The sequence below is a fragment of the Pogona vitticeps genome, chromosome 13 (assembly GCF_051106095.1).
Source record: "Pogona vitticeps strain Pit_001003342236 chromosome 13, PviZW2.1, whole genome shotgun sequence".
Taxonomy (NCBI): Eukaryota; Metazoa; Chordata; class Lepidosauria; order Squamata; family Agamidae; genus Pogona; species Pogona vitticeps.
Genome location: NC_135795.1, coordinates 12,924,964 through 12,997,052, shown reverse-complemented (window position 1 = coordinate 12,997,052; position 72,089 = coordinate 12,924,964). Strand labels below are relative to the sequence as shown.

General features: G+C 43.6%; 1 protein-coding gene across 1 annotated transcript; it reads right to left on the bottom strand.

Moving 5' to 3' along the window:
- Positions 1-14,840: 14,840 nt before the first annotated feature.
- On the bottom strand, positions 14,841-45,487 carry GPR139 (G protein-coupled receptor 139). Its single transcript, XM_020802995.3, has 2 exons — positions 45,235-45,487; positions 14,841-20,653 (listed from the first exon to the last, which is right to left on the bottom strand). Exons 1-2 carry the CDS (start codon positions 45,338-45,340, stop codon positions 19,719-19,721), a joined length of 1,041 nt encoding a protein of 346 aa, XP_020658654.2. The 5' UTR covers positions 45,341-45,487; the 3' UTR covers positions 14,841-19,718.
- Positions 45,488-72,089: the final 26,602 nt, after the last annotated feature.

Below are 72,089 nucleotides of genomic sequence, written 5' to 3'. Positions count from 1 at the left end.
AGACAAACTTCCGTGGTCACATGGCCAGTGCGACTTAGACACGGAACACCATTACCTTCCCACTGTGGTGGTACCTATTTATCTACTTGCATTTGCATGCTGTTGAACTGCTAGGTTGGCGGGAGCTGGGACAAGCGATGGGAATATAATTGGGCAACTATAGAATTACTTTCTAATTTAGCCACAGCTGCTAGATTAATTATAGCCAAGTACTGGAAAAATAAAACATAATTTTCAATTAAGTGAATGTTATACAGAAGTATGGATTATAGCTATTAATGCAATATTAAAGTAAAAAAGGAGTGCTTAAAAGGCATACTTTTGCAGAAATTTGGGGAGATTTTATTAATTATGCATAAATAAAGGGGAAGGGAAGAGCACCATCACAAGAAATGTTACAGTTTTGGAAGGGGAATGGGAATCCTTGAAATAAAGGAAAAGGTCTAGTTGTCCATTGGTCCTGGTGGGGGGGGGAGCACTTTGTTTCAATTTTGTTTGCGTATAATTATTTAATTTTATTTGTTTATTTGTTTGTTGTTTTTTTGTTGTTCTTTTGTTTCTTACAATATGTTTTCATTTGATAAAATAAAGATTAAAAAAAGAATGATGTATGAAATATCTTTTATTATATACTACCTTGGGTTTCTTAGGTACAAAGGGTAGTATATACATAAAATAAATGATAATAGTAAAATAAGGTGGGATAGTTTAATCCTTTATTTGCAAAGAGTCTTGTACCAAGGGAGTATTTGACATACTAGGGTTCTATGTTCTCTGGAACCATACCTTAAGTCACCCCGTTCCAGTCTTAGCTTCCTGTCTGTAAAACATGAATAAGAGTGAATGATTTGGCCCAGTTATGAAAAATATTCTTTCCCACTATTATTACCTTCAGTGAGGAACCCCCATTCAATGCGGCCTAAAATATTTTTAAACAAACCACATTCAGCCCAAGCCAACCAAAACAAATAGCAGGAAAGAAGCTGCAGCAGTCAGTTTCTGGACTCTCCTTGGTATCTGGCTTTAGGGCAGCTAATTCACAAATGAATGAATTGCATGACAACCTGCCTTTGTCTCTATAGAGGGATTCAAAGTTGTAACAATCAGCTCTAGAACTGCCCAAAGTCCCCCTACACTTTGGGATGGGAGCGTATTTGTAAGATGTGTCCTAAAGTTCACGAAACCATATTCCTTTTGTCATCACCTTGTGTGAGAGGATAAACCGGACAAATCCCATTTGAATCATACAAAGAGAGGGAGAATTAAAAGGGCTCCTATGGGTAGCATTAATTGAATTCCTAATCTGTGACAGCACATTTAGGAAAGACGGATGGCCTCTTAATGTCCGTGATGAATATGGAACGGACACCCATCCTCATGAGCGCAACACGGTTGCAGTCACGTAGGTCGCAATGTGGGATGGGGTCGTCGTCGAGGCATCTAGGAAATGCAATTACAGCAGCCCCGTTTTAGCAGAGCTTAACTTCGTTGCCTTCCTTGATTACGGGCACCAAGAGGAGGAGCTGGGAATAAATTGAATTTGCTCACTCATTAACTATTTAGGGAGCTGATTCCCTTCCCTGAATGTATATAAGCATTATTAGAAGGAAAAACATAAAATATTTGTAGGCCCCCTCCAAGACTATCTGGCTGTTGTTCCTTTTGCACAATACCTTTCGTCTAATAAATTCAAGATGGTGCACGTGGATCTTTTCCTTCCCTTTTGACCTTCCCACCAGTCTTATAGGAGAGACCAGGTGGAGAGTGACCAGTCCCAAATGGACTTCAAGTTTGCTAGAACCTGAATTTCCCAAGTCCCAATGAAACATTCTAACCTCTGCATCCAGTATCACCATGCTATGTGTACTGTTGTGTAGTTCTGTGGGGTGTGTATGTGTATTTATTTTAGTTAACGCTTGGACCTTTTGTAATTTATTTTGACATCATAATGGGTTTATAATAGGTAGGTAGATAGGTGGGTGGGAGGGTAGGTAGGTAGGTAGGTAGGTAGGTAATTTCCATCTATATTATATCCCACTTTGTGTATATTTAACAAATGTGTTTACCAGTGCCACTCCCAGCGGGTCTCTGTGACTGAGATGAGGTTTGAACCCCACTATCCCAAATCCTTCAGCACTGACAATGAAGAAATTTAAATAGAGATTGTGTATATTACCTTGGTTCAATCAACAATTCAAACAGATAAGTATTATTAAATAATCATTTGACCTATAAAGGCCTTTATGACCCCGGCCTAAGCTTTATGACCACATCCCCCCATATGAGCTTCTTCTGGTTTTAAGATCTCCAGGGGAGGTTTTCTGCTCTGTTCTACCAGCCTCAAAAGAACGTTTGTGAGGACTCTAGAAGGGGGCCCTTTAAGAGATTGCTCCTAGGCTGAGGAAATGCGTGGAGCTGTCCATGGTACTGAACCATTCGTTAATGGTTAAACATGCATCCTACTGGCAGAAAACAGCAAAGACGTGAAACTACTTTTAGTGAAAGTGAAAGAAGAAAATGCCAGAGCAGGACTGCAGTTGAACATTAAGATGACCAGAATCATAGCTGCTGAAGAACTATACAGCTTTAGTGTTGACAAAGAAGAAACTGAAAGAGTGAAAGATTTTGTATACCTTGGTTTATCAATCCAAACGGCGACTGCAGTCAAGAAATCAGAAGGGGAGCAATGCAGAAAATAGAAGAGATCATCACATGTAAGGATACGCCACTGAAGACCAAAGTCAAGACAATCCACACTCTTGTATTTCTGTATGGGTGTGAAAGTTGGTCCATTAAGAAAGGTGACAGCAAAAAAATTAATTTATTTGAAATATGGTGCTGGAGGAGAGCTTTGCTAGAAAGATGAACAAGTGGTCCTAGATCAAATCAAGCTTGAACTATAGTATCTCTGGAGGTAAAAATGTTGAAACTAAGTCTGTCCTGCTTTGGGCACATCATGAGAAGGCAGGATTCTGTGGGAAAGACAATAATGCTGGGAAAGGTAGAAGGCAGCAGGAAAAGACTGACTCCCTAAAGGAGCCACAGGCTTGAGTCTTCAAGAGCTGTGCCCAGCAGTTGAGGACAGGACATTTTGGAAATCACTCATTCATAGGTTCATCATAAGTTGGAGGCAACTTGATGGATTGTAGTAACAACATCCCAAATCCTAGTAGGACACTCCATCCACTACACTATGTTAGATCTAATAATTTGTTAATATTACAAGCAGAAACTTCCATGTTTGGTCCCTGGCATCTCTAGGGAGGGATAAAGTCCCAGAGAGCTTTTCCCAGTCAATGTATGGAGCTAGAATGATCAAGATCTGACCTGAAGGAAGATATTTTCTGATGTTCTTGACATAGTGGCTGATCTTTAAATGAAGGACTGCTGTAGCTGCATAGTAAAGTGTAGGCTTTACAGGTCAAAAGTCCTAGATTTATTTCCAGATAGGGCTGGCAAAGAGTCAAAGCCCCATCTGGAAGGCTGGTGATTACTCATCACTCATCAGACTAGAGATGTGCTAGGAATCCAATTCCAATCTTAATAGGCTTGCCTGGTTCCTCATTTCCTGAATTATCTGCAGGATAGACATAGCCAGGGCTCTTGAATCTTCACAATAATGGACAGGTGAGGTTGTACTTGGAAAAAAAAAAGAGCACAAGGTCTCTGTACAGCAAATGCCGGTTAAATTCTTTTCTCTGCTCTGGCGTTTTAATCTGTCCTGATGTTCATTGATGATTTTGAGGATTTTGTCATGAACAGACTTTAAGAAATATCTATTGCCTGTTTTAAGTGCTGTTTCTCTAGTACTGGAATGGGCACAGAGTCCCCTTCTAGTCATTGTTAGACTACAACTCCCATCGTCCCTAGCCAGCAAAATGAGTGGTGAGGAATTCTGGGAACTCCCATCCAAAAACATCTCAATGGCTGCACTTTGCTCCTTCCTGCTTCATTGGAAACGTGGGATGAACATAAATTAGCTAGCAAGTAGATTGCATTTGAGCAATATAACCGCACAGAGGAAAGGGATTAAGGCTGTGGAGGTGTTTCAGACAAATCATAAATCCCACACTGAATTACCCTGATTCAGAATGATTTCCCTTTGTATAAAACATCATTCTGTTTGGATGACTACTTTGTTAATTTAACCTCAGCCCTCTAAGAAAAGCATTCACAGCTCTGAACTTACTGTGGTGAAAGTTCAGAGCTATGGTGCTGTGGTGTTGGAGGAGGCTCTTGAGAGTCCCCTGGACTGCAAAGAGAACAAACCTATCCATTTTGAAGGAAATCAACCCTGAGTGCTCCCTGGAAGGATAGATCCTGAAGCTGAGGCTCCAATACTTTGGCCATCTCATGACAAGGGAAGACTCCCTGGAAAAGCCCCTGATGTTGGGAAAGTGTGAAGGCAAGAGGAGAAGGGGACGACAGAGGACGAGATGGCTGGACAGTGTCGTCAAAGTGACCAACATGAATTTGACCCAACTCCGGGAGGCAGTGGAAGACAGGAGGGCCTGGCGTGCTCTGGTCCAGGGGGTCATGAAGAGTTGGACACAACTTAACGACTAAACAACAACAAGATGTGGATCAGGAAAAGTTGAAGATGTTTCTCATTATTTGTTAAGATGTCCTTTATATGATCACTCCAGGAACAAATTCCTTGCAGGCATCCTTCGAACTTTGTGTGACAGCTCTCCCTTAGCTCAACTTTGCATGCTGCTTGTGGACAGGGATGTAAATACCACCCATCAAGTATCAAAATTTGCCCTGGCAGCAAAGAAGATTTGTGCCAAGCATCAAAAATCCTAAATCTTTCTTATTAAGTGTAATTGTGATATGACCAGTGGCACATACGTTTGATGCTGTCATTGATAAATTGTGATGATCTATTGTCAAGGACAATCTATTGTCAAGGATAAACTGAGGCAGAACAAGGCCTACGGTAATCAGCAGCCATACTTGACAGGTGCGCAAAATGCTGAATCATGCAGTCTGGGATGATGCAATGTCCACACTGATTGGCTGTATGTAAATGTGCATGTGTATAACCGTGTGGACCTGTGGAGAAGATGTATGGATCTCTTCTAATGAATGTCATGCTGCCGGTTTGTACTGCTGAACCTCTGTATATACTGTAAATACACTGGTTTTGGAAGAAGCTGTCTTTCTGTGAATCAACTGGACTGCCTGGACTGGGACAAAAACTCTGCTAACCTACACCAACACCTATGGTTTTAAGCAATCAACCAATAAAGTATTTATCTTCTTGAATCCTCTAGCGTTGGGTCACTCTGCAGGAGGGAAATTTCTGTTGGAACTTGTGTATGTATATATTTCAACTCCTCCTTTAAAAAAACAGGAAATTGAATTCTTCAGAATACCCCCAGTTTATGAATGTGAGATATCGTGCTTCTGTGTCACTGTCCAAGATATCCCAGGCAGCCTCTCACCAGCGGCAAGGGCACCAGGTCCCTGTCCACCACGCAGGGTGTTGAGTGCAAAGAGACTCGCCAGGGCCTGAACCTACAAACACCAAGCCAGTTCTGGGTCAGGCAGGCCCCGATCCTGCAGCTGCCAGGGTGGTACGGGCCAGATCCTGACATTCTGTATCCATGATTCAAAAAGCCAGGAAATGACCCAATGTTGCGGCACAATATTGTGCCCACATTGCCAGCAGGAAAATGGATGCCAGGCTTTACATAGCAGCCTGAACGTTGACAACACCAATGGCAGCCGTCAAGGGCGTCTATGGCATGCCCTCTTCTGCTCACTACTTTCACTCTTGTTGAAAAACAGCTTTGTGTTTGGGTAAGAAGTGGTTAACCGATGAAAAAAGGAATCAGCTTCTGGGATTTTCCCTTGTGTGGTGTCACTTTGTGAATGTTAGCGAGCCGAAGAGGGTATTGCAGTGGTCCCCAACCTTGGGCCTCCAGATATTCTTGGACTACAACTTCCAGAAGTCTTCACCACCACCTCTGCTGGCCAGGATTTCTGGGAGTTGAAGTCCAAGAACATCTGGAGGCCCAAGGTTGGGGACCACTGCTGTAGACCAACGGCTGCCATGGGTGTCATCAACATTCGGGCTGCCCTTTGCTCTGTGGAGCTTGGCACACTTTTTCCTGCTGGCAGTGTGGGCATGAAAAGGTGCAGCAATACTGGGCCATTTCCTGGCTTTTTGCATTGTGGGTACGGAAGCACAATATCCCACATGCATAAACTAGACTCTCTTTTTTTAAAAAAAGAATTGAATTATTCTATGATTCTGTCTCTTACACACACATACACATGCACATACAGGCACGTGAGCACACGTGTATGGATGCGTCTGCTCTAGGTTGTTAAAAGAACAGTAGGTGTAAGTCGTGGACTTAATCACAGGCCTGCCTGGTTAAACGCCAGCGCTTCTACATGCGTTATAATTATGCTTATTGATTCCTGCAGGCAGCCATTCATTGCTATAGCGACCACATGGAGGGCGCTTCGGTGTTTGCTTCACGAAGCCCGTCCGGATGGCTTTTCACGGGAGGGAGACCTGCTAGGCATGTTGTGGGGGTGTCCCTCCTCTGCGGGGGCAGCCAAAGAGAGGCACGTTTATGACCTTCAGGTTGCACATGGTTGAAGGCTGCATCGATTGCATTTTGGACCAGAATAATCGCTCTCCATTGGTGCCATCTTTTGAGAGAAAGGGACTTTTGTGAATCTTGTAACAGGGCAATGCTACCTCATCTAGAGCTTGGGGAATACCTATTGGATGACAAGGGCAGAATGAAAAGGGATGATTTTCTGAGTTTTCCATGAGAAGACAACCTGAAGAGCAACACAGCCTCTCATGTGTATGTGCATGTAAGGTAAAGGGGCATCTCCCCCCATCCTAATTTTTTTAAATATTTTAATGTACACTGATGCATAATAGTGTATTGCTTCAGACAATACAATGAGATTAATTTCTTATTCATTCGTGCTCTCCAAACTCCGTAAGAACAATCATCCCCATCATGGAGCTTACTATCTGCCTGGTACAGAGGTGTTAAAGGCAAGAAACCTCTCCGGAAAAATAAAAGGTGGCGACCCTAATTCAGGACAACAAGCTTGATTGAATAACCCAGGATACAAATCCAGATTCTGAAGAACACAATGCCTTCACACCTATTCAAGTAGTAGATCTGGCCATCTTGGTTTTCTCCTGCAATTTGTGTGAGATTTCTAAAATTGTGTGTGTGTGTCGCCCAGAGTAGACCTTTGGTCTAGATGGGCGGGGTAGAAATCCAATAAAATATAAATAAATAAAAAATAAGTGTGCATGTTTGTGTATGAAATATTAAAAAGTACATTAAGATTCTTCTCTTCATCAACATTTTGAATTACATTTATTCTATATTTAGTAGACTAGTGAAGCTAAAATATTTAAAAGTTAAAACAGGAAGTATACAAAATATTAAAAAAGAATTAAACAAGTACTGTATGTTAAAAACAGTAAATAAAATGAAACACATTGAGAACGATTAACAAATGCCGCCCCTCCCACTGGCCACTCCCAGAATTCGCAAGACACCATGGCTGTGATGGGGGACTGAAGAATTGAAGGAGGGAAGGGAATGTTTTGAATCTTGGTGGTTGATTCTTCCTCCTGGAATCGTGTCCTTAGCATCAGTTTGACCTGATTATTCTTCTCATGGAAAGCTTTGGTACCTGAGCTTAGACAAACAGGAAGCTGACATGCTAAATTAGGCCTCTGGTGCACCTAGTATCACACTGTCATTCTGTTAGAGCAGTACGACAAGGGAACCAATGATTTCGGAAGTGTTCCAATGCTGGAGGCATTCAAGAGAAAATTGGACAACCATCTTTAAGATATACAGTACAGTGGTGCCTTGCAAGACAATTAATCCACAAGACGATTAGTTTTTGCGATTACTGTTGCGCTTCACAAGACAATGTTTTCTATGGATGATTTTCACAAGACGATGATTTTTCCCCATTGGAACGCATTAAGTAGATTTCAATGCATTCCAATGGGGAACCGTGTTTCGCAAGACGATGTTTTTGCAAGACAGTGATTTTCGCGGAATTAACATCGTCTTGCGAGGCACCACTGTACTTTGGTTTGGATTTCTGCACTGATCAGGGGGTTTGGCCCGATGGCCTTATAGCGCCCTTCCAAGTCAATTATGCTATGATTCTATGACTGTCAGTTCTGACTAGTAGCGGTTCTCTGGGGTTTGGGGCAGGATCAGGAAACATTCTGCATGCAAGGCAATTATTCTATCACTGGTCTAGAACTCCTGCCCATTTCCACACTTGTCTGGTGGTTTCCCATCCTGGCCACTGACCAGGCCAGAATCAATTAAGTTTTCAGGGTGGTTTCTCATAAAATCAGCAAAGCCAGTAAAAGGGTAGAGGGGAGACCCAATGAAAGCCCATGAAGAGGCTTTGGGATGCCTTTGAAAATATGAGAGGAAGCACTTAATGGATTTGTTCACATGGAGGAGGGGCCTCACTGGAGTGGAAATGATGTCTCCACTGACTCTGGGAAAAAGCAATGAGGAGACTGATGCCTTTTCTTAGTCTCCCAAAATAATCACACCAAACCCCTCACAGGCGAAGGAGAGAATCTTCAATGGGAGGGCAATGTTTTCATTTCCTTCAGCAGGTGCAGTATGGCGGCCCACAGAACCTGTAGATCTCCAGAGATTTTGGGGTCTTGTTGCCATGAGCTCTTACCAGCATAGAATAGTGTGGCATGACTGGGAAAGCCATTCGTCCATCTCTGAAGGGGAGACAGTTACCCAGTACTGACCTTGAGATGGATCAGGTCTCCTGCATTAGTCAACCATGTAACATTATAGCTTCACCACTGAGAGGCCTGCCAGACTCTGCTATACCATTACCAAGCTCAATATTTACTGTCATTTCTAAACCAAGGCAAACAATCTGTTCCCTTGCTGAATGGGAATTATTGTCCAAGGTCACTGGAGGGCAACAGGTTAAATATCTCTGCCCTAACAGTTTGTGGCCGAGATACTCAGTGAGCCATCTATTGCCACACCATCTCATCTGCCCGATCATGTTATTGGGACAAGGTCTGCCTTGTAACTCTCCAACAACAGGGGGTGCTTATGGTGAATGTGCAGAAGACAGCCTTCGTTTATCACGGTGGAAAACTCCATGACCCAGGATAGCAGGTCACCACCACTGGGGTTGCAATATATTTTGAAATGTAGCCACTCATTAAGACTGTTCCCTTGGCTGTACCCTCAGGGAGAATCCAGAAATTCAGGCAGACACGTGAACCTACATCAACAAATCTTTACTGGCAGCTTTGATTTCCATCAGAAGCATGTCTTTTTCCAAAGCTACTAAGTCCAGTGAAAACTGCAGCCAAGGCAATGGAACTTGGGGAAGTCGATGTCCTAGACTAGAAATGGTAAATCTGCACCAGGTTTTAGTCTGAACTTCATAGGAGCTGTCCAAGCTGTTGAGTTCATTTGGTGGATACAGTTCATCACCTTGGATAGTTCCTGTAAAGTTCAGACTAAGAACTGGAGCAAATTCACCACTCCTCCTCACAGGATAAGAAGAGGGAAATTTGCGGTAGGTGGTTGAGGGCGGTGGTATCATTCTTCATGTTGATCCTTTGATTCTGACTCTCCTTCAGCCCTATCACTCTTCTTTCTTGATGGCATTTATGTTCAGTAAAGTTTTTTTTGGTTTGCAGTTTGTACTGCATGACGGGTGGTGGTGGAACATTTCTCACTGAAACCTCTGAAAAGCAACACTATTTGATGATTCTGTTTTCTTTAATGTGTGTGTGTTTGTGTGTGTGCCTATAATTTTTTTTAAAAGCTTCACATTTCTGTTAATTGCTGTCCTGGGTATTCTCCCCACTTATTCCATGAAAGGTTGGGGCAAAATATTAGAAACCAATATGAACAGCAAGAACTTAACAGCATTACAGATCTTTCTTTCACATTTTTCTTAAGGTTGTAAAAATGTGTTTTCTCCCTCCCTGATCGACAGTGTAAATCTGTTCCAATTGATTTGCCATGACGGACTGGGGCTGGTGCTGGTGCGCCTCTTTGTTGTGTCTGGAAAGTGTCGCATGCACTCGGATTAATTGCATGCTGCCATAATGGGCTGAGCCATCACATCCAGCTTCAGAGAGGTAATAGCATGATTATTATTTAACAGTCTGAGTCTGCCAAGCTGCTTGGGCTCTGTGGCGTTGAGAGTGTGTCCTTTTTTATTTTTTATTTTTTAATTTTTTTTTAAAAAAAAAGGAATGAGAAAGCTAAAAAAGAAAAGTCAGCAGGAGATCTGCCATAACTGCTTTGGACACACTTATTCAGTCCTCTTCGCCATACTAAACAGCTGCTTTTGGAAAAAGGCTGTGTGGATGCAAAGGCCACATGAATCATTTTGACAAGTAAACAGCTAAAGGTTTTACAAGCTCAGTCGGCTTCTGGTTTAAGTATACGTAGGATGGGCAAAAAAAAAAAAAGAATGTTACCTGTCGTTACAGATTGCCTGCATTTACAGCAGGTTAAACACCATCCATTTCACCTGTTAGGATTTCCTATCTGCAGGAAATATGGGAGTGCTAGTTTCCTGACCATGAAGAAAATTCCTTCTTTTCCAGGAGATGTATCTCCTCGGAGAACTCACAGGTTATTAAAGCTTGATTTATCTGTCATTGAAACTTATTGAAAGAATGCACGAGCAGGGAATAGGGCCCTGCTGAGAAGCACTACCCCAACATGGCTGTGTTTGTACTCACTGAAGGCACCAACAACCTGTCTTAATTGGCCTTCCTGGTGGCCACACACAGCACCCAAGAGAGAGTTGTGCTCATAGAATCATTTGTATGAATCGGAAACCTTGGACCACCATAGAATGTTGGGTAGACTACTGGGAGTTCAAAGGTTCAAGACTTCACTGAGCCACAGAACCAGCAGCTCCAGAAAAATAGGGTGTCCTTCCAAACACAATGATGAATTTGGATTAGACCTTCTACCAGCTGTCAAGCGAATGAATGCCACTAATATCAATAGCCACGGAAGAAATGTAAATGCAGAGCCTTCATGTTCTTTTCTTCAAAGGGTCTTAGTTGTACAGAGGGATAATTAAAAAAACCCAACCCAACAGCATTAAAGGAAAAAAAAATCCAGGGGGTATAGGGTAAGGGAGAGAAACCAGTATGGATTCTTATTAATAGGAGTGGAAGGGAATTCCATCCTATAGTGGAAAAGAAGAACATCTAATTTCAGTGGTAGTTGGACTAGAAGATGGGACATCCAGCATCCAGATCCTATTGACTGATAAAAACCTTGGGGCAAGCCACTCACTCTGAAAAGTTGACCTATCTGGTCTGGTTATCTGCTTTGAATATTTGTCAGTCGAAAGGGTCAGGGGTAAAATCTCAGCCCCTCACTCTATCAATCAGTGACACCAGAAACAACCTCTGCGGCGGAGAATTTTATTAGAATACAAACAGCTATTGCCAAACACATTGCAGTCTCTACTTACGAAAATATCAGGTTACGGTTTGTATAGGCAGTAAGTCACATTAGGAGAATGGTTTGTATGCACCCAAATTTCAATTTTATCTTTTTCCTTTAAAAAGAAAAGAAAAGAAGATTCTTTGTTCGTCGTATTTTGGTTTTCAAAAGCAAAGACACAGAGCGAGTATTTGGCTGTAAGCCGGGTGTAACAGGATATCACATTCTCCCCCTCTTCCACAATCATAAAAAGGCATTTAAAAAGGAAAACAAAACAAAAATAAACAACCACCAGCCTTTAGTCTTTGGCTGAGATCCAGGCTGCATTTTCTTTTCCTGCCCTTGGCTAAATAGTAAAGATATGCGCATTAGAGTTTAGAAATAATTCTGCGAGACAGACTCAAGTTGTCAACAGTCATGACATTATACTTCGTTAAAGAAAATTATAAACACATCCTCGCCAAAGAAGGCTGGGGCACTTGATAGGGGGGAGAATCAGGTCTTTCCTGGTCTTCCCGACATTTTTTTTGTGCGTATCTTGGACCAAAACGAGCAAACTGCTTCCTGCTCTGAGTTGGACAAGTTCTTTTCTAAAGATCACGATTCCAAGAGTTCTAAACCATATGAAATGTTTTCCTTTAAACATACAAACATGTGGGACTTCTAGAACTGCTTCCAGGCTAGAGCCCTTAAGACGTTCTCTTGACCTTGTGCACTTATTGCTATTATTTAAAGCACAAGCAGAATGAAAGGTTTACGTTTGAGCCATTACAAAGGATGCCATTACGAAGTCTAAGGTGCAAAGTTCTGTCTCCCCTGTCTGTTCTTGAAGAACATACAGCTCTTCAGATGTTTTGAACTTTAGTTCCCACAATCCTCTGCTAATGGGCATGCTGGTGGGGCCTTCTGGGAGGTGACGTGCAAAACACAGGGTCATAGTTGTGAGACGATAATGCTGAAAGATTTCGTTTAGGAAAATATGAAGCTGCCTCAAACGAAATCAGAGTACTGATGTTCTCCCGATTCAATGATGAACAACGCCAGATGTTTTGTGGGGGACATTTTTGTACTCTCCTAAATTGTGTAGAACTTGTTGAAAAGTTGAGTAAGTTGGAACTGGAGCCAGCGGTTGGGAGTTCAATTCCCCACTGTGTCTTGAAAGAGAAAAGCGAGACTATGTGGCCTTGGGGAAGCTTTATGGTCACAGAAGGCCTTCAAAAGAAGGGGCTGGTACACCACTGCTGAGTACTATCTACCTAGGAGACCCTGGAAGTGGTCTCCTTAAGATCAGAACTGACTTGGTGGCACATTTATTATTATTATTATTATTATTATTATTATTATTATTATTATTATTATTATTATTATTATTATTATTATTATTATTATTATTATTATTATTATTATTATTATTATTGTTGTTGTTGTTGTTGTTGTTGTTGTTGTTGTTGTTATTATTATTATTATTATTATTATTATTATTATTATTATTATTATTATTATTATTATTATTATTATTATTATTATTATTATTATTATTATTATATCACTATCCCACCCAACCCTACTATTTGTCATCTCAAATGGTAAAGCATGCACAGAAATCTGTTTGATCACTTCCAGTTTTTAAAGAAACAGTCTTTCTTTTGCCTAAAACCAGGAAGGATAGCACTATATAAGGATGGCAACTGGGGCTACCTTGGATACAGTGGGTATTGTGATTAAACCATCTGGTGAGCAATTTTTCCCCTGCACAGCAGCAGATTTGCGGTTGCCACACCCTAGATGTTGGGAGCATGTTTGGCATGCTCACATCTGACCGAATCCAATATTATGGCTTCCTTGGAGTCTTCAAGGAGTCTATATAGAGGACTTTCACATTACATCCTATCTGACATACCCAATTTGACTCTGAGAGCAGAGACACAGGACCTGCAGGCTACATACCCCTCTCCACCCTAATTGTGTGCAGTCCAGAACTTCAAATAGTGACTGTTGGGGATTATAACTCTTAGAATCACCTAGACAAGCTGGTGGAGGGATTCCAGGAATAACATTCTTTGAAATAAAAATTTCCAAGCTTTGATGTGGCTCCTTTCTCATGCAGCCTGCAGAGATGAAGTTTCAAAGAAAGAAAAGTACAGGGTGGCAGATACAGTGAGAGCTGTCTTGTCTGGTAACGTTGCAGATTTTTCTGGGCTCTAGAACTGTTTAGATTTGTGGTGTTGGACAGTAAGCCCCCAAAATTTCCTAGGCTGTGGAATTCTGGGATCTGTTGCCCCACAAAATCTGAACAGCTACAACACTCCTTAATTTGGGATTTGTTTCTACCCATCACCAGCTCTGATTTGGTCCACCACCACCAATTTCCCCCTGAAGTGACAGATGTCTGTGGGGAATGGTTCCCAATACGTACTCTGTAACTAGAAATAATAATAATAATAATAATAATAATAATAATAATAATAATAATAATAATAATAATAATAATAATAATAATAATAATAATAATAATAATAATAATAATAATAATAATAATAATAATAATAATAATAATAATAATAATAATAATAATAATAATAATAATAATAATAATAGTGTGCCATCAAGTCAATTCTGACTTATGATGATCCTTTTCATGGTCTCCCAGTTAGAGAATACTCAGCAGTGGTTTCCCTTCCCTTCTTCTGGAGGGTTTCCTGGGACTGTGCAGCTTGCCCAAGGCCACCCAGGCTGGCCCTCCTCCCAGGAGGCACAGTGGGGAATCGAACTCCGAGCTGCTGGGTCCACAGTAAGAAGCCTAACTTATTGAGCTAAGCTTTTAACTGGAAATGTTGTTGTTGTTTAGTCATTTAGTTGTGTCCGACTCTTTGTGACCCCATGGACCAGAGCACGCCAGGCCCTCCTGTCTTCCACTGCCTCCCGGAGTTGGGTCAAATTCATTCTGGTAGCTTCGATGACAACTATCCAACCATCTCATCCTCTGTCATCCCCTTCTCCTCTTGCCTTCATACTTTTGCCTGGAAATATCAGGGGTTAAACCTGATCTTGTACATCCAAAGGATTCTTCTCTACTCTCAGATACTATAGTAGTTGATCTTGGAAGGCTTGACAGAGATGTGGTGAATCAACACTCATTTATGAAGAGAAAACAAGATGGTCTTCAATAATTCTGAGCCCCCTCCAGGTTACATCAACTTTTTACAAAATCATGCATCTCCTTATCATTCTAGAAATAGTAGTTAAAGGAGGTCATCGTAAAAAATGAAGGGACACACAGCCCCCCATAATGCAAACACCAAGGCAGTTCTTTATGTATTCTTATTAGGAAAAGTATATGGCAATTGATTTCCACATAGAAAGTTTTAATGCTTTTTTGTTATTTAAAAATTCAGAGCATTCAGTTGCATCTATAGGATTGCTGAGATAAATGTTGAATATAAATAGTTGAATCCCTCCAGTCCATTTCCCAAAAACAACATAAAGAAGAAACAAACTAAAACCCACAAGTGCATATTGAGCTTTGATGTATACAGTGATTTAACTCCTCCATCCAGCCTTCCATCAAGTAAATGGCAAATAAATTATGATACAGCACTTATCCAACATTAAGAATATACAGCCTCTCAAAGATAAACTTTGGTTAATATCTGTTTCAAGACAAAAGCTATAAAATGTGGAGGAGCAAGAAATTCAGAATCAGATAAGGTGTACATTCTGTAACATTCAAAGCTGGAATAAAGCAATAAGATCCTTGTGCCTTATTTTGTCAGCTAACATTCTCATTTCACTTCTTAAGGTAAAGGTAAAGGTTCCCCTTGACAATTTTTGTCCAGTCGTGTTCGACTCTAGGGGGCGGTGCTCATCCCCGTTTCCAAGCCATAGAGCCAGCGTTTTGTCCAAAGACAATCTTCCGTGGTCCCATGGCCAGCGTGACTTAGACACGGAATGCTGTTACCTTCCCACCGAAGTGGTCCCTATTTATCTACTCACATTTGCATGCTTTCGAACCGCTAGGTTGGCGGGAGCTGGGACAAGTGACGGGCGCTCACTCCATCGCGTGGATTCGATCTTATGACTGCTTGGTCTTCTGACCCTGCAGCACAGGCTTCTGCGGTTTAGGCTGCAGCGCCACCACATTTCACTTCTTATTGCAATAATATTCCAAATATATACATCACATGTCTGATGCAGAAGAATGGCTAAAACATCCCTCCCTTCTGTCGCCCTCTTAGCCACATGGATAGAACTTGAAACCTGCCACACACACATTTGATGACTGAAAATGGATGGCCAGTTTTGAATCTTCCTTACTTAACTTGTAAGGCTTACTTAATGATGGAAAAGTAACCCATCAGCTTTGGACTTTTGTAAGGAAATGTCAGAAAATGGAAAGGTTCCGTATCCTGGGTCACAAATGCCAGAAGTCTTCAGAAAGTCTACCTATCAGTGCAAAGCTTGAGGGTATTCGGCAAGTTGTACTCTGTGGAGTAACTTTTTGAAGCTGGGAAGCAAATACCCCCTTCAAAATTTGCAAGACTCAAGATGGAACGGCACACATCTTGCCTAAGAAATATGCTTTAGTCAATGGAAAATGTGCATATAAAAATGCATACATTAAAAAAATGCACACAAAAGTGCATGCAAGTGAATTTAAAAAAGACAGAGAAAGAAAACTGTAGCTATTTGGATAAAATGCACTTTTATAACCACCAAGCTGTATTGCCTCTGTTATCAGAAATCATTTGCACATAGGCAGAAAACATGACTTTTTTCTACCTTGGCTCGAATATCTGCAGATACTGTATGCTAGATGCAGCTGCATGTATGACCAATAGCAATAAGCCCATGTGTCACTGCTCAGTAAGTCATGCTTAAATCTGATCCATTGCAGAGTGACTTAAGGGTCAAGACAGACACAACCCTAGCATTCAGTTTTACATCACCTCAAATTCTTTCCATCACCCTTCTAAGATAAACTTGCACATTTTGGCAAATCCTTGTTGTGACAATGATCTTAAATGAACTGAATGAAATTGTTAACATATCTGCTATCCTTGACTTCCTGCCTGGAGAGGATAATGTTTTACATGCCTGCTGGCCATACAAGTCTAAAGATGAGGCACCTTTCAGGGATAAAAAATTGACTACACAAATGTGAGATCACAAACACAGTTGAATGTCCAAAGATTCAAAACAAGACTTCTCCAGGCTAAGGATTCCAATCCCTTTGCTCAAATGATTTTTTCATTTCATTTTAAAAATAAAATTCATCATTTCCCCCCCATCCCATTTCTAATTTCTTTTGGAAGCAGAGTTGTCAAAAAAAAAATGGAACACAATTCTCATCTAAGACGGTCTATGTGCATATGTGCCAATAAAATCCTGCTAGTAGGACTTCCCTCCATGAAACCACATGCCGGTATTTGAGAAGTAAATATTGGTATTAGCATCAATGGGGAATAAGCAATTGTGCCCCCCTGGGAGGAGTGAGATGAGCATTGGGTTATAGTAGGAATAAAAGTTTAATTTTCAAATGTCAGGGATGTTACCTGAGAAAGCCATATTGTACCCTTTGTCAGAAATGGCCATTCATGGGTCAAGCCAAGCAAGAGAATCGTGACTGGATCAATTTGCGATGGGCAATGGATGAAGGCAAGAAAAAAAGGCCACGGTGGCTTAGAAGCACCAACCAATGGCCACAAAAGCTGCACCAAATAGAAGGAATATTTTCCTAGCATTCCAGGTGTCTTGAAACTGATGGTTTTGTTATGCCTGTGTTCTGCGAAGAATGAGGCAAAACTATTTTACAGTGGGAAATGAACTGATGTGGGACTCCAGTTTTGCTTTTCCAGGAAAGCGATGTTCTGTTGTTTTTGTAGTTTAGGAAATTTTTTATGGCTGCCACCTTTAAAGATGGCTGCCACCTTTCCCAGTCACTGGCAGTTGCCTTTGTTAGAAGACAACGATCGAATATCTACAGAAAAGATACACACTTCTACAAAGCAGAGGCATTGTTCCTTCGGCAGCTGTTTTCAGTCCACTGGGCAGAGTTTAAAGACAGGGTGGTGACAGAAGCAATTTTGTGAAAAATACAAAACTCACAGTGTGCCATTCCATGCAGTCCTACTCTGAAACCTGCAATAGTAGTAGAAAAAGTCTTAATGTCTCTTATTTTAAAATATACGAACCTCTTGCAAAAAGCCTCCCAACGTGCTTAATTTGAAAACAGGCTCAAAGGTTTAATAGGGGTGGAGAGTGGGGAATCAGAAATCAACAGAGCAAGCCTGTGTGTGTCTAGTCAGTAATAAGCCCTGGTCGGTTCAAAGATACATATTTCCAAGCAAAGAATCTGTGACGTCCTTCCATTTTGTGCTTCTCCTGTGGTTACTGGGTCAACTTCAATTGTGTGTGTGTGGGGGGTGTATGAGGGTGAGGGCCGCCTCAGTTTGATTCTCTCAGACGTACTGGCAATGTGGCAATTGTGACCAAGCTGTTTGATTCGAAGCTACAGCTTTCATTCCGGCCTGAGAGAAACATGATGGAGAATGGGGGCTGTTTGCTTTTTTAAGTCAAAAGCAATGACAATCTCAGGCAGAACTGATATCTGATCTCGCAGTTTTTCTCTGCTCATGTTCATTAGCGTGAATTCATTACCTTCTGAGGAAATGGAGATTTACTAACCATCCATGGGTACCCTTCTATTGCCCTCAGTCTGTCTCCCTGTGCAACGGGATTGGAAATATGCCTTTCTATTCTAGCTGTATTTTACCCGGTGCTTGGCTACATGAGTTCTGTCCTTTAGCACTTTTCTGCATTGCTTTGCCTCCTGCATTCCATTTCTAGGTCTTTGCAGACCACAGTTCCTAAAAGCAAAACGTTGTGGGATCAGGGCTCACGTAATAGGCACGTGAGTGGAATGAACCATTTGGCCAGAATTTCACACATAGGATAGCAGTCACCATACAAAGGGCAATATATTTCATATTGTTTAAGGCAAGCACGAACTGTTTGTGAGAATCTTTCAACGTCAAGATGCAATATATAAATAAAATACTTTTCCTCCTTTACGTTTCCCAGGATGTCTCACGACGCCAGTGTTAGTTACGACACTCTTTCCTCAGTGTGTAAAATCCACATTTTTGAAGACCTGCTGGCTTAGGTCTGCTTCATGACTGTAACAGCCCCATCACGGGACAGTTGGGAGGTCTCTTCTAAATAGTCTTGTGTGTTTGTGTGTAACTTTTAAAGAGAAACAAATATGTACTGGAACTCATGTGTCCGCCCCGTCCCTGTTCTTCATCACACTCTTCTTTCTGCAGAAGTGTATGAACAACCAATTTATCCGAGGAAGGTCCAGCTATGTCCTGCAGCGACATGCGTACAGACACCATAAAAATTATAAAATATTCAATGTCCAAGCAGGGAACGAAGCACCTGGGAAGGCCTGGCTATGAGACTCCGAAAGGTCCTAGGTTAAAAAGAGATGCCCAGGTTTTGTTTGTTCTCTGCTCAATGCAGGTCCTCCTCTCCTTTCCTGAATGGTCTTGGACTCTGTGGAAAATGCAACACCTGGGTTTACACAAAGAGGTGCAACCGGTTTTCCATTGCTTTGCATGCTATAGCTGAGAAGCTGCCTTCCATGTCTGGCTCAAAGAGCATGCATTGTACAAATACTTTGAAGATGGCTCTCTTCCTTTCATCAGGTGTCAGGAAACCTGTGCTGTAGGAATCCAAAACAGAACTGAAAGGTGAGGCAAAAGAAAGGAAACAACCAAAGGTGTACAGCGCAAAACATCTTTTCCAGGTATATTTATTTATCTCCATATATGGTGAGAGAGAGGGAGAGGGGGTGAGCACAGTTGAGAAGGTCTGCCTTCAGTGTATTTTGATCGAACGTCAATGGATTCACAGTTGCTGGTGTGCATTACTATAGCTTTTCACCAATATGTTTGCCTGGCAACAGTGCTAAGAGTTGAAACTGGCGATTCCCGAAGGGTATTCATGTTGCAACGTGCCTTAAAGGAGGTGAAGCTGCCCTCTCCATGTTTCTCCTCAGGACCTAAGGCTCCTGTTAACAACAGTTCTAGCCTACGGATCTTCTGGCTCTCGGGGAGAAAGGAAATCCAATGGCTGCTCAGTGCCATAACCATTTTGGCAATTACATCCCATGGATGCAACAGCTTGAAAACCACTCGCATTCAGAGTTGACTTTCCGAGTGACGATCATGGCGATATTTTTATAGGCTTTCCATTCTTATCATATTGGTAAACAAGCATTTTGATACAGTGAGAGTTGGCAGGGGATATCCAGGGACTGCTAGTTATTGAAAAGTTATGGTTTGTATAGAACTGAACAGGTTGCTTCTGACACTTAAAGAAAGCCTTAAGCGTCGCAGCTGCCATCGTGCGGAATCGCTTGCTAATGAAACAATAAAGGAAGAAATTGATGGCGGTGTTCAACAGAGCTAGCATGTTGGCAACGTCAGAGACGATGTGGATGGACCAGCTGTTGTTTATTGGTGTGACATACAGGTGATATAAGATCATGATAACCCTTGGCGCCCACAGTATGGCAAAAATTGAGGTTATTGTAAACAAGATGGCGGTCGTTTTCCCCGTGGAGTACCCTCTCAATCGGAAATTGCACTTTTGTCGAAGCTTGTACACAATGACTGAATTCAGAACAAAGAAGATTGAGCACGGTACTATGTAGGCCGTGAAGCAGTGGGACCAAATGAGGATGTGATGAACCAACGTACTTGTGTAATCTGCTTTCCAAATATTGGGCCACCAGTAGTAAGGAATGCTGGTCAGAAAGCAAATGATATAAACACTTACAATGACTTTCCGGGTACGCGTTGGGTAAGAAACCATGTGATATTTGAGAGGGTGGCATACCGCAATATACCGGTCAATCGTCAGTGGTACAGTAATCCAAATGGAAGTGTGTATGGAAGAAAATTCCAAGACTTCAATGATTTTGTCCAGGATCTCTGGCATTTCCTTCTTCAGGATGAAGTCTTCCAGTAAGAAGTCCACAAAGACAATGAAAAAGAGGACCAGCAAGTCAGCAGCTGCTAGAGCTAGAAGGTAATTATAGGAGGATTTCTGCCGCCGAGCCACCAACTGTGACAGGATGATGACTGTCAAAATGTTAGCTGTGGAAGGAGGTGGGGCAAGGAGGGAGAGAAAGAGAAAGAGAGAGAGAAAGAGTTTGTTCAGTTCAAGGTGAAATTGTAGCAGTTACTATGATGGGCTTGTAAATATGAGAAGGGTAGACTTAAATTTTTATATAAACCAAAGGACCACCAGCCAGCCATTACATAGAGGCTAAAAGTCTTTGAATAATTGTTCTCTCACTGTGGCTCTTAGCCTCTGCAGAATGGGCCTATTTTATGTGTGTTTCAATTAAATTTTTTTCTCTCTGTTCCCTCTGGTGCTTATGCATCACTAGTGGTAGCTAACAATTAAAACACAGTGCAACACTATGAAAACAGCAGCAGCAGCAACAAGAATAGATACAGTAAACCAATTTAAGTACAACCCAGGAAGGTCTTCACCTTGCGGTAAAAAGCCATCAAGGTGAGTACCCAGTCTGGTCTTCTGAGGCAAAGAATTCTACAGTTTAGGACCCATCAATCATGACTCTACCATAACTCAGTCAATGAGCCTGGGATCTAGTGGTGGGATTCTCCATGCGCCCTAGAAATTTCCTTTGGAGGTCTACAGAGGGTGAGAAAGAAAGGGTAGATTCTGCTGGCGTTGCGTACAGAAACACACCCTAAGCTCTATATACACAGAAAGAACGAGAGTTGAGAGAGAAGCTGAGAATGTTCAGTTTCCGTATATTTTGACTCAATATCAAAATGTCAGTGGAACTGATATGGAAGTAAATATACCTTTGGATCTTAGCCCAGAAGGGCCTCTCCATCAGACCTTAAGGAGTGGGCTGGCTGGTAAAGGAGGAATCATAGAATTTGTAGAGCTGGAAAAGACCAAAAGAAGGGGCTGAGAATTTTTGACTTTCCCCCATCCGAGAACTGCCTCCTCTCACACCAGCACCCATTTCATCTGGCTATATCAGAGAAACAGATGAGTAAGGGATGCTTCATTGCTTGGATGAGGACCAACTAGGTCCTAGGACCAAGTATCACTTGATGTCTCATGTCCCAGAACTGCCACCTTCATTAGCAGTTTCAACCAGGTGGCTCAAGGGAGAGGTCTTTGAGAACTTTCTTTATATTACTTTGCCCAATTAACACCAAAATAGAGATGGACACCAACTGCCGGTTCAGTGGTTCATAGAAGTTCATTTACCGGCTACACAGTTTATCTGCGGTTTGGTGCCTCGCACTCTCTAGAGAGTGTCCACTCAGAAACAGTGCCCTGGCTTCCATAGTCTACCTCCTCCAGGTTTTGCCTCCTAGTGGGTGCCTGCTGGAGGGGTGGTGGTGAGATGCTAGGTGGCCAGTAGACAAACTGCGGTGAACCACTGAACCAGGAGTTCATGCCCATCTCTAGTCACAAATCAAACCAAAGGTAAGAGTGGGTGATACCTTTTATCGGACCACTAAAAATCAAACAAATTGAAAGCTTTTGTGGAGAAAATTCCACTTATCCAGGCTTAGCATAATCCGTTTATAAATAGTGCAGAAAAAATGTACATTGGAAAATTGTACATTGAAAAATTGTAAAGGAAGAGTGGTCCAATAAAAGATATCAGCCACTCTTACATTTGTGTAATCTCGGGGACCACACTGCATTTTCCTTGTTCTTTCTAAACCAAAACAAAGTTCTTTGATGCTCACACTTCCCTGAATTTTGCATGTAGCTCTCCAATTTATTAAAAAAGCACAAAAGTGTATAGGAGTAACAATGAATAACAATAACTTACACAATGCAATATATTACTTGAAATTGCTTTGAAAAGTGCATATGCTACGCAAAATCATATCAAAGTTATGTAAATAAAGAGAAATGAAAACGCATTTAAATTACTGTGCAAGCATTTTTAAAAATTGCAGACTGATGCAGCGATGGGACAAAGTCGACTTGCATTGTAAAATGAGAAACTGTGAAATCAAAACTGAGAAATCCATGTAACCCTGTCTAACATCCACCGCCATTTCAGTTGGTTAGTACAATAGATCATTATGTTGCTTCTTTATATAATGTGAAGGAGTTTGGTGCATGAATTGACATATTTCAGAACTGCTCTCCTAAACCCATTAAGGCTACTCTTGCACAAAACCCCATGTACCTAATCTTCTGATACGAGGCAGTGTGGCTCATTTGTGAAGAGTCAAATACAGATATACTGAATTTTGTTTTAGAATTCTGCAACACACACGCACAAACAGACATTCCCACAGACACCAACTCATCTACCAATCATAATTCCATTAGAAAATGACCATAGTTTGAAGACATACAGCATGAAACTCCCCCATCTATTTGCCAGCATTTGAGTCAGCTTAATTATTGCTGCACTAGAGTGCAACAGTAGATATTGTACAACAATCCAATTCAGCACTCCATAAGGCAACTCAAAAAATAGGAGCATCCCAAAGAAAAATTTAGAACTTTGAAACTGAGGTTTTATTGATTTCCAGTGGGAGGCATGAACAGCTGGATTTCCAAGCTGTGATCTGCAAATCTCTGAATTGGTGTGAACCAAATGAAGTTATTGCAAATCACTGGATTAGGATTTGAACTGAATCTTGAAGATGACAAAATCCCAGTGGACTGTTGTGGAAGATGGTCTATTGTACAGTGAACAAAACAGAGGGTCTCTAACTATGGCACCAGGGATCTGAATGCACACGATGCAGCAGTTTCGCTAAGCAGGCTAGGACTTAGATGGGATATTGGTTTCTTCAGAAGAGCTATATTCTCTACATTGCTCCCAAATGAATTCCATTCTTACCACAAAACATACTAGTTCAATCTCTTCTGAACATCCTCACCCACTTTTGCTCCACCAACCCATTTAATTAGTTCAAGAACAAAGTACCGAGCGTTGGTTTACTGACAGCCTGTGTTGCCAAGTATTGACATTTCCGTATGCGTTCGGTAATTACTCCTCTGGCAGAGCTAATGCTCCACATTTAATGTTTAACTCCGGATTGTGCTGATTGCCTTTTCAAGGCCAATCAAGAATAATTATAAGGATTCCTACAAATAAGGATTGAGGGAAAAGGTGGAATTGAAGGAAATTATGTCCTTACACACCTCCTCTACCAAAAGAATAAATGCATCTTAACTTGCTACTTAACCTGGGAAACCAGTTTGAGTTTTATCATGTTCGCAGCTATGTATAGAGATGGAGTATTTTGCTTGATGCATCATCCTAAGAACACACATTTTATGTGCTATGTGACATCTTTGAAATTCTGTGATTTCCATGCTACAAAAACAAAGAACAGGAAAACATTCCAGCTCTGCAGTTCTAAGATGATGATGATGATGATGAAAAGAGAACAAAAATGAATGCCCCTCAACGACATCCATAGTTAGAATGAAGGGTTAGTAGTTCTGCGTTGTTGTTTAGTCGTTAAGTTCTGTATACAGTACATGTCATTGCAAACCTCTGACTGATGACTACCTGCACCTTTTTGGGTCTCTGTTAGAGGTTACTTGGGTTCTTTTGGTCCAAGTAAGATCTCTGTTTTGGTTTGGTTCCAGTGTGTGTGATTTCTGGGATTGAACCAAAGCAGCTGCATGGCTATCCCTTTGGTGAAGCCACTCAACAGTCTTGAGAAATGGGAAGCTTCTTTGATGCTTGCCTTTGGAGGGGAAGAGAGACAAAGCTTTCCAGTTATTTTTAATTAATGCTAACTGACACAGTGCATCAACAATGCTTTAACAAGGTTTTAAAAAAATCCCACCTTCCAAAGCATTCCTGATACATTGTTATTGTTTAGTCGTTAAGTCGTGTCCGACTCTTCGTGACCCCACGCCAGGCCTGATACGCTAGTAGCAACTAAAAAGAAATAAATAATTCTTTCCATTTCTGAAGATTGATGAGATATTTCCCTTTAAAGGGAAAGAAGATCTTGATTGTGCTAAACAGGGGTTTTTGAGGTGTGGTGTAGTTGATCCTTGCATATGCGTTCAAGGATCACCACAATCAATCAATCAATCAATCAATCAATCAATCAAGCAAGCAAGCAAGCAAGCAAGCAAGCAAGCAAGCAAGCAAGCAAGCAAGCACCTAGATTATGTTTAGCACAATCAAGACCAATCCAGGCCAGGATAATTGCTGTTTAGAGTGGCACTTTATGACTTTTTGAGAAACCTTGAATCTTACATATCTTAGGACAAGGATAAACAGCTGGTGTCCTCTTATGTTTTTGATGAGAACCCCCATAACCCCCAATCACTATCTGTGTTGGATAGAGTTGACAGGAAGTGAAGTATAAAAAGTCGTGAGGGCATCAGACTGCTTACCCTTCTTAAAGGGTGCACCTCTGCCCGTTAAGGACTCTTCAAAATCTCATTATAAGGCACGGACACAATAAACTTAAGCACGTAAGGAAAAATCCAAACCAATGCTTCTCCATTAAATCAAGAGCACCACTGTAAGCTTATCCAAATTGCCTAGACATAATAAAAACATTTTTATAGAGATGAACATTATATCTGATCCAGATAAGTAGAAGATAATTTATTCTGCTATTTTTAGTAGCATCTTATTGGCCATTTTACAGTAAGCCGTCCACAGTTTCTGTGAAAATTGGCTAGATAAGCAAAAACAAGTAAATGAACAAGAAAGCACATGAAACCACAAGATAAACAACGTTGCGCTTCAAATCCTCATCCCTGCTTTTCATATCTATGTCCCTCTCCACATCATATTGGAATGGAAGGCTACCTTGGGAATTCTGGGAGCTGTAGTTCAAAAACACAAATCAACATCCCTTTAATGATTATGTTATAATAACTCGTTGGGCGGCCCAGGAGGCCTCCTCAGTTGTGGCCCCATCCTTGTGAAATAGGCTTCTATTGGAGGTACTCCGTCCTCACATCCTCCTAATTTTCAGGACACTAGCAAAGAATTGGAGGTTGTTCATGACTTTGTGTACCTCGGCTCAACCATCTCTGACACCCTCTCTCTAGATGTCGAGCTGGAGAAACGCATTGGGAAAGCAGCCACCATGTTCTCTAGACTCACAAAGAGAGTATGGCTCAATAAGAAGCTGACGACACATACGAAGATTCAGGTTTATAGAGCCTGTGTTCTAAGCACACTCTTGTACTGCAGTGAGTCCTGGACCCTTTGTGCACGGCAGGAGAGGAAGCTGAACACCTTCCATATGCGTTGCCTCCGACGGATTTTTGGCATCACCTGGCAGGACAAAGTTCCAAACAGAGCAGTCCTAGAACAAGCTGGAATCTTCAGCATGAATACATTACTGAAACAGCGACGTCTACGTTGGCTTGGGCACATCGTGAGAATGGCTGATGGTCGGATTCCAAAGGATCTCCTCTATGGAGAATTAGTGCAGGGAAAGCGCCCCAGAGGGAGACCACAACTGCGATACAAGGACATCTGCAAGCGAGATCTGAAGGCCTTAGGAATAGACCTCAACAGATGGGAAACCCTGACATCTGACCGTTCAGCCTGGAGGCAGGCAGTGCATCACGGCCTCTCCCAATTTGAAGAGACTCTTGCTCAGCAGGCCGAGGCAAAGAGGAAGTCACATAAGCAGCAAAACCAGGGAGCCGGACAGGGGACAGACTGGGTTTGTCTTCAGTGTGGAAGGGACTGTCACTCTCGAATCGGCCTTCTCAGCCACACTAGGCGCTGTTCCAAGCCCTCCATACAGAGCACGCTACCATAGTCTTTCGAGACTGAAGGATGCCTAACTAGCAAAGGTAGAACTGTATAGAGGGACTTTCAACAACATACTTCCCTGAGGTTAATTTGTGACCCATAATTATCCATTATGGTTATAAGTACCTATTTGCTCCATCGATCTTGCTTGGGTTCTGTATTAATGTCACTTTTTGTGGGGTCAGGGTTGGAGGATTGGTAGAGCTAACATTCCCGTATTTCAGTGATTTTATGTAGACCACCCAAAGTAGTGACCTTTCACTAAGTCAGGCAGTATCGACATTACATAAAATAAATAAAAATAAATAAATCATGTAGCTCCTTTGCCACATGAAGGAGAACCAGTCATTGGTATGGTGCTCCGACTCAACAGGGACCATACCTGGACTCAGAATGGAAAGACACATGTATGTTTCCTCTTGCTGTGTTATCTCTTGCGGTATCCCTACTAACCATTTGCAGTAAATTTTCTAAGGCATCAGCGGTTTTCTATCTGCATCAGGACTCAAACACTGGAAGCACAGAGAGATTCTGGCTGGCTGAAAATTGTGATTTATTCACATATCCTACATTGTGTAGCAGGATATTTGCCCTTTTTACTTTGCATTTAGGTAAAGGTTCCCCATGACAATTTTTGTCCAGTCGTGTTCGACTCTAGGGGGCGGTGCTCATCCCCTTTTCCAAGCCATAGAGCCAGCGTTTTGTCCAAAGACAATCTTCCGTGGTCACATGGCCAGTGCGACTTAGACACGGAACGCTGTTACCTTCCCACCGAGGTGGTCCCTATTTATCTACTTGCAGTTGCATGCTTTCGAACAGCTAGGTTGGCAGGAGCTGGGACAAGCGACGGGCGCTCACTCCATTGCGTGGATTCGATCTTACGACTGCTTGGTCTTCTGACCCTGCAGCACACAAAGGCTTCTGCAGTTTAGCCTGCAGTGCCACCACGTCCCTAAGAGGGAGGACTACAAACAAGGAAACTTTGGGAGTTCAATTGCCTCTAGTTAAGAGATTGCTGTAGATATTACCAGCTACATGTGAGTTGTGTGACATTTGTCTCCAAATGTTAACACCACCAGCAGAACTACACAAAAGGATCTGGGCCTGTTTGTGATGAATTCCTGCAAATTACTTATTCTGCAGAGAATGCTAGGCCTCCTGAGAAATTACCTGCTTTTACACCACACATATTACAACTCTGTTTTGTGAGATTCCCTGTCTTTAGTACAAGAAAACGACAAGGAGAGCCCCCCGCAACCAACGGAAGTTTCTGCAATTTGCACAAACTATCTGTGCAAAACTTGAACCTCTTACTTTGTGAAGCAACATATGTATACAGAGCAACCACAGAAGTATGGCTGATGGATCAAAGAGATCAGCATGGCTTCAGATCTCCTAAACTTGAATAGTTTGCAGAAAAAACTTTCTTGCAAGGGGAAGAGAACTTTAGATATCAGATTCTCTAAGGGCAAATACAATTGTTCTCCATTCTGGGAGTTCTGCCTACCCTTTTGGGAAAATTGCAAATACCCAAAAATGATGTATTTGGAAGAAAAACCCCACATTACAAGAAGGCCCTGCGGCTTAGCTGGGCCTAGTTCCACCCAAGCTTCCTGTTCCTGCCTTGGTGTCAGATGGGAGATTTCTTTCTGATCAGGACAAGTGGGTGGAAGTTGGCCTAGCCAAGCTTCAAAGCCTTCAAATCTAAGCCTTTCTCCCAGGTGCCTCATAGTTAAGTGTTGGTCCTGTCTGTAAGGCAAGTAATGCTCCCCAAATGGAGAATGATGGTATTCGTAGTTCAGAACATCTAGAAATTCCATCCCTAGAGAACTCTTCCTAGATTGTGGAAGAAAATATCTGTTATCTTTTAAACAAGAGAAAAAAAAAACTTAATGATGTTTCATTCAGGAATTTTTACATTATCTTTGTGATTGTGTGTGTGTGTGTTCAGAGAGAGCATCTTGATCAGTGGTCAGGGAACTTTTTTACCTTTCCCCCCCTAAAAAATTTATATACGCCGACATTACCCCCTTGATTTGAAAGGAAGGATCTCGGTCATGTTCAGCCAGTCGAGCACTGCCGCCGAAGCATCGCCACCCACACCTGTGCTGCCACCTCCTCCTCCACCTCCGCCTGGCAGGGCTGCGCTCAGTCCTTGGCCCTGTGGGGGCGGCTCCCTTTCTCCGCTGGTAGGAGGCTCCTGGGCGGCCGTCGAAGAGCAGCAGGTGGCTCGCCTGCCTGGGGCGTCCAATGCTGCCCCCCGCTCTGGCACCGGCTCCAGCAGCTGCTCGCTGGGGCAGCCACATTGGGCCTCGGCGTCGAAGTGCTGCAACAGCTGCTGCACAGAGGGCGAGAGGCTCCACCAGGCCCAGCTGGTCGCCATGGAGGCACCACCGAAGGAAGCTGCACAGCCGGGTGAGCGCCGCTGCCACCCGACGGGGCATGGGGCAGCGATGGCGTTCCAGCGATGGGAGGCTCAGCCTGGCCCAGGCCACTGTTGAGGCTCAACCGCCCCCCTCTGCCACGATCCACCTCTCCAGGCACTGGAATGAGAGGCTTCTCCTGGCCGGGATGCTCTGACCACTCTCCCCAGCCTCGCTCTCCTCCATAGCCAGCCCCACCAGCGCTGCTCAGCTGCCATATGTCGCCGACCGGGTCCCATCGTCAGCCACCATGGCTCAGTTGCAGCTGGACTGGGGAAGGGGAGGGCAGGAAGGGAGCTATTGGGCAGCCGGGGACCCCCCTCTGGGCAGAAGAGGAGGAGGAGGAGGAGGGAAGGGGATTAGGGTCATGTCCTCATTACCCCCAGGATTTTCATTTTTACCCCATTTGGGGTAATTTACCCCTGTTTCCGGACCACTGATCTCACACACACACATACACACACACAGACACACAGACACACAGACACACAGACACACACAGACACACAGACACACAGACACACAGACACACACACACACACACACACACACACACACACACAATGTAAAAATTCCTGGAATCAGGACTCTTTCAACCCATGCCCCCCATGACTTATATTAGGAAATGCCACGAATAGCAGAGTGCTAAACAGGCTCAAAGCCTTGTTCTCAACGCAGCTCCCACAGGATTCGGGTTTTGCAGTTTTAGACCAGCCTTTTGGCATTTAAGTTGCGCTGTTGGCTTTAATTAGCTGGGTGTTATCTTTTATTGATGCCTTTTAAATTGCATTTTAAACCTTTAAAAAGGGGTTTTCATGGCACTTCTAAGGCCTTTCATTGATTTAGGTTTTTTATTAGTTTGATTTTATGAATGTTAACACTTCTGAGTGTCACTTGTTGCCAGAAAGGCAGAGTTTCCATTTAACAAACCAGCAGACAAACAATTGATTTAAGTCCCAGAACTGTGCCGTATTAAGCCAACAGAACTGTAGGGAAGTTGCTTTTTTTTTGGCCTTGTATTTAAATCAATGCCCCCCTGCTTCTGTAACCCCTGCTGATTCTCCAGGCCTGACTCCCATGCAGTATTTTCTCTTAGTGGACATCATTGCAACGCAGATGTTGCCGTGTGGAGTGTAAACATAAGGTTATTCATAGTGATGGAAACTAGGCTTTGGTGATGAGTAGGGGAAAGGCAGATGATACCATTCTGATGGCAGAAAGTGAGGAGGAATTAAAGAACCTTGTAATGAGAGTGAAAGAGGAGAGCGCAAAAAACAGTCTGAAACTCAACATCAAAAAAACTAAGATCATGGCCACTGGTCCCATCACCTCCTGGGAAATAGAAGGGGAAGACATGGACGAAGTGACAGATTCTATTTTCCTGGGCTCCATGATCACTGCAGATGGAGACAGCAGCCACGAAATTAAAAGACGCCTGCTTCTTGGGAGGAAAGCGATGACAAATCTTGACAGCATCTTAAAAAGCAGAGACATCACCTTGCCAACAAAAGTCCGAATAGTCAAAGCTATGGTTTTTCCTGTCGTGATGTATGGAAGTGAGAGCTGGACCATAAAGAAAGCAGACCGCCAAAGAATTGATGCCTTTGAATTGTGGTGCTGGAGGAGGCTCTTGAGAGTCCCCTGGACTGCAAGGAGAACAAACCTATCAATTCTAAAGGAAATCAACCCTGAGTGCTCACTGGAAGGACAGATCCTGAAGCTGAGGCTCCAGTACTTTGGCCATCTCATGAGAAGAGAAGACTCCTTGGAAAAAACCTTGATGTTAGGAAAGTGTGATGGCAAGAGGAGAAGGGGACGACTGAGGATGAGATGGCTGGACAGTGTCATCAAAGTAACCAACATGAATTTGACACAACTCCGGGAAGCAGTGGAAGATAGGAGGGCCTGGCGTGCTCTGGTCCATGGGGTCACGAAGAGTCGGACACAACTAAATGACTAAACGAACGAACGAACGAAGGGGAGAGGCCTAAAACTACCTGCCACCTTCATATTTTAGAATGTGGAAAAGAGTGTGTACAGCTTCAGCTCAACAGGAAGCCCCATGATGCCAATTTTGCTGTCCTTCAACAAGGAGGAGAAGACCTTTCTCTTCAAGGCAGCTGTGCCTGAGTGACCGGCTACCGGAGTGGGATTTTAAATGGATGGCTTATGGCTTCAAATGTGTTTTGGTGTTGCTTTTGTTTACTGTTTTAGTGTGGTAATTGTTTGATCTTCTTAGTATTAGGAAGGGACGTGGTGGCGCTGCGAGTTAAACCGCAGAAGCCTCTGTGCTGCAAGGTCAGAACATCAGCCGTCGTAAGATCGAATCCACGCGACGGAGTGAGCTCCCGTCGCTTGTCCCAGCTCCTGCCAACCTAGCAGTTCGAAAGCATGTAAAAATGTGAGTAGATAAATAGGTACCACCTTGGCGGGAAGGTCACGGCATTCCGTGTCTAGTCCCGCCGGCCACGTGACCACAGAAACTGTCTACGGACAAAACACTGGCTCTGTGGCTTGGAAACGGGAATGAGCACTGCTCCCTAGAGTCAGACACAACTGGACTAAATGTCAAGGGGAACGTTTACCTTACCTTAGTATTTATCAATTTATTGTTGTTAGCTTTATCATACTGTCTAATGGTATAAGCCTCCTTGGGTCCTTTTTAAGGAGAAAGGCTACATCGACTGATCGATTGATCGATCCACCCATCCATTGATCGATCCATCCATCCTAAAGAACTTATCTGTGTATTCACTTAAAAAGCATATTTTGCACCAGGATTTGAAAATGATATATTACCTTTTTTAGTGCAATGTGAGCGATGATTTTATATCATGACTTCATCTGATTATTTTTAAAAATATGACAGGTGACATTTGCTTGGAATTTCTAACATGTGATTTTGAAGTCATCTGAGGGACAGTTTTAGTTATGCCAGATACCATTTAAAGTGTAATCTTGTAAAAATCGTAAAAAATTGTAATGATAAATTAGAGATTGATATGTTCGTGAAAGACAGCTGCAAGTGACATCAGATTTTTTTCATCTTGTTGGTTGGCCTTTATATTTATTTATTTATTATTTATTTATTTATTTTATTTATGTGCCGCCCACTCTACCCAGAGGTCTCTGGGCGGCTTACAATAATTAAAATTCAATACAATAAGATGATTAAAATACAATTATAATACAATTAAAATACAATTAAAATTGCCATCATCAGGACCCACAGTTGTTATTTCAATTAAAAGCCTTCTGGAACAGGAAGGTTTTGACCTGGCGCCGAAATGTCATCAACGTCGGCGCCAGACGGATTTCAGTTGGGAGGGCGTTCCATAGTCTGGGGGCAGCTGCCGAAAAGGCCCTTTGTCTACAAGCCATCCCCCTTACCTCTTTGAGGGATGGCTCTTTCAAAAGGGCCCCCTGGCTAGATCTTAACTGCCGGGTAGGCTCATATGGAAGGAGGCGGTCCTTCAAGTATCCAGGGCCCAAGCCGTTTAGGGCTTTATATGTCAAAACAAGCACTTTGAATTGGGCTCGGGCAGCAACTGGTAACCAATGTAAACTGAACAGAATCGGCTTGATGTGATCTCCAGCGGCTCCACCACTCACCAGCCGCGCAGCTCGACTCTGGACCAGTTGCAGTCGCCGGACCGTCTTCAAAGGCAGCCCCACGTAGAGCGCATTGCAATAATCTATACGAGATGTTACCAGTGCGTGTGTAACTGTCATGAGACTCTGCTCGTCCAGGTAGGGCCGCAGCTGGTATAATTTCCGCAGCTGAAGGAAGGCGCCTCTGGCCACCGAGTCCACCTGGGCTTCCAAAGTTAGACTGGGGTCCAGGAGCACCCCCAGGCTGCGGACCCTGTCCCTTAGGGGGAGTGTAACCCCATTCAGGGCAGGGAAATGGCCCTCCAACCTGTCCGGCGAAGCACCCACTAACAGCACTTCCGTCTTGTCTGGATTGAGTTTCAATTTATTAACCCTCATCCAGTCCATTATCAGGTCCAGACACGAGTTCAGCACAGAAACCGCCTCACCTGGATTGGTGGAAAACGAGAGGTAGAGCTGAGTGTTGTCAGCATATTGCTGACTCCTCAGCCCAAACCTCCTGATGACCTCTCCCAGCGGTTTCATGTAGATGTTAAACAGCATGGGGGACAGTATCGAGCCCTGAGGAACCCCATGACATAAATGCCATGGGGCAGAGCAACTGTCCCCCAGCACCACCCACTGGACACGGTCAGCCAGGAAGGAGCCAAACCACCGTAAAACGGTGCCCCCAACTCCCAACCCAGCCAGCCTATCCAGAAGGACACCATGGTCGATGGTGTCGAAAGCCGCTGAGAGGTCCAGGAGTATCAACAGGGTCACACTCCCCCTGTCTCTCTCCCGGCAAAGGTCATCATACAGGGCGACCAAGGCTGTCTCTGTACCAAAACCCGGCCTGAAACCCAATTGAAATGGATCCAGAAAATCCGTTTCATCCAGCAGCGCCTGGAGTTGCCCGGCCACAACCCGCTCCAACACCTTGCCCAAATAAGGGAGGTTCGCCACTGGTCGGTAGTTGACCACCAGCCTTGGGTCCAGGTTAGGCTTTTTAAGGAGTGGTCGAATTACCGCCTCTTTCAAGGCGGTAGGGACCACTCCCTCTCTCAGAGAGGCGTTCACGGCCTCCTGGACCCAAGTGCGAACCCCCCTGGCAGATCTTCCAATTAGCCAAGATGGGCAAGGGTCGAGCGGCGTGGTGGTAGAACGGACAGATCCAAGCACCCTGTCCACATCCTCGGGTCTCAACAATTGAAACTCATCCATTAAAGTTTGACCTAAGCACGGCACACTGGACACATCTTCCGATTTTGCAGTAACAGTGGAGTCCAGCCCACTGCGAATCTGAGCGATTTTTTCCTCAAAATGAATAGCAAACTCATCACAGCGAGCTGATGAGCAGTCCGGGACCTCCACCAGGTTTCCCGGTTGAAGAAGATCCCGGACCACCCGAAACAGCTCTGCTGGACGATATTGCTAATATGTTGCTCTTTGTTGTTGTTATTGTTGTTTTGTGATGGCGCTGCGGGCTAAACCACAGAAGCCTGTGCTGCAGGGTCAGAAGACCAAGCAGTCGTAAGATCGAATCCACGCGACAGAGTGAGCGCTCCTCACCAACCTAGCGGTTCGAAAGCATGCAAATGCGAGTAGATAAATAGGGACCACTTCGGTGGGAAGGTAACAGCGTTCCGTGTCTAAGTCGCACTGGCCACGTGACCACGGAGTATTCTCTTCGGACAAAACACTGGCTCTATGGCTTGAAAACGGGGATGAGCACCGCCCCCTAGAGTCAAACACGACTGGACAAAAATTGTCAAGGGGAACCTTTACCTTTACCTTTACCTTCACCTTTACCTTTACCTTTACCTAAACTGGCTCCAAATCATGATGACCCTATGGATGAGTGCTTGCCAGAATGTCTTGTAGTCAATCAATTTGCTCAGCTCTTGCAAACTTCATCACACATTTGGTCTTCCTCTTTTCCTGCTGCCTTCTACCTTTCCAAGCATTATTGTCTTTTCCAGGGCATCCTCTCTTCTCATGATATGCCCAAAGTAGGACAGTCTCAGTTTCAACATTTTTGCCTCCAGAGATAGTTCAGGCTTGATTAGAAATACCCTTACCGTAGGCCAAATCGTGTTGGGATTTTACATATGCACACAAAAGGGATCACATAATTTCCCGGAGCTAATTTAACAAGGTCCCTGGCGTGTTGTTGGATGTGCCCTCTGGTGTGCAGCTGTCACAGGCATGCCCAGCAGCAATCCATTACCGCAACAATATGTGTGATTCTGTTGGTATGTGTGTAAAATCTCGACAGGATTTTGGCCTGGATTGAGCAGCAAGTCACAATTAACATGTTTCTCTAGGGAAAAGATTAAGGAGCCCTTCTTTGTTCCATGCTTTGTTTTGTATGCAGATAGTCCCAGGTTCTGACCCAGCCTCTCCAATAAAAGGCACCAGATCCCTAAGGACCTGTTTCCTCCGTACTGAACTGAATCACCTTCTATATTCCTATCTATAAATGCAGTGAAATCTGTAGGTTGCCATGACTTCTTCTCCTAAGAACCATTGTTTTATCTCTATTATGAAGCAGCAATTCCCATCAAACTAGATAAACAATTGACCTTCTCCCCAGAAGGTTTCTAAACCGTTCTCTCCTGTGACTTACATAAAATATCACAAATTTCAGATGTACGTCACTTCTTTTGTTCTTCTCTCTCTCTACAGGTTGGTGCGTGGTACATGGAATGTGGAAAGCAGCCATAGGGGAAGAGAGGATGAGTGGAGGGGTGATGTCACGAATAACGAAGCAATTTCTTCCACCCATCCAAAGAATAAAGAGTGTTCCTTTGGAAGTGGATGGGCAAGTAGAAGAGTGATTTATGCAATACTATTGCATATTCCGTGGTTTAGGCAGCTAGCTGTGGAGCCAGAGGATAGGAGTTTGATTCTCCACTGTGCCACCTTGACAGGGGCTGGACTCGATGATCCAATCGGTCCTTTCTTGCTCTGCGGTTCTAAGATGATGATTTCCTTCAGTTACAAATGGAAGTAACTGTCCTTCCCCAATGCATAATATTTCTTGCAATCATATAGAATACAGTGGTGCCTAGCTTAACGACGATCATCCGTTCCAGGAAAATCACTGTTAAGCGAAAACATTGTAAAGCGAAATTAAAAAGCCCATTGAAAACCCCTCAATGTGTTCCAATGGGCTAAAAACTCACCATCCAGTGAAGATCCTCCATATGGTGGCCATTTTCGGTGCCTGTATAGCGAGGAATCCGTCCCTAAGCACAGTGGGGAACCATTTTAAGCACCCAGCAGCCATTTTAAAAACCCGATGATCAGCTGTTTTTGATCGTCGTAAAGCGAAAATCAGTTCCCGAAGCGGGGAACCGATCATCGCTAAGCGAAATTCCCCCATTTAGACTATCGTTTTGCGATCGCAATTGCGATCGCAAAAACATCGTCATAAAGCAGATTTATCGTAATGCGGGGCAATCGTTAAGCGGGGCACGACTGTAGTAGGTAGTGTAAGAGGAAGTTTGATATCCTGTTGAGGGAATGAACAACTGTACCGCCATTCTCCATTATGGAGTCAGCCATCTCCTGTCTGTGAGCTGGTCCACTGGAGGTTCTGAATCCCACCTACCTCCTAAATTCCAGTTAATGATGAATCTCCTCATAATCTCCAGTCATTGAGGGACTGGATGTCCAGGACGTCTCTTGTGGGCTGCTCTCCCTTCTTGTTGGAAGCTCTCAATCAGCATTTGTAAACACTCACAGGGCCCTGCCTGTAGGCACCTCTGGAGCTCGTAGAACTGGCCGACAGAACTATATCCTTCTGCTTTTTGCTGCATGAGTTCCAGGGTTGAGGAAAGAAAAGCTTTCTGGTGGAAAAGCTGATGTAGAACCAAAGACATTTTGAGCGTGTGGCTACATCTCCTTATTTCTCTTACAGCATATCTTCAACACCATCATCCACGTGGCAGGCTTTGTGGGGGCAGCATCCCATGCCCCTAATCACTCCCCAATGTAGTTTTTTTTTGCTTCAGTATTCTGCAGCGAAAAGTGAGGACCTTTATTTCATCCCCGGGTAGAATTCAAGTTTAGAGACAATCTTGGAGGCCATGTGCCAGTGGTGGATGGGATCAAAGGCAAGAGGGCGTGACCCCAAAAAATAACTGCTTATTTTAGTTTAATACTCTTACTTCCAGTAACAAAGCCTTAAAATCAGGCTGTTCCATCTCTTTTTAAAAGGTGGGCTAGAGGTGGGGATAGAAATAAGCTCCCCCACTGCCTCCCACTTCTGGGAGCAAAATTGTAGAAGATGCAGCAACTAATTGATGATGTGCTGAGTGTGCAATGGGTCATGTGACCAGGCACGGAACCAACCTTGGCAGCTAATCAATTAGCCATGGTGGCTTTCTCAGTTTCCCTTCTGTATGCAGCAAAAAGCACCAGGGTTCTGGCCTTGCACGTTTGGGAAACCAGAGGATAATATTGGGAGAAAGGAGGAGTTTCCATCTGAAGAAATGCTGAGAGGCAGTCTGAGGCCCTCAGTGGTCTGGATTTCTCCCCACGACTGAGATTCCTTACCCAGAGAGAAGGACCTCTAATCAGGAAGTGGAAACGTCCAAGCATGCTCTCGCTCGGACTGCTGCTCCTTCCAACGTGTGCCTATTTTCTGTGGCTGATGCGTCATTGTGCCGACCTTGACTTAACAAAAGAAGCAGTGGATGTTTCCTTGCAGAAGCTGGAAGCTCGAGACCACAGCCTTGTTCCAAGATGTGCCGTCACCCCCCCCCCGCTCCTGCTGAAATTAAGCAGCATCTTCTACCACAACCTTTCCTTTCCCTGGAAATTGTATTTTAAATCAGTGACAGCTTCCCCAGCATTTTTTGCAAGACACACGATGCTGAGCAGGGTTAAGTGTCTATAATGCATACTCTTTCCTGCCACTTGCTTTGTTCCCTGCCTTCCCCCTCGAAACCATTGTTATGGATCTTTCTGTCTTGTAAACAAAAATAGACCTTTACTCACTTTAACCTCATAGGCTGCTCTCTCTCTCTCTCTCTGCCTCCTTATGTATCATCTTTCTATATTTTTACAAGCTTGGTAATCTATGCCTGAAGTCTAAAAATGAGGAAGGGTGAGGTGGTCCTTTCCCTTGACTGGAAAAAGACTTAAGGCCCGGGGTTGGATTTCAGCATTAAAATATATGCTTGGGGCACGTAAAAGAACAAGAAAAGGACTTGCAGCCGTTTACCCATATCTGATAGGGCTTTAAAAGAGGCATGACCAGCAAAGATTTCACAGCCAGAAATTCTGTAGTCCTGCTGTCAGGACAAGACTGTGTCTTGGGTTTCCACTTGGCAGTGTAAACAGGACAGCCCACAAAGGCGCCTGGATTATGTTGTTAGTACCATGACATGGTTAAGGCGAACACGTTTATTTCACTGCTAGCATTTATGGATCCCAGTCTTCCTCAGCAGACATATGGCACGTGATATCTGAGCCACAGGTTTATATATAATGTACACAGTAGTGGGGACAGGATTAAGGACAAAAGGAACTGGGAATGAAAACATGACAGTCGCACACCAAGATCTGGTAATGGACTCTCAAGATAGCAACTTGTTAACACAGGTAGTGAACATTCAAGGTGTTGATAACATCAGTGTCTTGACGAGAGGTAGATGCAAATGGCGTATTTCGAGGAAGGGTTTGGTCATGCTGAGGTCAGTGTTTAGGCTGGAGAAGCGAATGGAATTGGGTGAAATGGGAAACAGAAGGGGGACACCTGGTAATGAGCGCCCAAAGGACTAATGGCTTGATTAATACAGATAGTGTAAGGTAAAGGTTTCCCTTGACATTTAGTCTGGTTGTGTCTGAGTCTAGGGGGTGGTGCTCATCCCCGTTTCCAACCCATAGAGCCAGCGTTTTGTACGTAGACAGTTTCCGTCGTCACGTGGCCAGCGCGACTAGACATGGAACGCTGTTACCTTCCCACCGTGGTGGTACCTATTTATCTACTCACATTTACATGCTTTCGGACGGCTAGGTTGGCAGGAGCTGGGACAAGCGACGGGAGCTCACTCCATCATGTGGATTCAATCTTACGACTGCTGGTCTTCCGACCTTGCAGCACAGAGGCTTCTGCAGTTTAACCCACAGTGCCACCACATCCCAATACAGATAGTGAGCATTCAATTAATTATACTATGTTTTAATTATATTCTGAAATGAGTGAAGCAATTTACATGTCTATTTAAAAAGCCCACACCATGTAAGACCATGAAGCCCAGCATCTATAATTATCTGACTGGACCATCACAGGCCTGGCCTGGAGAAAAAGTATACAGATATAGATTATTTCGTTATATATTAAAAACTATTCTTTGAGTGGGATTTACAGAAGCACCACATATCTTTGGAATAATCTTTGAAACAGCTGAGAGGAGAATAGAGGACACTGGAAAACGAGGTGGCTGCCTGGAAACCTGAAGAGGATTCTGCACTTCAGCTATTTGCTGGAGGTCCTGTTTGTCATTGGGGATTAGACACTCAGCCAAATGAATGGGAGGGACAAACTGGAGTGCGGTCATGTTGATTGAGAAGAAAGGCAGGTTAAAAATATTTTAAATAAATAATTAAGTAAATTGGCACTGCGGGCTAAACCACAGAAGCCTGTGCTGCAGGGTCAGAAGACCAGCAGTTGTAAAATCGAATCCACGCGACGGAGTGAGCGCCCGTTGCTTGTCCCAGCTCCCGCCAACCTAGCGGTTCAAAAGCATGCAAATGCAAGTAGATAAATAGGGACCACCTCGGTGGGAAGGTAACAGCGTTCCGTGTCTAAATCGCACTGGCCATGTGACCACGGAAGATTGTCTTCGGACAAAAACGCTGGCTCTATGGCTTGGAAACGGGGATGAGCACCGCCCCCTAGAGTCGAACACGACTGGACAAAAAATTGTCAAGGGGAACCTTTACCTTTACCTAAACAAATAAAGCTCCATGCAACAGCACCCATTTAAAACAGAATTTACAGCCACATGATATTTCAACATCTGACCGTTCGGATGGCTTTAGAGGGGGGAGGGGTTAGACAAATTTAAAGAAGAAAAGGATGGCAACAAGCCAAAATCATCACCTTCGCTTATCTTAGAACTGCAGAGCTGGAAGAGATCACTGAATCCAGGAGGCACAGTGGGGGAATTGAACATCCAACCTCTGGCTCTGCAGGCAGAAGTTTAAGCCACTGACCTATCCAGCAGTTTCCTGGTGCCTAGCACAGTAAATTGCATTAAAGTAGGCCCTTTGAATCAATGGGATAGGGTGAATCCACTCCTCTATAAGTTGCATTGTTTCATATGGGCCTGCTCTAGCGGTGACTTACTTTAGAGTAGGCCCATGTTAGTTGGAACTTTACAGAAATTATCCAGCATGACAAACGGTCAACCCAATAGTAGTCCAACCTTTTGAAAAGCTCCTTTAAAATTCAGACTAATGCCGACAGCAAATTATGACACTAGAGTCATCATTGGGTCTGAGCCAAAAGTGGGAAAAAAATGAATTTTCCCAATTCATTTTGAAAATTTTGGAAAAATTAATGGGACAGTCCAGCTCCCAAAATCCTCCAGCCAGTGGTCGTGTTGGCTGGAGGGAATACTGGAACTTGTCATCCAAGAAGTAGCTTTTCCAAACTCTGACCTGATCTATTGTTGGGTTGTAGAGTGTAAATGCCGCCACCCCATTCCTAACATTGCATTGAACAAAAAAAGAGACAACATTCCAAATACCGGTAAGTGGAATAAGCTGAGTCAAAATCTTTTATCCCCATTATCAGCATGAGCATGATATTGCTGCCAGTTTTTAAACTGCTTTTCAATTGTAACTTTTTTTTTCTTGCTTTCAAGGGAAGATGAATGAAATCCCTCTTCTTCCAAGCTGAGACATTATCTTTTTGGTTATTTACAAGCAAAACACCACACCTCATTCCCCCCCCCCATCAAATGGGCTTACATTACAGTTGCAGTCCAGCATAAATTATAAGAAACTAGACAAGAAAGCATTTAGCTCTTGGTGGTCGATGAGATATCTTCATATAGAGGCTGAACAGTTATCTGTGGTTGCAGGATCTCTGGATTTTCTTGCATCAAGTAAAGGCTTATCCCAAATGAGCCTTTCCAACCTCAGATCGGGTTGGACCTCAATCTCCATCACTGTAAACCAGCATGATAAGAGTGATGGGAATTGTAGTCCAGCAATACTGAGGGATGCAAGCTGGGGAAAAGCTAAGATGATATGATACAACCCCCTTTCCTTTGCCCTGATACTCTACAGTGGTTCCCAACCTCGGGTCCCCAGGTGTTCTTGGACTACAACTCCCATAAATCCTGGCCAGCACAGCTGGTGCTGAAAGCTTCTGGGAGTTTTAGTTCAAGAACACCTGGGGCCCCAAGGTTGCTCGTATGATTTTGGGACCTATCCACCTCCTTTGTCTTTTGAGATCTTCGTTAGCATGATCAAAAATTGCTTTTCCAGTTCACCGGGACAAACCTGCCATATCCAAATAGTGACTCGAGCTGCCTTCGTCTTATCGCAGGTGCCCAAATAAAATCTACACATTTCCCCCCCTACTCAGCATCCTGGGCACGTACAGCCATCTTCCTCGACTGGAATGGGACATGGGGAATGGGAAATCTTGTCCTCGGATGACATTCTTGAATCAAGGCAGTACAGCTGCATGAAGGGGAGGGCTTTAAAGCGGCAGCAGTGGGGGGGGGATCCTTCCTTTTGGTGGGGGCTTCTTCAGTCTTCTCATTGCAGTACCCTAACACCTGTTAGAGATAATGCAGCCACTCAGGAGGGAGGTACGGATGGCAGCTGCCTTCTGTGCCAAGGGCAAGACGCGTATTTGCATACATACACAGCGCCTGCATTGGTCACGCCTGTGATTTTGACTTTCATTGACAAAATCGTCTGCCAGGATCTATCTGCTGGTCCCCGAGACTCCAAGGGCCATCGGCTAGGTGTGGCTATACCCCTTCCACTTGCTCCTTTCAAGACAGCTGTTCTCTTTTCAAGAAGATACAGATGCTGCTGTACCTGGATGCTTTCTATTAACTTTGCCACGCTCAGCTTCTTAAGGTGGAGTTGTTCAATTCAGTGAACAGTCAGAAGCTGTCCTGGCTTCTCTGTGCTCTTTCTGAAATACGGATTCAAACAAGGGTCTCTTCCCTGCTTCTATTCTCAGGCGTGGAGAATACGTCTAAAGGTATGCTTGATGATAGCCATACTGAGTCCATTTTCCTGTTTCCCTTCAGGAACATTTCACTGAATTCCTGGCATACAGCCCCAGATGCAGGAGAGGATGGAGGCAGAGAGACAGGATGTATATTGAATAGTTTGGCTTATACACGCAGAGAAACGGCGACATGATTAACTACCCAGCAACAAAGAATTTTGTTATGCTGGCTTCCAAAATGGACCATCAGTGTCCATAAAGGACGGTTCTCCTACACTGAAGCTTCCAAGCTGAATTAACCGTTCGTGAATCCTGGCTGACTGCGTTTAAAACTGTAGCCTTCCCCAACCTGTTGCTCCCTCCGGGACTCCCATTAGCCCCAGGAAGCATGGTAAATTGTGAGGGATGATGGGGTTGGTTGTCTCAAACACCTGAACATTAGCAGATTGGGAAAAAAGCCAATTTAGAGGATACTGTATCAGGCAAGTGTGAACATATGTAGAGATCCTCCTTGATCATCTTGACAAATGACAGTGGCCACATTTTCTAGCTTTGCTTCTCAAAATCGATGAGCAACTGATTTTAGTTTCAGTTCAGAGGGAGCCTATGGCTTTCCAGACTACAGCTCCCACAATGCCGTAGCTTTGGCCAGGCAGGCTGGGACTCCTTGGAGTAGAAGTCCCTAACAGCTGGAGGGCCTATATATCCCCTGTCCTGTTACAAAGCAAAAGTTTTTGAGGGCCACGTTTAATTTCAGAGAAGCTTCCAGGGCTTACATTTCAGCCCTGGATGCGGCCAAGGGCAGCTGTGGTTGACAGCAACTAGGCCTATCTGAAACGCTTCGCCTAAGCCTGCTTTTTGTATGGAGGGAATACAACATCTGGAAAACCATGGGCTGAGGGTATCATGGAGGAGGCAGCATGTCCATCTGGGAGTCAGATGCTCATCTATTAGAGGAAATGGGGCCTTGACGTCCTGCAGGCAGCTAGAAAGAATGGTGGAGGCCACACTCTGTCTCACTGCAGAATTACATACAAGAATGAAAATATACAGTGGTGCCTCGCTTAACGATTGCCCCGCATGATGACGAATCTGCTTTACGATGATCTTTTTGCAATGGTCTAAATGGTTTTTTTTCGCTTACCGATGATCGGTTTCCTGCTTCGGGAACAGATTTTCGCTTTATGACGATCAAAAACAGCTGATCATCGGGTTTTCAAAATGGCCGCCGGGTGCTTAAAATGGCTCCCTGCTATGCTTAGGGATGGATTCCTCGCTATGCAGGCACCGAAAATGGCCACCGTATGGAGTATCTTCGCTGGACGGTGAGTTTTTACCCCATTGGAACACATTGAATGGTTTTCAATGCGTTTCAATGGGTTTTTAATTTCGCTTTACAATGTTTTCACTTAACAGCGATTTTCCTGGAACGGATTATCGTCGTTAAACGAGGCGCCACTGTACTCCGCCAACATATGAAACTATTATCCAAGTTACTTGGATATAAATGTTAAGGAGCTGTAGTGCAGTGTCATTGCAAGGCAGGAGGAAAAAGCAAAACCAGAATTAGCTAGTCCCACTTAAACATTGACTTCGGCTCCATTGATAACCTGCCACTGCTGGATCGTGTACACCCAGAGGGATCGTTAAGGAAGGATTCCAGATAGGTTGGGTTCAGTTTCATGACTTGAGGTTCTCCTCCGTTTTTATGAAGTGTATTTTCTTCAACACCACATAATGTAGTGCTTTGTAGGGCCAGGAATCAGGCAGAGGGGATGAAAAAAAATAAGGTTGTCTGTGGTTTCCCATTTCTGGAGAACGATAAGATTTTCTTCTTCTTCTTAGTATAATGGCTGCTACGACTGGTTTGCTAGCTGCTCACTTTTATAACCGAAAATGCCATCACAAAGTCAATGAAGAGAGTTAGCGGTATCTTTTCTGCATCAACATGGAGTTGGTCTAGAATTAGATCATCTTTTTTGTCCCTCCTTACTTTGCAAAATTATTAAGAGGCAACGTGCATTTGGTAAAGGAGGCAGCTGAGTGTGGCTATTGAGAAAGGAAGGATTTAAAACCCCTTCCCATGTAACCCAGCCTGCCCTGGAATATCCTCCCACGTTTAAAATAACTTCCCCACCACCTCCATAGCTTTTAAAAATCCAGCAATAGCACCTTCCAAAGACCTGATTTTTTCAAAACGTTTTTCTTAAAAACACAAGTCCCTTTACAGCTGCTGTGCTGGGTGCTGTTTAAAGATAGTTGTTTTGGGGTGCCTAAGTTCTAGAAACAGCAGCAACAGCAACAACAAAACAATCTTAGAACAGCAAAGTTGGAAGGGACCCTCCAGATCCTCCAGACCCTTTCAAGTGCATTAAGTCTTATTATTAATAACATTATATTATTGTTAATGTTGCTTTATTGCTGCTTGTCCTACCTTCCAGCTACTAGATTACACCCCCCACCCCCAATCAGGGCTCACTTAGTCACTTCTCTGTAAGTGCCAGCAAATAATTGCATTTCGGATGGCCAGGCGGACGGAACTTTCTGCTTGGACGGTCCGTGCTGTGTCAGCACCACGGACAGCGCGCGGACTTCCGAAGCATCGCCCTTGTTTAGCGGCTGATTTCAGGGAGCACAATGTTCCCCCTGTTCCCTCCCGCCGCCGCGTTGGTTTCTTTCTCTCCCTCCCTTCGTAACGAGATTTGGGAGACCCGAGAAGGGGATTCTTTAAAGAAAAGAGGGGGGTGGAGGGGAAGGATGGTCTGTTCTTGGAGATCTTCCCGTTTCAAGGGTCATCTATCGTTTTGCTCCCTCTGGGCTCCCGGGAGACACCTGATGGCGACCATGGGTGCTGGATGAGTTGGGCTTTTGGGCCCGATCCACCATCCAGAGCTGGAGATGAAAGGCTTCCCTTAAAACGGCCTCGGCGCCAACTTTCTAGCGGTGGGTGCATCTCAGCTGACCCCCCCCCCAGCTCCTAGTATGCTTTCTCTTCTGCCTCCTTGCTCTTTCTCCCGGTCGTCCTGGATGATCTGTTCCATGTGGGTCGTGTATCCCCCCACAGCTTGTTTTGAGTGTCAAGCCTCTTGTCCCCAGGAATTAAAAAAAAACACACAACAACACACACAACCCTCTAACGCGGAAGGCGAGGTGGGTCACTCAACCTGTTACCTCCAGACTTTCCGCTTTCGCCTGGGCGTGCGTGGATTTCCCGATCAGAGGCAGACTTCATGCCCCCCCCCCAGGAGTTCTTCTTTGGGGAAAGCGGCCCCTCTCGCCTCTGCCAGGGGGCTGGGGAAAGGACGGGGTGCCTTGGTAGCGAGTGGCAAGAGGAGGGGGTGCTGGAGACGAGTTGGTCAGGCTCAAGACCAAGCCGTCGATTTCTGGGGGGCGGCGGCGGCGGGGGGGGGAGACTTAAAGGAAGCAAGTTGTGATGGGCAGAGGGATCCTTCTGGGGTTGTCCAGGCAGGGAGCCCGGGACACCTTATCCCCATGACGACGAGGAGGACGAGGAGGGTGAGGGTGGCGGCATCAGGACGGATAGAACCATATGTGATGGATAGAACCGTGACATTACTCCAGGATCAGGATGGGAGACAGCAGCCGCAACAAAGGAAAAAACAGTGTTAGGGAGGAGAGCCCCCCCACCCCCACCCCGAGGCTCAGGCGCCTTACCTGGCAGTCCCAGGCAGAGCAGCAAGCTGTAGTAGACGACCGGCACGTATCCTAAACCACAGCCGTGCAAGGAGGTATTGTGCGTGTGGATGTAATCCTGCTCCATTGACGTGCTCCCGGTGGCTTTCCCCGGCCAGCCACGTTGGAAGGAGACAAGGCAGAGTCAGGCTCCGGGACCCGCCACCGCCGCCGCTCCGCATCCCCAGCACCCGCCCGGCGGAGATCAGCGCGTCTGGCCGGCCAGGCGCTCAGAAGGCAGGCTCTCCCAGTGCCGGGGCTGGAGAAGGAGGCGGCGGCGGCGGCAGGAGCCCCAGCCGGAGCGAGAGAGGCAGGAGGAGCAGCACATGGTCCTCAGAGCCGGTCTCAAGCTGGGGGGGGGGCGGGGGTGGCTGGGCAGGAGGAGGAGGAGGAGGAGGAGGAAGAGAAGATGGAAAGAGCGAGCCAGCCGGAGAAGAAGAAAGAGAGGGCGCTTCTTCGAGCAGGTGGCACGCAAGGGGTTAATGCACTGATCAGGGCTTCTAGACACACACACACACACAGACACTCCCCCTCCCCTTTCTCACACACACAAAGACGCACCGGGAGTTTGCTTCTGGGTTCTAAAGGCCACCGGTTTCCACCTGTGTCTTAGATGGGGAGGAGGGAAAGCCCCTTTCCTTTACTAGGACAGGTGGGATCTTTCCTCCTGCTGCTGCTCCTACCTGCTATGGCTCTTACCCAAGAAGAAGTGCTGATGCTACTACTATGGCAACACCTAGTACTGGTGCATCCTATACAAAAGGACTTCTAGTGAAAAGCTACTCCTCCTCTTTTTTTTATTCGTGTCAGAGTGTTGCCCAGTTTTAAGTATGGATGTACAGGAAGTAGAGGTAAAAACTGAAAACAAATTAAAATGTTAAAATACTACCACCAAAGCTCTGACTGATGACAATGATCAAGAATACTTAAACAAGAACTACTAAAATATCCGGTGGTCCAGATAGGCGGGGTATAAATAAATAAATAAATAAATAAATAAATAAATAAATAAATAAATAAATAAATAAATAAATAAATAAATAAATAAATAAATAAATAAATAAATAAATAAATAAATAAGAGAGAGTACTGCAACTAATATTATGACTATGACTGTGACTAATGATACTATAACACCACAGTTAAAAGTTTGAGGGCTATGATGACAGTGACAGAAGTCCTATAGTAAATCACAACTGAAGTAGGCCCAATGAATCAGTGGGGATTTGGGGAGTCAATGGCTATGTAAGTTCTGTTGATTTAATAGGCTAACTCTGGTTCTGACCAGTTGTTGTTGTTTAGTTGTTTAGTTGTGTCTGACTTCGTGACCCCATGGACCAGAGCACACCAGTCCCTCCTGTCTTCCACTGCCTCTCGGAGTTGGGTCAAATTCATGTTGGTCGCTTCGGTGACACTGTCCATCCATCTCGTCCTCTGTCGTCCTCTTCTCCTCCTGCCTTCACACTTTCCCAACATCAGCGTCTTTTCCAGAGAGTCTTCTCTTCTCATGAGATGGCCAAAGTATTGGAGCCTCAGCTTCAGGATCTGTCCTTCCTATGAGCACTCAGGGTTGATTTCCTTTAGAATTGATAGGTTTGTTCTCCTTGCAGTCCAGGGAACTCTCAAGAGCCTCCTCCAGCACCACAGTTCAAAAGCATCAATTCTTCGTCGGTCAGCTTTCTTTGTGGTCCAGCTCTCACTTCCGTACATCACTACAGGGAAAACCATAGCGTTGGCTATGCATTCTGGTTGTGACTTACTACTGGATTTTGGTAATTGTCTGCTAAAAAGCTACTATTGGTGCTGTTGCTGCCACCACCACCCAATTTCTCTACCTGAAGCTGAAGGAGAAGATGGCACCATTCTGTAGCTACTCCAGCTACAGAAACTGACCAGATTGGTCATTGAATCTTACTTCAACATGGGCATGAGAAATCGGCAACTGTTACACACACACACACCTCAGGTGGCAGGGCTGCAGCTAGGGTGGAACAACTGGAGCTCAGCCCCCAGGACATCAACATTTAGAGGACCCCAAAACCTGAAGGTGAATCTACTGACAGACCTTAGGACGATACATGTCAGCACCTTCTGACCCTATTCCAGCATGCATCTCCTCCTCTGTTTTCTAAGGTTTGTGTCTTGTTGCCCATACATCAGAGTGGAGCAGGGTGGAGATGCCCCATTGATTGCCTTGGGTGCCAAAAATTTCTACTTCAGGCTGCACTGTGTAGCTGCAATGATGCCCTCATTCACTTGGGAGGAGAACTTTTATCAGCCTGGTAAAAGGAATGGCTGTGCGGGGGAGAGGCTGCTGCTCATCCCATGACCACTGCCCTCTGTAGCATCTGCTGCCTGAGGTGGTTGCCTCGTTTTGCCGAATGGAAAGGCTGCTACTAGTTCCAACCACTGCTACAACTTCGGTTGCTACTACTGAAAAGAGCCATCCTTCAACATGAAATCAACACCTATCCAACAGGATTCAGTCTTGTAACCAATATTCAGCCAGTGGTGCCAACCTTTAGACTTACGCTAGTTGAACTACACTAATGCCAGAGGGGAGTTGCAGAGTTTCCCCTCCTTCATCAAAGAAGACAGACATTCTAGGTGGCCATTTGGGTTTCAACGGATGCTGGGGATGCGGAGTGGCGGTGGTGGGTCCCAGAAGCCCTCCAGCCTTCCAACGAGGCTTTACTGAGGGAAGCCACAGGCTTCTTAGAAGTCTTGTTTGTGATGCTGACCTAGCTTGTGCATGGGGGATTCTGGGAGTTGTAGTCCAGACAAAATCAGACTGAATGGCAGAGTAATTAACCACTGAATCATTGAGGCGAGAGTAGGTGCCCCCTTACCTTTCACATATGTTAGAGACAAAGGAAGGTATATCATACTGAGTCAGATGGCTGATTCATCTCATTTCTAACTGGTAGTAATTTTCTCTAGGTGGGACTGAACTGGGGCCTTTCATACACAAAGCAAGCACTGTGTCCCCTAAGTTGCTGTTTTTAGAAGTTTATAGGTGTATGATTTGACATTTGAAAAAAAATCAGAAGGCAAAGCATTTCGATTTCATAAAGAGCCCCTGCTTCCCCCTCCCCACTTTCGTAATTCAAACACTGGGACAAAATGAGCCATTAAAAGGCAGCAAGCAAGCACGTTTCGGAGTTCAATAGGATTCTTCATCAGGTCTGGTACTATACAAAGCAATATAAAGGGACAGGAAAGGATATTGGTGGCTGTGGTGGGAAAATGACCCCCATTAATCTACCACAGACTTCCTTTATTCCCTCTATTCTATCCACAGGGGATGAAGCCTATCCTTCTGCCTTACCCTGTTTTCTTCTTCTTTTGGTAAATGTCTAGCGGGAAGAAGTTAACAGCCATATGCCACTGGATATTGCAGCAAAAACAAAAAACAAAACAAAACAGTCCAACCTCCACCCTCCCCCAAGAGAACCGCCACTTGGTCCAAGGTTCAAATTATCTAGAGTTGCCAATAAATCTTGATCTTCCTCTTGCCCACTTTTGCTGAAAAAATAAGTATGAAAAGGAGTAAATGCAAAGAAGCAGAAGGTCCCGTTCAAGGATTTAGTGCCTCTCAGTCTGCTTGTCAAAACTGACACCTAAATTTTGCTTCAGAACTGGTTTGAGAAGAAGTACTAAATCTAACCAGAGCAAGACCACAGTTCCCATGGGTGAAATAAAGAATGGGGGCCGAACCTTAATTCTAACTCTAAACAGCGGTCCCCAACGTTGGGCCTCCAGATGTTCTTGGACTTCAACTCCCAGAAATCCTGGCCAGCAGAGGTCATGGTGAAGGCTTCTGGGAGTTGTAGTCCAAGAACTTCTGGAGACCCAGGGTTGGGGACCATTGCTCTAACACATTAACAATTTGTATTAAAGAAAAAGGGATACATAAAGGTTTTCTGGGGGCTGGTGTTAGTGTTTCCCTCTTGTAACTTTCACCCCATGTCTGTCAAATTACCCTGGAAATTTTTCACCCAATAGCCTTACGAGGCCTATGGCGAGGAACCAATCAGAATGTTGAGGGAAAGGCAGGAAGTTTGAGGAGGACTCTTTCTTTGCTTGTAGCATGAAAAATGTAGAGAGAGACAAGTCAATTCTCATGTATTGCCCATGTTTGCCTGCTATGAAAGGTTTATTTACCATGCATTATTTGCGCATCTCAAGCTTATAAACACACTTTACACTGGTGTGGCAATTATTCCTTGGGAGGTTGAAAAGCTCTTTTTGACTTCCATGCATCATAACTTAAAAAAAAAAACACTTAGAAAGCTACCTGTTAAAAATCCTATGCTGCTTTGTTAAGCAAGGGTATGCCATTTAAGCATACTTGTTTTGTCAACTGGCAAAATATTGTGGGGTACAGCAAAGGTACGGTCAAGGAGTGATGGCTGTTGCTTAACTCCTGAAAAAGAAGAGGCACTTCCTGGAATTATATCTACTTGGCTAATAGATCAACATGACTCACCATTCTAATACAAACCAGCTTCCTCAGCAGAAGAAGTACATACAAAGAGGAGTAGATGACAATAGATTTATTTCTCAAGAACAGATGCACTCATCACCAGGTTACAGCAGTCTGACAGATGACATAAACACTCAAAAAAAATACTAGGTGGTATTGATATCCTGGGACTATATACAATTAGTGATAGAGCATGGGAAAGTTACTCTCCCAGATGACTTACTGCTTTTCCAAGCTGTACAAAATAAACAGAACAAAGATACCTAGGAGGTCAGCAAGTCAGAATCCCCGCTCAGCACAAAATCCACAACATGCAGCCCGTCTGAGTTGTGTGTGCAATTTGTCTCAGACTGAATGATGTGATTGGCAGTTTTATTGCTGATTCCCTGCCTAACAGTACCCAGCATGGAATTTGCTTGGCAGAAAGTGACTACCTCTAGCTTTGGAACCATCTACCACCACCATTCATCCTCTGACAGAGGGATTGACTCTTAGAAAGCGATGTCCATGACAGAGAAAAAATTCCCTGCCCAGGTAGGGATGAACACAGAGCTAAATGAGTCAATGGCTTGGTTCTGTATAATTCACTGCTCTTTAAAATGTATTGCTTCATTGATATCTCACCTTTCCTTCAGTTATCTCAAAGTGGCATACCAGCTTCATCTGTGGTCCCATTGCCTTTATCCTCACAACAACCCTGTGGGGTGGGTCATTCTGGGTTAGAGCCACTACTCTAAGATCATTCACTGTGTTTCACAGCTCAGTAGGGATTTCAACCTGGATCTCAAGTCCCAGTCCAAAAGTCTAGCCATCTTTAAGGTTAGATGGTTCAATATTCTTTAGTAACTAGACTCCTGAGCAGGAAAAAAAAATCATTTTGTTTTTCTCCTCTCCCCTCTTTTGCCTATTGTTTTTCTTCTGTAAGGCACAGAGCCTTTGAAGAAGAGAACACGAAGGCCCTGTGAGTAGGTTTGAGCTGTGCCGATTGACTTTAATAGCACTAATTCAATTTATGGTTGCTGGATGGTCTGATCCAGACTTGTCACTCAGAATAGGTGTTCAGACACTAAAGGACTCTGTGTTGTTTGATTTTTTGTAAAAGCCTGCAACATTTTAGGGCAAAGCAAGTGCTTAGACATATTTCTTTGTTTAGACTACAATTCCCAGAATTTGTTAGTCAGCATTCCTTGAGAATTGTAGTTCGAAAGGAGCAAAGTCTAACAAAGAGGGTTGTATTGGTGTGTATGTGGGGGTGGAATGAGGCATCCTGAGGTTGGCTGAAGTAAAAGTGCAAGGGAAGATGTTCCATGGCAACTGGAAAAGAAATATAAATGTTGTCTTCAGAAGATATGAAAGCATCGCTGTCATTGCTGAGATTTTAACTGTTGTGAAGACAAGACAACGGCAGTGGACACATATAGGCAACCCTGAAAATGTACACCTTCACACTGCAAACATTCTGGAGGTGGATGAGCAGGAAGAGAGTGGGTGTCCACTTGGGATGTGAAAATGCCTAATCAAAACAAAACAAAGCAAAACAGAAGACATTGATTTCTTGAATATTTGCACCTGCTAATTTACATATAATCTCTATGTAACTGTGCCCGATGAAACATGATTTCCACAATTTCAATAGAAATTAGAAGCGAATTGTGTGAAGGAGGTTGCCTGTATGGCTGCTCAGTCTGCAGTCCACCAATAGTGGACATATTTATCCACATTTATTCTTCTTGATCTTTATATTGGACCTGGACAACTTGCAAAAAGAAGGCACATTTAAACAGAATGACAGAGGACGACAGAGGACGAGATGGCTGGACAGTGTCATCGAAGTGACCATCATGAATTTGACCCAACTCCGGGAGGCAGTGGAAGACAGGAGGGCCTGGCGTGCTCTGGTCCATGGGGTCACGAAGAGTCGGACATGACTTAACGACTAAACAACAACAACAATTAAAGAGAACAGAGTCAAGAACCATGTTGGATCTGTTTCCCATCCCAGTTTTTAGTAAGTTCCAGATTGATCTCTCAACTTGAATAGAGGCATGGAGTATATCTGCATGACACAAAAACACCCTGGGATTTGCACTTTTCAAAAGTATGTAGACCTTTTTTTTTTTAAATGAACTAATAGCTACAGAACAAAAATTTAAGGAAACAGGATAGAAGACTATGTACATTATTGTCTGTGATCTGATCTTTTCAATGTGCTCGATGGACCAGTTGTTAATGTTTCTAAATATATATCACAGAGAATATGAATGCATATCACTTGAACCCTGGTTCAAACTTTATCAGAGCGCTCTAGTGGAAGAATGCTGTGCAATACTCCTTGCTTCTTTATTTGAATCTGAAGCACTCCAGTACAATAAATCAAATGCAATATGAAATTAGGCAATAGCCTGTATGGAGAATTAGTGCAGGGAAAGCGCAGAGGGAGACCACAGCTGTGATACAAGGAGATCTGCAAGCGGGATCTGAAGGCCTTAGGAATGGACCTCAACAGATGGAAAACCCTGACCTCTGAGCATTCAGCCTGGAGGCAGGCATTGCATCATGGCCTCTCCCAATTTGAAGAGACCCTTGTTCAGCAGGCCGAGGCAAAGAGGCAGTCCTGAAACCAGCAAAATCAGGGAGCTGAATAGGGGTCAGATTGTATTTGTCTTCAGTGTGGAAGGGATTGTCACTCTCGAATTGGCCTTCTCAGCCACATCAGACGCTGTTCCAAGACCTCTATGCAGAGAATGTTACCATAGTTTCTCAGCACTGAAGGATGCCTAATCTAATCCGTATGTCAACATATATCAATGCAAACTGGTTGACAAAAGTAAAATGTAAAGCTTAGGTGAATATATCAGATAATTTTCATCCAATCATGGACAAAGTCAAGACCATCTGTGCAACTGAAGCTATCATACAAGTGAATTTACACAATGGCTGAAATCCTATTGTTTAGTGTAGTAAGTCGTGCTAGAGTAGACCCATTCAATCCACATGGATTTAGTGCGTCAGCTCCTCCATACATTCCATATATTGAAATGGACCTATTTGAGTTGTGACTAGCTTAGCAACGTGAAACTATTGCAGACTCATTTCAATAAATGGCACTTACAGAGCATTTGACTCACTGACTCCCCACCGATGCAGTGGGCTGACTCTGGTGCGACTTAGTATACTAAACAATAGAATTTCAGCTCTTGACTGTGTAGGTCCTACACCGACTCTCCCATTTTGCAGTGATGTAATTTGCACATGGCCGTCCATGTGCATTGTGATGGTTCTTATTTTCAAGAAGGAAAAGCAGTTCAGATTGACCCTTCGAGGACATGAAAGTACTATTCTTTTATTACACTTGTACAGCATGTCCTGCTAATAAAGTATCATCCAACCATAATCTCTGTTGCAATGTGATGGCAGATGGGAAGCCAGGGGAGAGCTCCAGACACCAGCAGTACAGATACTGTGACTTCTCTGATCTTTACAGTGTGAATCATGGACCAATGTGCATATTTGCACTAAATGGATACAAGAACTGTAGCGAGCATAAGGCAATGAAAAAGCTATGGGATTATGTAAGCCAGCTGGATAGCTCAGTGAGTTGGGTAATTGGTTGTGGAACCAAAGGCAGGGTGCTCAATTCCTGAGAGAAAAACCAGCCTGGATAGCCCTGGATAAGCGGCGCATTCCCAGAGCACCCCACCAGGAGAAGGAATGGTAAATCACTTCTTCACTAAAGCTTCATCAAACCTCTTATCCGCTGACCCACAGGAACCATGAGCACTGTTAATGAGCAAATTTGCTTTTAAAGTCTTGTTGCAAGAAGTGGGGAATGAATTACACATAATTAACAGGACTTGAAAATTAGAATTAGTGCTTAGCGGCACTTGCTTTTTCTCCTTTGGTGCAATGATTAAGAAGATTTGTCATGCATGTTAGTGAGGTTAGGTGGGGGCAAAAAAAGGTGACAATCTGAGATTAATGACAAAAATTTAAATAAACAGGTTAATAGATCCTATGCTCAATCTGGCAGGTCTCAGATGCACCTCACTACAAATCCCATCACAGCAACTCATCAGTTAGATTGCAGGATTTATAGTCCAGCATATCTGGTCTTGAGACTGTGCAGCTCGCCCAAGGCCACGCAGGAGGCACAGCGGGGGAATCGAACTTCCAACCTCTGGCAGCCAGATACCTAAACCACCAAGCTACTCAGCCAGCCGTCTTCCTTCAAAGGGCTCAATGAAATATGTATTAGGTGCCCTCTTTTCATTCTCACATCAGCCTGGGGGGGGGATAGTTTATGTTGAGACATGGAGATTGGCCCTAGGTCTCCCTAGAAGCTTTGTGGCTGAGAGATGAACACACACTTGCAAGAACTTAAGCTCTCCTGGCTAGGATTTTGGCCACGACAGTCCATGGTCAGTTTAAGAGCTGAATGAGCAACTTCAGCTGGATGGGCTCAAGGGCCAACCGTTTGTCCTACAACCTACCAGGGGCTGCACAAGCCCTGAAACTGAGCAGAAAGCCAGATAAAGAATGGCAGGTTACCATGCAAATGATAATAATACAGTGGTGCCTCGCTTAACATTGCCTTGCTTAACGAGGAAATCGCTTGACGATTAGTTTTTTGCGATCACAAAACTATGGTTTAAATGGGAAAAATCCACTTCACAATGATCAGTTCCCTGCCTCAGGAACCGATTTTTGCATTACAACGATCGAAAAACAGCTGATCGTCGGGTTTCAAAATGGCCGTCGGGTGTACAAAATGCCCCCCGCTGTTTTCTAAGATGGATTCCTTGCTTTACAGGCACCAAAAATGGCCGCCTCTATGGAGGATCTTCGCTGGATGGTGAGTTTTCAGCCCGTTGGAATGAATGGGTTTTCAATGTGTTTCAATGGGATTTTTTTGTTTCGTTTGACAATGTTTTCACTCTACAGCGATTTTGCTGGAATGAATTAACATTGTCAAGCGAGGCCACCACTCTAACAGGATTTCAGCAGGTAAATGAGCGTCTCAGCCAGGTGGAAGATCTGACGAAAGAGAAACCATCAGATGTCAAACAACAGTTAAAGGAAACTGTACTAACTCCAGAACTGTTTTCATTGAGTGTGATGCCAGGTAACCTACATGGGATTAAGAGTTACCCTGTGAGCTATTCAGCTACAACAGTCAGAAAACGTGTTGTTAAAAATCGGATTACTGCCCTGGATTCAACCCTATCTCCCCCAAAACTGGAAGAAAACAGAGTCACGGAAACAAGAGAAGTGTACTGAGAAAATATGGGCAGTGATAGAAATGGATACTTTTTCCGGCATGCTGAATGTATGGCCAAGACAGAAGGAAATTGAAAGAGGGGATTATTTTACAATTGGTCTCGGTTCCCTGATAGTGTTGGAGTAACTTAGATTTAAACTAAAACATAAATGTAAGCTGATAGTTAGAGGGCAATCGAACAGTTAAAAAAAGTAGAAGTTGATTTTTTAATTGAAAAATGCATAGATTGGATGCTTGCATACTTAATATGAATAGATTGGAGGCTTGTATATTCTGTGCTCTCCTATCCTTAAAACCCTTTTCCCATCCCTTCCACTTCCTTTTACCTTTTGTATTCCCTACCCTATTCCTAGTAGTTTAAAAATAAAATATTAAAACAAAAAACAAACAAAAAAATGAGCAGAAAGCATGAAAAATCCAAACCATATTGCTGGGACTCTACTCGTGGTACCGTTTTAGCAGGTGGGGGATTCTATACCCCATTTTAGACCAAAACAGCAGCTCATTGAAACTCATAGGACTTTTTTTGCATTTTTTATTGGCTGGACAGGATATGGGGGGGTCATAAATACAACCTTCAGCTGGCTGGTTAGCTGAGTGAGTTAGGTATCTGGCTATGGAGCCGGAGTTTGTGAATTTGATTCCCCGCTGTGCCTCGTAGGAGAAAAGCCAGCCTGGGTGGCCTTGGGCAAGCTGTACAAGTTCCAGGGTGCCCCAGAAGAAGGGAATATTTTCTGAATATTTTCTGCCTAGAAAATCCTGAAAGAGTCAACATTGACTTGATTATTATTATTAAATGCAGCTTTCAAAGGACATATGTGGCCTTTCCTGGTGTAGAGAACAGGGTGGAAAATAGCTTCCAGAACTTCTGGAGTTGCAACCCCTAATATAACTCAATGTTGTCTGCTGTGGCTAGCAGCGATCCTCTTGGGTTAAAGTAAACATTGTGCCATTCCTTGCAACTTGATCCTTTGGACTGGAGACACCCGAATTGAACCTAGGACCTTCTGCACGAAAAATACGTGCTCTTCCCCTGAGCAGTGTTGGCTGCCAACTGCAAAAACTCTTTGGCAGGATTGCAAAAGGGGGAAAAATAATGCATGGAAGAGGGAGGGAGGAAGGAAAGAAATAACTATGAAATTGCTTGCAAAAAGCTTCAAGGTCACATCCTGTCATATTGCTCATGCAGTCAGTGGTTGCAGGGGGCGGGGGGAGTTCAAGGATACGGCAGCCAGGTGCTGGGAGGATAAATTCAAACCATCAGTGCCATGGTGAGAACATCTGTCATGCACCGCAGGAAACGCCCCGTGCTTGGCAAAACACCCACCTGCTTTCCAAGCTTTGAAAATGGAGACAGAGGCAACACTTTACAAAAATGCAGGAGAGAAGCTGTGCACTGGTTAGGACTCTGACATCATGGGTCCCGAGATCTGCCTTTGCCTCTTTATGTTGCAAAATAAGGCTCTAGTTGCACCCAGCCCCAGGTGGCATAGAAAGTAGAACAACAACAGCAGCAGCAGCAGCAGCAGCAGCAACAACAACAACAACAACAACAACAACAACCTCAGAAACAGCCCTCAAAGAGCAACACATGGGAATTCTGCAAGCCTGCAGAATTGAGGTTGTCCCTGGCATTGATGCTAAGCAAGACATGGGTGGGAGGAGGAGGAGGAGGACGGGGAATCCCACATATCCATCGGAACGCAGCATGTGACGAACACGGGTTCGAAAACACGCGTGTACGCTTGGACAGAGAGCAATCAGGAGTTTGCACATGCTAAAATGAGCTGAAAGAGTCCAATTCAGCCAGCCATGCTACAACACTCCTTCTTACAAGTCTGCCCACATAAGAACACCCTGGTACTCTCAGATATTATTGTGAAAAGGTCAAGTGGGCTTTGTAGTCCTTAGACTTAACTTGCACCACTGACAGGACTCTAAGTAAGCTAGGCCGAGGCAACACTCTCAGATGACCCTATGGCAAGTGTACTGTTCAGGAAACCAAATGAGTTTTATAATCTTTATTTTATTAAAAAAAAAAACATGTTACTAAGCCAAATTAAACCAAAACAAATAAACTAGCATTGTGCTGTTTAGTTACACAGATGTAGTGAATCAAAGAAAACATGAAAAATATAAAAGTATTCAAAAACCCAAAAAGCCATTAAGATGAATAAAAACAATTCCAGTCCAGGAAATCATTAGTAAACAAAATAATCCAAGTTGGTTATAACAAGGCTATAGTCCTCAGTGATACTATAGAATAAAAACCCCTAAACAAAAGTAAAAATCCATTATATGTCCCATAGTCCTTAGAAAAGAAAAATCCAGTAAATATACCATAGTCCTTACAAAATTACAAGAGCATAGTCCATATAGAGTATTCCAAGAAAAGAAGTCCATACAGAATATTCCATAGGTAACAGTCCATAGAAAATAGTCCATGTACAGTCCTTAGGAAAATCCCATAAGTCCAAAAGCAATCCAGCAAAGCATAGAAACCAGTCCATGTAGGTAGGCCACCAAACTCTCTCTCAAGACATCAGGGTAAGTCCCAAATGGCTGAAATGTAGGTCACGAATCACTGAAAGGTCGGTCTTGGAAAGACAAAGTCCATAGGTAAAAAGTTCCTTTTTCAAGAGTAACTGGCAAGGGCCTAATGCACCTTCCCACGATGTCATCCAATCAAAGTTCGTTACTAGGCAAACAGTCCTGTTACATCACATGAAGTCTTTCTCATACACAGCAGATGTTATTTGGGTTACGGTGGTGTATCAAAGAGTCACAACAATTTCCATCTATCTAATCACACAGTCCTTTCTCAGGCCTTCAGAATAACATTCTCTCTGCTCGCCTAGAAAACAACTTGTCAGCATAGCACAGATACTATATACAAAGAAACAAAATGGAACCTCTCTGGCTTATTTCTTAATTACAAAACCCATATGCCTTTAAAAGATTTTAACTTAAAAACCCATCTCATCACAAGCCCCCTGAAGATTAACAAAATTCCTAAACAATTTAAGTTTTAATTTTGATAACTGAATAAGATGAGATATCATAATTAAGCAGTAACAAAATAGAGAAAGATATTAACATGAGCATAAAGTAATACATTTCAAATATGATTCTAAAATAGCAAAACAATTAATACATGAGAACTATTATAATTACAGTATTTACCATACATGAGAGAAAATTGCATTAGGCACTTCTACTAGTCTGAAAAACAGAAGAACAAACAAGTTAGTATACTTATACTTATACACTCTGCATATGCTCAGATAATACTCTAGTCATCAAACAGTAAAATAGTGAAACAAGGTTTAACATCATAATTAACTTGACAAACCAATATACTGATATGAAGTAATAATAGTGAAAACACTCTATGTATGCTCAGGAACATAGTCATACAGAATACCAAGAAAATTAAACATCAGAGCGTTATCAATTCTAGCCATTTTCTCCCCTTGCATCTGCACTAAACACTCGAGATAAGCAGTGAGGAATTAACAGTAGATGTTCAACATCAAAATCATATTTTTGCAATCTGAAATACCACTGCATTAATCTTGGGCTTCGGTGTCTCTGCTTCTCTAAGAATGACAAAGCATTTTGGTCTGCTTGAATTGGATCAGGGCTGTAAATTACAAGGTCGCCTACATAGCCAATCACATAATATAAATCACCAAACAACTCATCAACCAAGTTCTGAAAAGTAACATGGGTATTTTCCATTCCAGGTGCTAGTTTTCTGAGTTGGTAAATTCCCTGAGGGCAAGTAGATGATGTATAAGGGCGATGTTCCTCTTTAATTAAAATCTGATAAAGCCTTTCAACAGTTCCAGACACTAAATTGCCCTTAGACCCTTCTAGATCTATAGGAACAGAAACAGCAGTAAATCCTTCATTGACTGTAATAAAAAGTTTCACCACATCAGTTTCTCCCGGTGAATTCGAGAAGACGTTTTGGGGTTTAGCTAACACAGGCTCCAATATCTGTCCTGGGTTGAATTGATCAATGCCTTCCACGCCTTGGTCCAGAAATACCACACCCCTGGACACATGTATCACTGAATTAGCTGTGCTATCAGGTTTGGTCACAAGAGGCCGCTGTTGCAACAAAGTTCCCTCGGGAGTACTCTGCATAGCCTCAGAAACAGTATCAGTCTTCTCACCACTTCCTTGGAAAATAGGCTGTTGAAAATAAGAATGGTCCCAAACCTCTGCCTTTCTTTCTGAAGATCTTTCTGAGAAGATTAACTGTGGTACTGGGCCAAAGGTTTCAGATATGATTTCAGTCTCTGGAGAAACATCAATACTTTGTAATCCCAAAAAGTTAGCGCTTCCCCCATCGTTGGTTGTGTTAGGGACAGTCTCACAATCTGACAAGTTCAAACGCAGCTTTCTATCTTTAATCAAGTTTACAGAGTCATTTGTACTATCGCAACAATGTGAAAGTCCATGCTGCAAAACTGCTCCACTATCACCTCCTATGGCACTGGGCAAAGACTCTGAGAAAACCTTCACTCCTCCAGCTTCCTCAGCTGTCTTTTCCGGTACCTTGAGTAGGCCACTCCCTTGGTATTTTTCTTTACTTCCGAACTGCCATGAATTACATGGGGTCTCTGCCAACCTAACAGAGTCTGCTTTCGCTGTTCCCTCTGGGCTAAGAGAAGGGGGGTTGTTTGAGATCTGACATGCATCACGATCTGCTGACACAAGTCCTGTTGCTTCTAAGCTCTCAGTCCCAGCAATTGCTTTATTACTTTGGAAAATCCCTTGCTCTCCTTCTTCTAGCAAACCCATAGTCTCCTCCCAAATTATTTCAGAACTTCTCACCTGTCCTGTGCTCTGAGAAAGAGCTGAGGTTGGTGCTGAGCTGAATTCCAATGCACGGCAGTTTTCCCTTGCGTCGCCCGATGTTAATTTCCTCAAGGACACAGCTTCTCGGGAAATTTTTTCCTGCATTCCTCTCTCTGCGCGCGTCTCCAGGGCCTGTAAATCCTCTGTTTGGACGGATGATGAATCGCTGTCTTCTCTGGAATGCTCCTTAGCATTCCACTGGGCCTCGTTAACTCTTTCCACACAAACATCTTGCATCTCAGGGTTGCTCCCAATTGTTTGGAGCGTCTCGTTGCAGTAATCCCCAAAGGAACCCTGCTGAACTTGGAAAAACCTTTGCATCAAGCCAGGTTCTGTGCTAAGAAAACGTTTTAAAAGGATGTTTTCCTGATAAAGCTCACGTATCAGGAAATCTCTTTCCCTAATTTTCTGCTTGGCTTGCTCGAAAAATCCAGAAGCCACTTCTAAGAGTATATCCACGGTTTTAGACTGGTTTTGCTCCTCCATTTCTGCTGGCCCTCTAGCCTAGGCTAGGTCAGCGATAAAGCCAAACAAAACTCTAATAATAGAAAGGAAAATCTAAAAATCTCCTCTGCACTTCTGACCAACTGCTGTCCCTTCTGCTATCCTAAGATAGGCGAGAGAACAAACAGCTGCCAAACCAAAATAAAATTAAAAATCTCTTCTGCACTTCTGACCAACTGCTGTCCCTTCGGTGACCCTAAGGTCTGTGAGAGGCCAGACAGCTGCCAAAACCAAAATACTGAAAAATCCAAAAGGAAGAGAAAAGAAAAACTGTGATTACTCTGTGAACCCTAGAGTTACAGAGATGATCCTTGACTGAACTGGGTGCAGATAGATACCTCCAAGATCATAGGGCATGACTCTAGGCCAAGCCAGATGCAACTAGGTACTCCTGCCAGATCCTAAGATCGTAGTGGGGAGACCCAGAGCTAGTCTGGAACACGGCCAGGTGCTCCGGCAAATCCTAAGATTATAGGAGTACGCTTAGGCCAAAACAAAAAAAGAAAAAACCTGGATGCAAGTTTCAGAACAAGGCAGTCAGAGTCATTTATGCAATCCTAAGATTGTGAAATGACCTGCTCAACTTGGGTGCAAGCACTCCAAAAATAAAGGACATGCATCTTGGAATTTCTTCACTACAACGTTGTAACAACCTGCACATGCCTACTGCTTAAATTCAATTGTTTCCTAACAGTTTGCTTGTCCCACTGGGAATCTCTTTCTTAAAAGAGCACCCCAGATTCTAACACACATTACCACAGCCTGAAGATATAACACCTCTCACCACAGCCTTTAGATCTAACTGCTGGCAAACAGTGTTTCCTAGGAAATTACTGTTTACACTCAGGGAAGCACCTAGCTCCTTGAAGCCTCAGTGTCCCACTGCAATCAAAACTTAGCTTGTGGATCAGAGTCACTCAAGCTGTTAGATAGAACAAAAATTTGGTCATCCTGAGGTACTACAAAACCCAGCACGTGGTTCATCGCGCCGCTGCCACCATGTGACGAACACGGGTTCGAAAACACGCGTGTACGCTTGGACAGAGAGCAATCAGGAGTTTGCACATGCTAAAATGAGCTGAAAGAGTCCAATTCAGCCAGCCATGCTACAACACTCCTTCTTACAAGTCTGCCCACATAAGAACACCCTGGTACTCTCAGATATTATTGTGAAAAGGTCAAGTGGGCTTTGTAGTCCTTAGACTTAACTTGCACCACTGACAGGACTCTAAGTAAGCTAGGCCGAGGCAACACTCTCAGATGACCCTATGGCAAGTGTACTGTTCAGGAAACCAAATGAGTTTTATAATCTTTATTTTATTAAAAAAAAAAAACATGTTACTAAGCCAAATTAAACCAAAACAAATAAACTAGCATTGTGCTGTTTAGTTACACAGATGTAGTGAATCAAAGAAAACATGAAAAATATAAAAGTATTCAAAAACCCAAAAAGCCATTAAGATGAATAAAAACAATTCCAGTCCAGGAAATCATTAGTAAACAAAATAATCCAAGTTGGTTATAACAAGGCTATAGTCCTCAGTGATACTATAGAATAAAAACCCCTAAACAAAAGTAAAAATCCATTATATGTCCCATAGTCCTTAGAAAAGAAAAATCCAGTAAATATACCATAGTCCTTACAAAATTACAAGAGCATAGTCCATATAGAGTATTCCAAGAAAAGAAGTCCATACAGAATATTCCATAGGTAACAGTCCATAGAAAATAGTCCATGTACAGTCCTTAGGAAAATCCCATAAGTCCAAAAGCAATCCAGCAAAGCATAGAAACCAGTCCATGTAGGTAGGCCACCAAACTCTCTCTCAAGACATCAGGGTAAGTCCCAAATGGCTGAAATGTAGGTCACGAATCACTGAAAGGTCGGTCTTGGAAAGACAAAGTCCATAGGTAAAAAGTTCCTTTTTCAAGAGTAACTGGCAAGGGCCTAATGCACCTTCCCACGATGTCATCCAATCAAAGTTCGTTACTAGGCAAACAGTCCTGTTACATCACATGAAGTCTTTCTCATACACAGCAGATGTTATTTGGGTTACGGTGGTGTATCAAAGAGTCACAACAATTTCCATCTATCTAATCACACAGTCCTTTCTCAGGCCTTCAGAATAACATTCTCTCTGCTCGCCTAGAAAACAACTTGTCAGCATAGCACAGATACTATATACAAAGAAACAAAATGGAACCTCTCTGGCTTATTTCTTAATTACAAAACCCATATGCCTTTAAAAGATTTTAACTTAAAAACCCATCTCATCACAGGATCCTCTTCCTGCAATATACTCCAGTTGCCAGTGTGGGGGATTCATCCAGTGGGACATGGATGACACCTCTTTGCAAAGCATGGAAACGGCTCTTTAAAATAACAAAGTGTCCCAAACTAATTCTGGTCATAACGATTAAGGCTTTACATATGCTTACTGCCAACATGGAAAAAAAAGCATAATAAGCAATGGGTTTTCATGTTAGGCTGCCCGTTCCATTGAATCTTGGTCTTCCAAGCACATTTCTGGAGCTTGGAATTTTTGGGGCATCTTATATTTGGCTTACCGAACCTTACATTCTTGGAAACAGAAAACAATGTGGAAGTAACCAGTCACCAATAATGGTAATTTGGATTGATCCATTTTTTTGATGTAACTAAGAGACATGCAAGTTAGATGACAACTGTAATGGAACGAAGGACTCCTTCATTTCTTTCGCAGCCAAATGGAGGCTGGTGCCCCATGCTCAGTTGTGAACGGTTTGCTGATGACAAAGAGCACAGAAGCAAAATGTAGCCCAGGCCAGCAGCTTGCAGTGTCTGTTTCTAAAATGTCTAGGAAACAATTCCGTTACTTATTTCTGAGAACAGGAATCTGTCATGTTAAAAATGTAGAGGCAACGACGCCTTTGGGGCTTGTGGAATAGGAACAGGAGCCGGTAAAGTGATTCTTCTGGCTGTTGGCTCATATTCAGCTTTTGATCTACAACAAGATCCTTCTCACTTGTAATATTACTGAGCCGAGGATCCCTCATCTTGTAACCATGCATTTGAGTTTTTTCCCCCCTTTTAGTGTAGAACTTTGCACTCACCCCTGTTAAATTCCATTCTGTTGTTTTCAGCCCAGTCAAGATCTTACACGACAGCTGCTCGTGTAAGAGCCCGTCAAGATCTTTGTCTGTCTTCCAAGGTATTAGCTACTCCACCTAGTTTTGTGTCATCCTGTATTATGTGCCTTCAAGTTGCGTCCAAGTTATAGTGACTCTAGTATAGTTTTCACAGCCAGTGACATATTTAAGGGTTGGTTTCCCCAGAATCCCCTCCCACGACGGGAAGGGGATGCTGGCTGAAGGGTTCTAAGAACCCAGGTCTCCTCGATTCCAATTTGTCACGCTTATCTACAGCACCACAGGCAGCGGTACCTGCATGGATAAGGACTGACTGACCCGCAAATTTACTGTGGATGGGATCTAATGAGAGGCATCACGACACACCTAATCTTAGGGCCCTGACATCATGGGTCCTCAGATCTGCCTTTGGCTCCCTGCACCCCCAAAGAAGGCATCAGTTGCACCCGGCCCCAGGCGCCACGGAAGGTGTACCTTTCTATAACGCTCTGTGTTGTGAAGTGAGCACCCCTCTTTTCACCAGAGTCCATCAATCAATGTCTTTGTCTGCTTGCTGTTTCTCTCTCATGCCCGTTCCCTCTGCTTCCCCTGAAGGAGTAGCCATCATTTACCAGAAAATGGGTTTTTAAAAAGAACAGAGAAGGGCAAGAAGTCCTTGTTACTGGGTAAACGTACCAGCTGGATGGAATTCTGGGAGTTCAAAGTGACTTTGCTGAATGCGAAATTGCAAGAATTCAGGTGGAAGGCTCTTCATGGGAAGAGGGATATGGCACAGTCCTCTTCAGGGCTTGCTGGAACTATACCATTCTTGGAGAGCAAATAGACCATCATGTGTTTGCTTTCCCATTTTCAAAAATATCACATCCCATCAATCTTTCTGTCAGGTTGCTATATCCGCCTGTTTTGCAGGCGCACGGCTTTTATTTGCCGTTGCTGTTGCCAAACATTTGGGAGCCTGAAGTCCTGGCTGAGATTTCGAAAAATTACCCAGAGAGCTAGCGGAGGACCTCGACTTGCCTCTCTCTTGTTCCAGTTGGGATGAACCGAGAGGGCCTCTCGTATTGTGGCAAATGCCACTTGCAGGATTGACATCTGCCGTGGTCAAACTGCAGTCAAGGCTCTGATCCTGCGTTTGATTGCAGCAGATTCCAGCCCCTGCCTCAAAGCTGACTTGGCCTCCCGTCTCTCTGAGATCAGTAAATGAAGTTCCCAGATCATGGGTCGCGGGCAGGAGGCAAAGTGTTCTTTGTGCAATTATGTTGTAAACTGCCCAGAAAGTGGACAGTCCGTCAGTCTGTCAGTCCATCAGTCCGTCAGTCCGTCCGTCCGTCCGTCCGTCTCTCTATCTGTCCGTCTCTCTATCTGTCTATCTGTCTATCTATCTATCTATCTATCTATCTGTCTGTCTGTCTGTCTGTCTGTCTGTCTGTCTGTCTATCTATCTATCTATCTATCTATCTATCTATCTATCTATCTATCTATCTATCTATCTATCTATCTATCTATCTATCTATCTATCTATCTATCTATCTATCTATCTATCGTTTGACTTATACAGTATACCACCCCATAGTATGTAAGTACATTTTCTCTCTCTCTCTGTAGTATACATATTGTGTACATAATAGAAGGAACATGTTGTGACAACCCCAGACCTACTGGGATATGCCACAGTTTCACTAAGCTGCCACCAACCATTCCCTGTAAGGAGTCACACAGACCAGGAATGGATTTTCAACAAACAAAGGAATAAGGTTTATTTAAATAACACACAGGGAAAATAAAATGATCAAGTGAATAAGATACAGTAACGTGGCTTAGTCTCAATCATACATACACCAGTTTGGTTCACACAGAACACCTTTAAATAAAGCACAGACCCTGAACCTATCAGTTCTGGCTACCCATAAAGACACCTGAACCTATCAGGTAGGTACTGACTGACACACAGTAGTACCCTGTCTGACACACAGACTCCCACTCCAGCTTCTTCTCCCCAGCTTCTCCTCACAAGCTCCACATATATATACAGTACAGCCCCTCCTCCTGATGTCCCGCCTTCCACTCCCCATAGGATGGAACTTTCCCTCCAACCCATGACAGACAGGTAACATCAGTGCTGTATGTAACACATGTCATCTCATGTTGTTATTCCAAAGGTCCCAAAGGAATAGTTCTCTCTCTTTCTCTCTCATGATAATGATGAGGGATGCTGGGATTTGTAGCCTAAGAATACCTTAGGGCTGTATTCTACTCATTGCTGCTCTTGGTTCTTATTTCCTAGAACGCAAACCATGAGAAGGGCAAGAAGAATGATCCTTAGTTTTTCCTGGTCTTCTCTCCCCTTTCTAGACAATGATGCCTACTTGGACCAGGAGATGGGTAAGTGAATGGGCCATGGAAGAATAGCCAAGGAAGATGGTGGACTGGGGAAATCTTGGTCAAGGGATCCTCCAGATCTGAACAGGTACTAGCTCCACAGACATTGCTTCGATATAACATCCATTATCTCCATCTGGATGGGTAACTTGAATGTTCCATACAGAGCTTGAAATAGTTAATTTTTATGAAACATTGCTCACAGCTAGCAGTCATCATGTCAGGGGCATTCTGGACATTGTAATCTTTTAAAAAATGCAACTTTCTAAAGCTTAGGTTCCACATAGTTTAACTCCTGTCCAATACCAGCCGTTTTGACACCTATCAATTTCATTTCAAAGAGATTAGATGTTGATTTGCCTTTAATTAACATTGATAGATGTTGAACTGGAGGAACATCCTTGGAGTCATTATCCTAACAAGGTCTCAGTGGCTTTTTTACACCTGCTTCTTAATGTTCATGTCTAATTACAGTATCTGAGCAAAAGAATTTTAGGTCAAGGAAATTAACTGGGATGCCCAGGTAACAGTGGGGGCTGGGTTGTGGAGTGCGAACAATTGTCTTGAACTGAGTTGCTGTGTTTCAGTTCTTTTTCAGTTCCAAATTGGCATATTCATCTCAGTCTGGATTTTTGTCAGACGTTTTTCAGTTTTCCATTCCCCATCTGGAGCTAGTTCTGTGGCATCAAAAATGGGCTTCTGGATGCCCTCTCAGCTCCGCAAATGGAGAGAAATGGATGGCCTTATAGCAGAGCTTGAGAAAAATTCCGCTGTTGGGACTACAGCTCACAGAATTCTACATGGCAAGTAGCTGAAGTCCAGAAAACTATGCTTCCAAGATTATTTCAAATCACCCAGAGATCTCTTTGGGAGGCAGGGATCTGTTATGCACACAGTGGTAGGTCTGTTACTGAAGCAGAAGGTCTTGGGTTCAACCCTCAGCAACTCCAGATAGGACTGGACATTCCAGACCTCTCTAGGCAGTCACTGGTGATACTACTGGTCTAGGCAGCTCCGGGGTCTAATTTAATAGCAACTTCCTGTGTGCTATTAAATCTTGATGGTAAAGGCAGTATGAAAGAGCATGCCCCTCCCCTAGCCTTTTGAATAAGTCAATGGCTGAAATCTTGTTCAAGCCACTGTCCTTTCATAAGGTTGGTGATGTTTCAGAAATTAGTGACTTCCTACTTCCATCCTGGAGCTCTCATGGTTCCTGTGTAATTCTTGCCATTGTTTGGAAGCTGTGAGTGTCTTTCCTTTCCTTCCCTGCCACTGGGATGCCATTCCTGGCAGCAGTAGTTTTTGGTAATCAAAGACTTCCTCTTTCCATCACACAGCTCCCAGGGTTCCCAAATGATGAAAGGGATTACTCTGGAGTCATGGGAGCCCTGGAACAGAAACGTTCTATTTCCAAAATATAGCTCCTGTTGCTGATGCCTTCTGCAGATCCAGTTGAGTGAGCAGGATTTCATCAGCCATTTAAAATGTATACATTTTAAAGTCTCCATTGAAACATTTAATGCTTTTCAGGCTGATTTTCAAAGCAGCACATAATTTATGATGTGATCTGGCTAGAGGATGAACTAATACCTCTGACAAGAGTGAAACAACTCCAGTTGCACCAGCATTACTTTCCTGGTTGTTGTTCCCCATGATTTTCCTGCTGACTTCCTACAATTTTCATTTTCCATGCATTTCTACAAATTTTCCACAATGCTCTTAAATGCAAGCTATGTGAGATGTTGTCCAGTTCCTGGATCACAATGCAGGTCCCTGTCCAATTGATGGCCATAGTAAAGAACAACAAGGAGGAACACACAATTAAAAATGTTTGATGAAAAATCTGGATTATTTGTCCCTGGATCACGACTGCTCCAAATATATAGTCCTTATGTATCTTCAGATCTACCATACAGGTTACATAGCTTGCAAATGTTAACTTGGTTAACATTCTGGCTCCCAGAATCTTCAAGGGAGTGGGGAGTTGTTATTCCTCCAGAAACACTTTCCAAGCGTTGATGTCTGAAACATCTATCTCATTGGTTCTATCACTTTTTCATATCAGTTTGTGCTTTTTAAATACTGTGTGATTTTTTTTGGCAAAATTGTGATGCATTTCATGTGCAAGAACATTGCACACATCTTTGTATTAATGTTCAACAAGACATGCAGTTTTGGAAGCACAGAGGGCATTTTGTAAGGAATTTCCCCTGCTGCATACATATTTGTACATTACTTTTTAAAAAGGAGCCCTGTAGCACAGTGGTTAAACTGCAGTACTGCCGTGACGAATCTGCTCACGATCTGAGTTTGAACCCAGGCTCATGTAGCTGGCTCAATGATGACTCAGCGTCCCATCCTTTTGAGGTCAGTAAACTGAGTAGACAGCTTGTGGTGTGTGCGAGAGAGAATGTGTAGCCTGATTAGCCATTGGAAACTGCCCAGGGAGAGTTTTAAGCACTATGGGGTGATATATAAGTGGCATGTAGATGGGACTCGTTAGCCTGGGAAGTCAGCCCATCTAGGAGGAGGAAAACTCCGATTCCAAACCTCCACTGCCTTGTGGCTGTATCCACTGATGGAAAAGGCTTCAGGAGTAAACCTCGATGCAAAATCTGGAGCCGGAGTCCTGGAGGCAGTTCGTGTCGTTCTGGCAACTCCTGCGACATCTCTGGAACCAGTTGTATTGGCTCTTGCCTTTCCATTGGACTAATTCAGCAATGTGGAGAGGGGGGATTTGCTGCTTGGGTAACAGCCTATCCTCCATATTATTTTACCCAGCCTTCATGCTCTGGAGAGGACACTCCAGCTTCGCATACAGCGTCAAAGTCCTCCATACAGGGCACGTTACCATAATCTCTCGAGACTGAAGGATCCCTATGATAAGTGGCATGTTTTGGGTTATATTTTTGCAATCTTCTGATCAGTGAACTATATCATAAAACTCTGGTAAATGCAAAACCAAAGGAAAATGGTTTTCTGCTTTACATCTTGTAAAACAGGTTGTTTTGCAGTAAATCAATCATGTCCCATCAAGTCAATTCTGACTAATGGCAACACTTCCCAGGGTTTTCAACGTAGAGAATACACAGAAATAGCTTACCGTTCCTTTCTTCTGGGGCCACCCTGGGACTGTGCAGCTTGCCCAAGGCCACTCAGGCTGGCTCTACTTCCAAGAGGCACAGCGAGGAATTGTCCTTCCCAGCCTCTGGCTCTGCAGTCAGGTCCTTAAACCTCAGTAAAAGGTTAGGAAAGTGTGAAGGCAAGAGGAGAAGGGGACGACAGAGGACGAGATGGGTGGACAGGGTCACCGAAGCGACCAACATGAATTTGACCCAACTCTGGGAGGCAGTGGAAGACAGGAGGCATGCTCTGGTCCATGGGGTCATGAAGAGTTGGACACGACTTAACAACTAAGCAACAACAACAACAACAACAAAAATGCAAACCAAATTAATTTTGCCTGCATTCCTATTCTCATGGCTTGAACCTCTGAAGACAGGTTTCTTTGGGGTAACCTTCCCCCCCCTTTTTTAGGGATACCAATGACTTGGGGTGATGTACCAAGTGGCAGTAATCCATGGATTGGACTGGATTGCTGGATATTTACCCCTGGCAAAGAGTTATGCAATTGTTTTCTAAAGATGACACCTTCAGAAACAGCAACATTTCTTTTCTTCTTCTTCTTCTTCTTCTTCTTCTTCTTCTTCTTCTTCTTCTTCTATTTCTACTTCTACTTCTTTATTTGGTCTCAGTGCAAACATTAGCTCTGGTAATTACACTCAAGGATTTAATACAGCTGAGTTGATTTTCTTTGAATGTCAGGGATTATGCTGTGATTCAAGTGGAGATTTTTAAATATAACTTTACAGATTAATATCTTGTTCAGTCATTCATTCTAAGTTTGGGTTCCTTCCCTTTTTAGCTGTGACCCAAGGGGCAGAGTCTCTCATAGGGTGGTCTGTAAAAAGCTGGGTACATATTCTCACTGGATTGTCTTAGAAAGAAGCACGACTCTTTCAGGAAAGCAACCCTGTGAGGAAATAGCTTGGTTTATTAATTTTGTCAAACTAAAGTACAACTAAACCTAGATTATAAACTTCTGGTTTGAGAGAGTAGCAGTTCATCTATGCCTAATTCTTGTGTGTTTCATATATTTTAAATCATAAACCATTTTGTCTAATTTCTGCACCATTCTATTATTTGTAATGAAATATAGCATTAAAATTCACAAGGAACATTTTATGTGCATCTTTGTTAAACAATGCAAGTTTTTGTCCACCATAGGTAAAGGTAAAGGTTCCCCTTGACAATTTTTCCAGTCGTGTTCGACTCTAGGGGGCGGTGCTCATCCCCGTTTCCAAGCCATAGAGCCAGCGTTTTGTCCAAAGACAATCTTCCGTGGTCACATGGCCAGTGCGACTTAGTCACGGAACGCTGTTACCTTCTCACCGAGGTGGTCCCTATTTATCTACTCGCATTTGCATGCTTTCGAACCGCTAGGTTGGCGGGAGCTGGGACAAGCGACGGGCGCTCACTCCGTTGCGTGGATTCGATCTTACGACTGCTTGGTCTTCTGACCCTGCAGCACAGGCTTCTGCGGTTTAGCCCACAGCGCCACCACGTCCCTTGTCCACCATACTTGAGCCAAATACTGCCTCTTGGAGACGTGTGCCACCTGAAGCTTGTTCTGTCACATGTTGGTTTTTCATGTCATATGTGTGTAACAGTCGGAGAAGAATTGAACATGGGTGATGTCAAAACAGAGCCACTGAGCATGGCCGTGCTTTGATGTCAACATAAACATAGTTTTAAAAGTTTTGCTTGAGTTTGCCATTTCTCAGAATGGTACTTGATTGATTATTTTTAGTATGGGTACACTTGTTGCTTTTAGCTTTAAATATCGTCTTTTAATCATGTAAGCCATCTTTGTATACTCATCGAGGTTTTTTTTCAGCTTTAAGTATTATCTTTTCATCATGCAAGCTACGTTGGGTCCCTGTAAAAGAGAAAGGTGGTGCAAATATATTATAATTAACAATCAGTTGAAAGCTGTCCATGCTCAGTTTCCCTTCTGTTCACTCTGGTTCCTAAGCAAAGCTGAGAGCTTTTAAAAATTACTGATTAGAGGAAATGTGGGTTTGCTTTCATAAAAGCTAGCATTTCTGTGCTTTGCGCCAGGTTTTGGTGCATGTGAAACTGCAGCCACGCAAAAGTCTCCATATTTCTGCTTCCAACCCATTCTCCGGCTTATCTGATGCGCCCCCTTTGACCCTTCAGGCATCCCCACACCTTCCTGAAGTTCCCCTCAGTCATTCTGTCTGAAATGTCAGAGCAGAAGAGTGGCGCTATTACTGTCTTTGGGGCTCTTGCACACACGTGCAACTTTCCAAAGTAATTGCACGCAGATCTTGGCACACTTTTGTTTTAAAGGACTTGGGTCACATTATTCCTTAGTTCTGGCAGCCATGTTGCCGTGTTGTGCCTATGTGTTGCGTTGTGTGCTGTTGTCTGTTGTCCGTGGAGCCTATCCACATGCCCTGTTTCCTCCTGGTAAAGGAGAGGTTCTATCATCCATCAATTCGCACTGCCACATGATTCGACTGGAGTCTCGAAACAAACTCGTCCCCTTCTATTTTAGGATTATTTTCCTTTACTTTGAAACCAGGTTATTTGTTTTTGGTTTTGCACCCTGGGTCCTTCCAGATCTGTTATCTCCATCTGTCACTTTGTCTCAAACAAACACAGGTCCTAGGAGGAGTGTATAGTTATAATATACAGTATAATACAATTACAACTCCCCCTGACGTTAGCTGTGAGGGTGTTCTCCTCAACATGGTGCAGAGTTGCCTCTCTACGTGTGTGTGTGTGTGTGTGTGTGTGTGTGTGTAGAATGGGGATATTCTCCTCAGCACCCCGGCCGCTCACCCTCTCTTCGTGCTTGTGACAACCAGTATAACCCAATGCTTTGCCAAAGATGGGAGGTAATGGCTCTAAACTCTCCTTCAAACTCTACAGACTTTTCTCCATGTTAGGAAGAAACAGGGAGAAAAATTATTTGCAATAAGTTTATGGTAGCTAATTTTGATATAATTTATATTTTATATAAATTTTGTTTTTCCTTTCTGTTGTACACCCCCTGGAGTAGGAATTTGCTACATTAATATAATATGATATGATATGATATGATAT

Coding starts and splice junctions, on each gene's coding strand:
- GPR139 (XM_020802995.3), bottom strand. CDS start 45,340: ATGGAGCAGGATTACATCCACACGCACAATACCTCCTTGCACGGCTGT. Junction 20,654..45,234: donor GCTCTGCCTGGGACTGCCAG/GTAAGGCGCCTG, acceptor CTCCTTCCACAG/CTAACATTTTGACAGTCATC.